This window comes from Lolium rigidum, chromosome 5, assembly GCF_022539505.1.
Source record: "Lolium rigidum isolate FL_2022 chromosome 5, APGP_CSIRO_Lrig_0.1, whole genome shotgun sequence".
Taxonomy (NCBI): Eukaryota; Viridiplantae; Streptophyta; class Magnoliopsida; order Poales; family Poaceae; genus Lolium; species Lolium rigidum.
In genome coordinates, this window is record NC_061512.1 from 38,533,326 (window position 1) to 38,605,414 (window position 72,089).

The following is a 72,089-nucleotide window of genomic DNA, read 5'->3' on the forward strand; positions in this document are numbered from 1 at the left end:
GAATACACCGCTATCACAGATTTAAACGAAGACCAGTGCTAGTGAGAGGAACACGGGAGAAGGGCCAGGGCTCACCTTGGTCCAATGGGTCCGAGGAGGAGACAGCCATCAGGCCTCTTTGCAGCTCGTGGCGGACGAACAGACCTTTGTGGCTCGCATTGGCGCTGAAGAGTCCTAGTGGCCAGCACCCCCTCGCCTACATGCAGCATGGTCAAACTGATCAGGCCTCTTCCTATGCTACGTCAAGTGCTTAATTCTTTTCTGGGACATTTGTTTGTACTCCTGCATGAAATGAAATGGAGATGCAATCAGTAAATACTTCAGCTTATGACCACAGCTAAATAGTCAAAATGATACATTTCTTAGGCAATTTATCGGGGAATTTAAATGAAATCAAGATCCATTGATTGGAAAACATGCGTTGAATTAAATAACTACAAATCTCAAATGGTGGACAAGATAGCAACATTTTTGTGCCAACTATCAAACGTTCACAACTGAATAACTAGAATATTTTTACATCAAAGTAGTTTTACTTAATCTAATAACCGAAGTTGATTAGCTGAAAAGATTTACATACATACAACTTATAAAGGCAAATACAGCACTTAAAAGGAAATGAAGCAAAGGACTGAAAAATGCAGCCAAAGCCTGTCATGAATGGAGAATTATATCAGTTACAATATTAGCACAATCTCAGTTGGTAGACAGTAATAGAGTCGGTGTCTGTAAAAAGTTCTACACGTACTACATTTTAAATGTATACATCTACTAGCTTAAAGCATCAAACAGCAGAATCACTCACAAATCGTAAGGATATCAAATTATTATCTCTGAAATTGTACATCGAGCAGGATCAATTTTAACACTTCCAGCTATAAGCATATTAGCATGATGGCCTGTATCTATAAACGTACAAATACTCATGTAGCATTTTATTTTTCACGCACATGTTTCAATGAATCTCAGGCTAATTTTAATTTCAAAACAACAAACATCTTTCCATCTGTCTGTCTAATTAAGGTGCAGCTGCTAGACAGATTTATTCATCCAAAATTAAACATGGTACAGTTGGACTGAATACACCTAACACTGACGAACAAAGCAGCATATTCATCGGCCATCAATCCATCCGATCTTGCCTAGTTACAGCAAGTATCTTGGGATTCAGATTTCGACGAGCTCGCAAAGACGCCGGCCGTCGAACATAATCAACCGAAGAGGCCGGTCAGCTGCGGCTGCCGGACTTGGCGGCGGACAACGTCCCTCCGTGGCTCGCGCCGCCGCCGGCGCGTCCAGGAGTCCGGAACCATCCTCGCTGGCGTGAAGACGGCCTCACAGAACCGCCTCGGTGATGCGCGCAGCGCCGCCAGGTGCATTCAACAGCGCCACGCGCGCCGGCGAAGAAGCCAGCCTCGACGCCATGGGCGTCGGTCGATTTGATGCGGGGGTGAGAGTGGGGGAGAAACTGGCGGCGGAGCGGAGGTTACGCCGGCGAGGTGAGGAGCTGGGGCGGAAGTGTTGCGTGAGCGGGCTGGTGGACCTTGGCTTGGCCCAGCAAGCTCACAATCTACTACTCTCCACCATGACTTTGCTTTTTACGAAGGCAGTACTGGGACAACCATGGTATTCCTATCTATCCATGCATTGATGCATGCCTCATGAGACTGCTTTTAGAACAGCACGCGATGGGATCTCATCTCCTACGTACCTAAGCATCAAAGTCCAATCTAATCAACTGGAAAAAAAATAAGAGAGAGAAATCCGATTGGGACATGAACAAAAATATCAGGTAAAAGATCTCTATCAAATTCCAATCTAATCAACTACAGTTGTACTGGAGTGGAGTTAGATCGAGAAGAAATGAGTTTGAGATGTGAGCACCCACCATCAGTAAAACTATGGTATCACCTCGCGGCCATTATACCCAGAACAAGACGACGTGCCTCGCCGGCAAGTGCTTGGAAGATACTTCATGGGATTCATACGGTGATGATGACGGTGCATTGTGGTGGAGATTGAGAGGTTTGTGGAGGAAGGATGGGACGTTATGGGAGGATGAACAGCAGAGCAAACGTGAGGAATTTATAGGAAGCCATGGAGGGTAGCCACGAGAAGGAAAGGAGCGGGGAATGCCGAGAACCGATGGATGTGAGCATGATCCGCGTGACTAGTGCGAGGTGAGCCGGCAGCCATTGGATGGGAGAGGGGCAATTGCACGCACGCCCTCGCTGGTTTCTGGAAGGAGGAATCAGAGAGTAATTGACTTGCATTGGTATAATTGATTCACTTTTAATTTCTGCTCTAATCACGGAAAGAATGGATCTCATTTTCCTATCTGCTACTACTACGTAAGATGGATCGCATGCCATAATGCATGCATGTGTCCATCCTCCCTCTTGATTAACTAATTAATTGGAGGTAATTACCCATTGACTAAGTAATTGGACGTAATTAATTTCTTTCGGGTCATGCAGGCATGTACGTGTATATGGACCAATCTATCATACTACTGCTATTAAACATACAAGTGCACCTTTTCTTTTGACACTGAACATAGCGATTCCATCAGTTTGTGATCATGATGAGATCAATGGCTCAACGCAACCACAAGAACTTTGTTATATAATTTGCTTAATTATCGCACGATGGCCAACCCGTATGCCTTATGTAATTGTCGTATTCTATGTATATATATATTGCGACTTTTTAATCTGAAGTCTCTATGTATAATAACCTTCTCCGCCACCCCATTGTATATTCGACCATTTTTTCACAACAACGGAGGGTCTCGCATGTGCTAGCTAGGGGAGGAACTATGCGGGTAAGAGACCTACAACAACGAGTATAACATTTATCTGAAATTTCTAAGTGTGCTTTAAGTTTTTTTAAATATAATCCAGGTTCTTACAAACATCCCTATCAATAGATCGGCATATTATGAATTTTCCATTTTGAAAGACTAGCTCACATCTCCTCTTCGGCGACATCGGGGCATCTAGAACCCTCGAATCTAGACCCCCAAAGTCGACCCCTCTCTTCGCCGCCGCTGCCAAGACCCTTTATCTTTGTTGTGATTGGTGTTGCTCATGCGCGTGACGGTCACCTAGAGTTGTTGCGGCATCAGTCACGCTTGCTCAATATATATCGTCTACGGCAACTGTTGTTGTTGGGCCAGCCTCGCGCGTGGTGATCCATGCCACCACGCATCTTGGGGTCTAGATCTCATTTGCTTGTCGGGAGGAACTGGACAGGTTAACAACAATAGTATAACATTTGATTAAAAAATATTAGCCGTGTTTTCAGTTTCTTTTGACTAAAATCTAGGTTTTCAGGAGGCTTTCTATGAAGAATCTGTGTGTTCATCTATTTTGCAGGTGTACAGTGCCTACCCCTTAGATTTCCATCATAAGTGGTAGTGGTAATTTTATGTGTCTTTCTTTTTTTACTTGTGTTATAATGGGTCATATGCACATGACAAACCGCAAAAAAGACCAAGTACTTACATAAATTGTGTCACTAGCCTCGGAGTGGGGTTTTGCAATGTATGTATACAATCTTGGTGCGAGATAGTCCTATTTGTGAGGCAGATACCACTTTAGAGTTGTGCATTGTCTTTTCATATTTACACCACTCTTCAATACCAAAATCAGGAACCATGCAAAAGGGGAAGTATTTTGACCATTCCTCACACAATTTTAGGCGAAACCCTAGTTTGTGGGCACCACTGCGTCTATTGCCTTGCTTGACTTTCAAACTAGGTCCAACAATTTAATTGCTCAAGCACGTGTCGCTAACTGGTGCATCCTACCATCGCCGAGCATAACCTCTATAGATCATCTCCACGTCCCGCGCAGCTACACTCCACACGTCTACTCTCTCCCAAAACCACCCATTGATGAATCCGCATCGGTTGTAGGAGGAGATAGTTCAGGCTCCCGGCCGGCGGCGACACGAAGGAAGATGATGATGGATCATTATACCTAGGGCAAAGGATTTGTATGTACTTCTTTATGCATTTCATGTCGATTGTTTTCTTCGGTTTGTTTTTGTTGATATCCCATTTTTGTTCTTCGACACTATAGAAGGGTGGTATTCAACTTTACTATACAAACAAACTCCTCCCCACCTCACTCACTTAGAGCTTGTCGGAGATAAATCCTTGGTATAATATGTGTTGTCCACCTCGTGTCCTTACCCGCTGGCGTTAGATCCTTGTTCATACAACAGATCCTCTCCTCTCCCCGCCACGGCGCCCTCCTTCGATCATCGGGCCGTCCTAATCTCCGTCGCTCCGCCCTCCTTTGACTTGACACCCCTTCTGTATGGGATTGTGGCGTTGATTCCCGTACATGTTACTTATAATTCGATGATCACCGAATGCTAGCTCTCAAAATATTTTGACCAAGAATCCTGCACCAGTCCCCGTTTATTAATTGAACCTGTAGAATAGAGTAGAAAGTACGAGAAAGAAGAATACACTGGATTTTTGATCAATCGTCGAGTCAAATCCGCCTTTGGCCAATCATAATTTGAACCACTTGTGCCAAAGTTGTAATTTTAGATGACATCTAGCAAGATATGACCGATGGAGCGGGTAAACTTAATTATCATGCCATGTATGGTATCCTCATCAACGTGCGCTCCATTGCGTGAGGGCAAAGTGCCCGAGTGTTGTCGGAGTCCGGACGAGTTCCCTCTATTCTTCATTCTTGCATGAGTAACAAGGAATTTGTCGTTGACCGTGGTAGATAAGCCGGAGTCAGTGTACATAGTAAATCCTTTTGCGTTATGTTATCACTTTCACCATCTACTTGCAAAATAAATGAATGTTTGGACTCAATCTATGGTCTACCTACATTATCATAGTAACTGTCAGATCTTTCCACCGTGACACGTGACATCTCTGAAGTTGAACTAGTTTTTCATGTTCCTATATATAAACTGCCACTGCAAATTATCATTGAATGTTGGGACCCAATCTCCGGTCTACCTGCCTTCCCCCCACAGGACAACAAATCACATTGTCGTACTGACTGTCCGATCTTTTCACTGTGATACATGAAATCTCTGAAGTTGAACTAGTTTTTCATGTTCATAAACTCATTCATGTTTATTAAATTTGAATTTACTTAAATAGTAGCTCCACTTAATCATTTTTTTCCCTAAAGTGCCTTCGGATTCCTGATTTCTCGATTATGCGAGCTAAAAGGAGCATGAGTTTCGTGAAATACTTGAAACCAACTCAAAAATAACTTCCGATGTCATGTAAAGATTCCAATGTTGATTATAACTAAATCATCGGTTTCGATATTAATTAAAATTTTCATACATAATGCTACTTAATTTTTCATACGCTTATTAATTTATAGAATGGAGTAGAAAGAAGAAAGAGAATACAAGAAAAGGAAAGAATGCGCTAGCTTTTTTATCAATCATGGAGTCAGATTCACATCTGGCCAGTCGGTAGATATATTGGTCTCGTCAACTCACGTATACGAAGCTACGGCCATTTAGATCGATCAGGTGGTCAGACCTGGTAGAGCTGATGTGGGTGAGCTTTGCAAAAGGGAACAAAGCAGACCAACAGAAAGAGACTGAATAGTTTGTGGAAAAGGAACAGAACAAAAACCAGAGACGAGGAAATACACAAGATAGGAGCTGAACTAGATGAACTGCTACACAGAGAAGAAATGATGTGGAGACAGAGGGCTCGTGTGATGTGGCTAAATGAGGGTGACAGAAACACCAAGTTCTTTCACAAAAAGGCTAATTGGAGGCAAGCAAAAAACAAAATTAACAGAATAAGGGACACTAGCGGCAACTGGACTGACGATCCAGAAAACATCAAAGAGATTGCTAATTCCTTTTTCAAAGATCTTTACTCCAGGGATGCACACATATGCCCGGACGAGATTATTGATTTAGTCCACTCGCCAATCACCGAGGAAGTAAATGCTAGCCTTTGTGCGGAGTTCTCCGACGAGGAAATCGGTGATGCCCTGTTCCAGATAGGGCCTTTAAAGGCACCCGGCCCTGATGGCATGCCAGGCAGATTCTTCCAAAGAAACTGGGCCATTATGAAAGCTGAAGTGACCAAGGCAGTAAGAGATTTTTTCAGAAATGGGATTTTGCCGGATGGTGTGACTGACACGGTCATTGTCCTGATTCCAAAAGGACCACACCCGGAGACATTGGCTGATTTCCGGCCCATTAGCCTCTGTAATGTGGTTTACAAAATTATATCCAAATGTATGGTCAACCGTCTCAGGCCTCACTTAGACTCCATGATCTCTGAAACACAGAGTGCGTTTGTCCCTGGTCGTCTCATCATGGACAACGCCATCATTGCGTTTGAGAGTTTCCACAAAATTCAGAAGAGTAAAAATCCTAGGGACACCCACTGTGCATACAAGCTTGATCTCTCCAAAGCATATGACAGGGTTGACTGGGTTTTCTTAGAGAGGATTTTGCTTAAGATGGGCTTCTGTACAAAATGGACGAACTGGATTATGGCCTGCGTCAAGTCTGTCCGCCTCTCCGTGAGAATCAATGGCTTCACCCATGACGCCTTCACACCGTCAAGGGGGATCAGGCAAGGAGACCCACTGAGCCCCTATCTGTTCCTATTTGTGGGGGAAGCACTGACTTGCATCATAAAAAAACAAGTTCTGGAAGGTAGCATCACGCCTATAAAAGTTGCCAGAGGTGCTCCTGGGGTGTGCAACCTGATGTTCGCTGATGACAGCCTCCTCTTCTTCAAAGCTACGAAAGAGGAGGCCAGGGCCATTGACAGCACTCTCAGATTTTTCAAGAGGTGCACGGGTCAATTAGTGAGCCCTAGCAAATGCTCGATCCTTTTTAGCAATGCTTGTCCTTCAGACGTACAACAGGAGATTAAAGCCATATTGGGAGTTGCTTCTTCAACCTTTGAAGAGAAATACCTTGGGCTACCTACACCAGAAGGAAGAATGAAGAGTGGTCAGTTCCAACCAATCCTTAAAAGATTCACTAAAAGGCTGACAAATTGGGCTGAAAGATATATGTCACATGGCGCCAAGGATACTCTAATCAGATCCGTGGCGCAAAGCTTGCCTGGACATATCATGCCTGTGTTCAAGATGTCTATGGGCTTTTGTGATCAGTATGAGAAGCTCATTCGAGATTTCTTTTGGGGCGATGAGGAGAATCACAGGAAAGTTCACTGGTCTTCCTGGGACAACCTCACAAAGTCTAAAGGCAAGGGTGGGCTAGGCTACATAGATATGCATTTGTTGAATCAAGCTCTTCTGGCCAGGCAAGCCTGGAGGATGATCCAAAATCCTTCCAGCCTTTGTGCTAGGGTCCTCAAGGCTAGATACTTCCCCCACGGAAACATGCTCGATACCGTTTTCTCGTCTGACCCATCACCGGTTTGGAAGGGCATAGAATTTGGGCTTGATCTTCTTAAGATGGGCATCATCAAGCGCATTGGCAATGGTAGGAGTACTCAATTCTTGAGAGACCAATGGCTGCCTAGGGACAAAGGTCTCAAAATCACGGCTATAAAGAAGAATTCAAGGAAGAGATGGGTCTCACAGCTTATAAAAGCGGATAAAACATGGGATTTGCAATTGCTGCAAGAGCTGTTCTTTGACCATGATGCTCAGGCTATCGCCAGCATTGAGCTCCCTAACCAGGACCTTGACGACCGTGTGGCCTGGCATCCGGAGAGGAATGGGATTTTCACAGTTAAAAGCGCCTACAAACTGGCGCTATCCCTGAAGCATCAACACAGAGACTGTGAAAGCAACAGTGGCAGCCCTGATGGTGAAAGGGCCCTCTGGAATTGTATTTGGAAGACGGAGGTGGCGCCTAAGGTCCGCATCTTCGCGTGGAGGCTCGCCACTGACTCCTTGCCCACGAGGAAAAATAAACACAGGAGAACTCTAGAACCTGACAGCCGTTGCACGATTTGCGGGCACGGGGAGGAGGACGCCCACCATGCCACTGTGAGGTGTACTAAAGCCAAGGCTCTACGCACGGCAATGCGCGAACATTGGTCACTCCCAGCTGAAGATGCTTTCAACTATACTGGCAAAGATTGGTTACTTGTATGCTTAAATCATGCAAACAATACTACCAGATCAAAAATCATTCTGACTCTGTGGCGGGCGTGGCACCTGAGGAATGACGTCATCCATGAGAAGGGTCTGGAATCCATCGCCAGGTCGGTTGCTTTTCTAAAGGCCTACACAACTGACCCTAATATGTCTCCGCAGCCTGCTCATGATCATAAAGGAAAAGGGCCTTTGTTTGCTGAATTTGATCCCTCCCCCTGTACCCCGTTGCCGAGGGCAAATTCTTGGTCTCCCCCTCCTCCTGGTTGGATCAAGCTGAACTCAGATGCCTCCTTCATTAGCCAGGGGTGCCCAAGTGGAGCTGGTGCTGTTGCCCGGAACCATGACGGCGAGGTGGTGCTGGCGGCTTGCTCCTTGATGCTGAATTGTTCTGACGCCGAAGACGCGGAGGCAAAGGCGGCGCTCAAGGGCATCTCGTTACTGGTGGGATCCGGGCACGAAAAAATCATCTTGGAGATGGATTGCTCTAGGGTTGTTGCGGCCATGAGCTCTCCAGGAGTCGACCGCTCTATGCAATAGGCTACGTATGAGCAAGCCAAGTCCTTAAGCAAGACCTTCTCGGATTTCAGAGTCGTGCCAGTTATGAGAGAGAGCAACATGGTGGCAGATTGCCTAGCTAAACTAGCTAGATCGGCTGGAAGCTGCATTTGGTTTTGTATGCTCCCAGATGTTATCTGTGATCTTGTAACACAGGACAAACTTTGTAACTCTGTGATTTAATATATGGCTCTCTCACTCAAAAAAAAAAAAGATCGATCAGGTGGAGACCCCTTTGCTAGGCTTGCTTTTCTTTATCTACGTGATTCCTAGTTGATTAGTTTGGGTCTTTGTCTACTCTCGATCAACTCAATTGTCTTTGAGCACTAGGTACTTAGTCTTTCACGTACACATGCAACATATGGCCCCTACAATGGTATACAGCTCTCGGATCAATTTCGCTCCAAGAAAAACTAGCCATCTCTTCTTATTTAGCTGAAGTGGATCGATTACTTTCGTGCTGCTAAAGTGTGTCCATTGCTTTCCGGTCACTTCGAACAAAGCAGCTAAGACCTCACAATAATACAAAATATCTAGACGACGTCATAATAGATGTCACACTGACTTGTGCTGGCCGGCGACCACAACGGTAGTCGTAGTGAGTGATGACTCAACGACACCATGTGCCCTTGTCAGGTGTGGCGAGGCCATCGGAGGAATAAGAGTGGAGCTTGCTTGTCAGCGGCGATAAACAAGGTGCCGTTGAAGATCATGCCGTCGGCGCCCCAGAGCGGGAGTCCACATGTCGGCGTCAACTAGACGAGGACATGCATGGTTTATTGACAAACGTTGACAAGAAAATCACCGTCGCTGGTGACGTTAGGTCAGCGAGCACCGCAAATGTCACACACGGCCTTGGTGTCGGACGTCGCTATGGCCTGATAATTCGGTATCTTGACATAGGAGCATGATATGCCTCGGCTTGGTGATGCTCTCCACCAACTATGATTCCTTCTCTCTATATATGGCCATCACCATCGCACCAGACGCGAAGACTATGAAGGAGTGTCGAAGCTCTATAAGACAGAACACCCTTACCGGCCACGGAAGCCTTTGTCTCATGGGTAGCAACAAAGTTCTGTTGTTTCATCATATATAGTTCAACCCCTTAACCCTAGGCACATGGCTCAAGTCACACTTACAACTCATACTTAGACTTTATGCATGCAATACGAAATGATCATTAGACATGGCACAGTAAATGTCTAGCGATTAATTTTCATATGGAAAAGCATGGCGAAAGATTGATAGCACGTAAACGAGACGTGCTTTTTCATATAGTGTATAATACAATTTATAATATTTGTTATTGTTTTAGGTTGCAGATCTAAGCTAGGTCAATCCCTCCTTTCTAGGTAGTCGATCCGATAATGCATGTATGCATGGATCAATTAACTCTAGTACTTGGCGAGCGTTGTTGCAGAAAGAGATGCCCTCCAATTGAAGCTTATTAGAGTGTTGGTTATGGTTCCTTAGTTTCTATTTGGAATGATAAATTGATCCCTGCAATTCAGTAGATGAAGAGAAGAATCTTAATATAGGATCTAAATTGTTTGATCATGAAGCAGGATCCTGGAATATTGTTAGGATCAGAAGAAATTTCCTTGATATGATTAGAGGATAGAGGGAGGTGGGGCTCTTGATATGATATTGGTTTCTGTTGATGTGTTCACATTGCCGCGACCACGGGACGACCGGAAAAGAGCTAATTCGCTAGTTATAATAGTTGACGCATATACAAGTATGTGCGTGCATGATAGGATCCATGTTAGTAGCATGGTTGGACGTAACATGCATAGTATCATGAGCTCTCTGCCACGCCCAAAATTAATTAACATGATTACTTGCTATTAAGAGCATCTCCAACAGGCTGTTTGTAAACTGCGGGCGCTATAATAACCGCTGAAATGCAGTGCGGAAGCGGACGGGCGAAGCTCCAGCAGACGCGCGAAAACACAGCGTGCGGTAAAAAAATTGACCCGCGTGGACTTATGCGCCATCCGACGCGCCAAAACTAGCGCGCCGCTTGCAGCGCGCGCTATTTAACGAGGCACGTGCACCCAACCGCCTCCGCTCCAACTCACCTCGTGCGCCGCTTCGCCTCCGCTGAACCATCCCGCGCGTCGCTCCGCCTTCGATCCACCTCACCTCGCACACCGCTCCGCCGTGATGCCTCCCCGCCGCCGCTCGAGCTGCGGGTACCGTGGTGTGTGTGTGTGTCCGAACGGGACGTTCTACATGGAGATCCAGAGTCGCGAGGAGCGCATCGGGCTCGGCACGTATGAGGCGGCGCGCGCGTACGACGCGGTTGCCTGGCGCCTCGGCCGTCCTCGCCATTCGACGAAGTTCTTCGACGTTTGGATGTGCCGAAGACCTCGCGCCGCTGGCACCGGCCATCACGCAGGAGGCGAGGCAGCGCCAGCGTGAGCTCAAGCAGCGCCTCCTCGTCGCCGAGCGGGACGAGCGGCTGCGCCTCGAATGAGCGCGGCGCTTCCCGGAGGACGTGGCCGAGGAGGTCGTCTTCTCCTCTGAGAAGGAAGAGATGAAGGCGGCGCAGAAGGCCGCAAAGAAGGAAGATCGGGAGGCGAGGAGGGAAAAGAAGGAGGCCAAGAAGAAGGAGAAGGAGGAGAAGGTCGCAAGGAGGAAGGAGGAGAATAAGTAAGGCACCGGTCCGTCGACCATCGCTGTTGATTCTTCCTCCTCCGAGTTTGAGGTCGTTGACTCCGGTGTCGTCCGCAACACTGGACTCCTCCAAGTTCGAGTGGTCCAATTAGTTTTAGTATAGTCTATATTTTAGTTTTAAACTCGGTCATACCAAATGTGGGTTGAACTATGTCATATATTTATATTTTCAGTCTTTTCTTAGGTTTTTTTAAATCCATTTAGATGTGCAATTTTGTGAAAACATGGTTTTTGGTGCTGCAATTTACCACATCTGCAAAAGAACCATTTCAGCGCTGGATTTTGGGCGCAACGATTTACATCACCCGACGAAGCTCTCGCCGGCGCCACGCTCTGCATCCGGCATTAGGTTCCGGTGATTTTCCTGCCCAAATTTGCGTACCGGCGGCTTCTCATGCACTATTTACCGTACGAGCAACATTTTTCCACCCAAATTCCCGCACCTACGTACTCGATGGGTCTTGGCACCCTCCTTCCTTGTCCCACGATTTTATGTGTCCGTACCACTTTGGCGACGCCGTATCCATCGCATACGAGCTCCGAATCGGGCGTGTGACCAGGCGTCGGTACCTTCTCAAGAAGTTGGCTTCTCCCCAAGCGCCATGAACTTGCGATTTTGTGTAACTCCACGATTTAACACTTCGAGAGAGATTTCTTTTGCACTGCGGTGAAGTTGGATCCTAGGATCCACCGGAAAACTCTCCTGGCCCAAAAGAGCCATCCTCGGCCTCCGAAAACTGGCCCGCAAGTTCGGCTACACCCAAATGATGGCCGGATTTTTATATCGATATGCTCGAGCCTATTTACGTCCCCACGAGTACGTTGTAGCCCCACGCTCCACGCGCCCTCTCGTCTCGTCGTTTCGATCATTACCTCTCACTCCATGTGGCATTCTTGTTACGCGCGATTTTATCGCGTGCATGGATTGGCGGCGTGAAAAACCAAGCATTCCCCACGCCACCTCGCTGCGGCGCCTCCTCCGAGGTCGTGTTCGCTGCATGGATAAAGCTGGTAAAAACCATTCGATGCGCTAACCTCGGCCCACGCGCCCTTTGCTGATCCATAAATGTTCGTACTCGTCGTGTTCCCGCGCGCCTTTTTTGAGTCGATGGAGCGCCGAATCGGGCCTGTCATCTCGCGGACCTCGGCGGATCAACCACGCTCTCTAGCGCCCCACTTTGGGAGGCTACGGCGCCGCCATTAGGTTCCGATGATTTTCCCGCCCAAATTTGCGTACCGGCGGCTTCTCCCGCACAGTTTACCATACCGGCAGCGTTGTCCCGCCCAAATTCCCGCACCTACGTACTCGATGGGTCTTGGCGCCCTACTTCCTTGTCCCATGATTTTATGTGTATGCACCACTTTATCGACGCCGTATCCGTCGCATACGAGCTCCGAATCGGCGTGTGACCAGGCATCAGAACCGTCTCGAGAAGTTGGCTTCTCCCCGAGCGCCACAGACTCGAGATTTTGCGTAACTCCATGATTTAACACTTCGAGGGATTTCTTTTGCACTGCGGTGAAGTCGGACCCTAGGATCCACAGGAAAACTCTCCCGGCCCAAAAGAGCCTTCCTTGGCCTCCGAAACTGGCCCCCAAGTTCGGCTACACCCAAAAGGTGGCCGGATTTTTATATCGAGATGCTCGAGCCTACTTTTGTCTCCACGAGTACGTTGCATCTCTTCGCTCCACACGTCCTCTTGTCCCGTCGTTTCGAGCATTACCTCTCACTCTATGTGGCATTCTTGTTACGCGCGACTTTATCACGTGCATTGAATGGCGGCGTGAAACCAAGCGTTCCCCATGCCACCTCGCCATGGCGCTTCCTCGGAGATCGTGTTCGCTGCATGGAGAAAACGGGTACAAACCATTCGATGCGCTAACCTTGGCCCACGCGCCCTTTGCCGATACACGAATGTTCCTACTCTTCGTGTTCCCGCACACCTTTTTCGAGTTGATGGAGTCGGGCCCGTCATCTCACGGATGTCAACTTGTCCGGAGATTAACCGCGCTCTCTAGTACATCGCTTTGGGAGGCTACGACGCCGCCATTAGGTTGCGGTGATTTTTCCTCCCAAATTTGCGTACCGGCGGCTTCTACCGCCCTTCCCGCACCTACGTACTCGATGGGTCTTGGCACCCTACTTCTTTGTCCCATGATTTTATGTGCCCGTGCCACTTTGGCGACGCCGTATCCGTCGCATACGAGCTCCGAATCGGGCGTGTGACCATCTGTTGGAACCGTCTTGAGAAGGTGGATTCTCCCTGAGCGCCTTGGACTTGTGATTTTCCGTAAATCCATGATTTAACACTTCGAAAGATTTGTTTCACACTACGGAGAAGTCAGGCCCCAGGATCCACCGGAAAACTCTCTCGGCCAAAAAGAGCCCTCCTGGTTAGTTTGTGTGCTAGCTCAATCGGTCCTTCCTAGTAGTAGTTTGTGTGCGCATATTTACTAGCTAGAAAATTACGGTGAAGCTATATGATTGAAGTGGCAGTGTTGTAGGCGTCACCATGGCCATAGGAGTTAGCAGACCTTGTCAACATGGTTGATTTTGAGTCATGATTTGCGAAGAGGTCTATGTGTGGGACTCAATGCCTTAGGAGTAGTTTTGGTTCTCTACTTTCATCTTTAATGTATATCGTGTTCACACTCAGTCTTTTTAATTTGTACAAGACGAGTATGTGGAGTCAAACCAGGTATATACACATGCATATATGAACTTGATGCTAGTAGCTAGGAACAACTTAGCTAGCAACATAACTTATACACGTCTATATGCATGCGTATATGAACTTGCCAGTGTGCGTATAAATGGTGAGCTTCTCCCATATTTACCCCTTCTAGGGATCTAAGGCAGGGAGGCCTAATGTCCCTTTATTTATTTATTATTTATGCTCAAGTTTTTTACTGTCTTACTAAATTCTTCCAGTGGTAACTATATTGGTTGAGGAATAAGGGTGAGATGTCATTCTCCCTGGATTAGTCACTTGCTGTTCTCTCATGAAAGTCTAATTTTATGTGTGCAAGTATCCGAGGTGGGGAGATATTAGATGAGATCTCGTGTATCTATGGAGAGTGTTATGGACAAAGTGTCAACAGAAGGAAAAACTCACTATTCTTTAGTCCTAATACCCCGGGCCTAGTTCGGCAGAATGTAAAGCAAAGTGTTGAGATTTCAAGTGAAAGCTTTCAGTGATCGCTACTTGGGTTTTGAAGTTGGTAGAATTAAAAGTGGATCCTTTGATCATATTGCGGAATGTATTCGATGTAAGATCCAAGGATGTGAGAGAGCTCTTTCGGGAGTTATGTTTTTCTAAAAAACTGTTATTCATGCGATTTCCACTTATTACGACATCAGTTGTTTTAAACTGACGAAGAAAGTTTGCAAGATCTTGATGTCCACCATTGGGAAATACGGATGGAGTAGTTCTTTGCACCGTAATTATCTGTATTTGGTTCTCTTGAAACATACTTACAACACCTATGTTAAATGGGGGAATGGGGTTTAGGGAGCTTGACATATTCAATTTGGCAATGCTGGGCAAACATGCATGGCGGTTTATCTCCAATCCGGACACGCTCTGTTTCTGAGTTCTCAAGGGTAGATACTACCCAGATAATGATTTTTTGCCTACAACAGTTCCAAATTGAGCTTCTACTACTTGGCAAGCGATTGCTGCATGAAAAGATGCCCTCCAATTGGAGCTTATTAAGCGCGTTGGTTATGGTTCCTCAATTTCTTTTTGGAATGATAAATTGATCCGTGTAATTCAATTGATTTAACCATTAATGCAGAACCGAGAGGACAATGAAGAGAAGAATCTTAATACAGGACCTGAACTGTTTGATCATGAAACAATATCCTGGAATATTGATATGGTCAGAAGAAATTTCATTGATATGATTGGAGGATAGAGGGAGCTGGGGCCCATAGGTTTCTATTGGTGTGAACAGGCGTCAAGTTTGAAGCCCCGCCGAAAAAATGTCCTATCATGCTGAGCTAAAAGGGGGGGCTGTTGGACTGGATTGGGAAGGAGCGGAAGGGCCAATTGGAGCATTTTTCACTTTAATCTACAACTTATGGCACGCTCGGAATGGTGCTCTTGAGTCTCAGAGAATCCAAGATCCTGCAGCGGGTGTGGGGAGGACAGTTGCTGGTGTGGAGGAATGGCGTAACCTACATACTGGTGCACATGCGATAACGTCCAGGACAATGGAAAGATGGACACCGCCGGCTGCCGGGTGGTGCAAGATCAACACGGACAGAGCTTTTCACCAAGCTGAAGGCAACGGACGGGGCGGGGGGGGGAGGGTTCATGACCACCATGGCGATTTCCTCGCTGGGGCATGCCATTTTTTCACTCATGTTGCGGATGCGGAGGCTGCTGAGCTCTTGGGCTATCGAAGAGGGCTACTACTGGCGCGGGAACTGCATGTATCAAAAGTGGTGTTGGAGCCGGACAGTATGGTGGTGTCATCGAAACTGCGGAAGAAGTGCAAGGATAGATCATTCCATGCCCTCCGGTGGAGGAGGTAAAGGAACTCTTAGGAAGCTTTGATGAGATTACAATGCGGGTTGTGCGTCCAATGGAAAATGAAGTTGCTCATGTGTTAGCTAAGGAGGGCTGTGAAAATAAAGTGTCTAGGTCTTGGCTTGGTGTTCCACCAGCTGCTATTGCAATCTTTTCTAAAAAAAAAGATTTTTATTGGTGTGTTCACATTGCCGTGACCACGGGCGGTCGGAAAAGAGTTAATTTGTTAGTTAGAATAGTTGAGGAATATAGAAACACAAGTATGTGTGTGGCAAAGGCTCACATTTCCCCCCGTAACGCTCTCCTCCTGCTACAGTACCTTTGAGAGGTCTCCACCGCCGAACGGGCCGCCGACGGCCGCTCCGCCAGAATAGCTGGCCGGAGTTGGCTTAGGTTGGGCGCCGGAGTAGTTCTAGGTGTAGATCTGTAGATTTCTAGTTGTTTTGTGGCGTTCTGCCACCGTTTGGGCGTATGTCCCGTAGAGGAGATGGAAGTCTGGATCCTCGCCGCCGGATCCAGGCTGGTCTAGGGCTATTGCTGGCGCTATCTCTGCTCCGGTGGTCAGAGGGAGGTGCGGCGGGTAGCGGCGCCGTCTTCTTCAATAAAGCTGCGGCGACTGGTTCTTCTCCCTCCCTCTGCGGTGAAGACGAAGCTCCCCAGGCCGGCCATGGTGGCGAGGTGGGGATTCTTCTTCGTACTGCAAGGTGCGCTTCTGTATCTCTCCTGGCCGGCCGTGGTGGTGAGGAGGAGTGGATGAGTGGTGTGCTGTTTTTGGATCGAGGCAGAGGATCTGGTCTTCTCCGTCGATGGGGCGTGTGGTTTGTGGTTGTTAACCTGCAACTTCTCCTTCCTGGCCATGGTGGCCAGAAGAGAAGCGGCAGCGAGGCACTCGCAACCACAGCTCGTCGGCTTCTGCCTGCAGGGTGCTATGGAGATGCAGATCAAGCACTCCTTCGAGCGAAATACATGGTGCTCTTCCTCGACACCGTGATCCTTGGCCGGCAAGGCGGCCCTTCAACAACCTCCATCGTGGAGGCCCTTCTGCGCTCGGTTCGTCTGTCGAGGGTACTCCTCGGCAATGCCCTCCGTTTGGGGCTTAGGGTTAGCGGAATCCTGCAAGCTGACACGAGACATCGGTTCACAGACAAGCGGGGAGAGCGATTTACCCAGGTTCGGGGCCCTCGATGAGGTAAAACCCTTACGTCCTGCCTGCCTGTTCTTGATTATGATGATAATGGGTTACAATGGGGTGCCGAATAGTTCGGCTGAGATCTCGTCGAGATGCTAAGTGCTATGGTGACCTAGCTCTGGACTTTCTGGTGGCTAGTATTGCTACGATTGGTTCTGTCCCTCGGCAGCCCCTCTCCTAGCCTTTATAGGAGGCCAGGTCTCAAGAGGTCTAACCAAGTACGACTAGGTTTACAACAGTTTTAGATCTAATCTTTCCTTGTTCGGCCGCTTCCTTGTCTTGCCCGTCAAGGATTCCTCTGGTGCGCAGCCCAGGTGGCCCATCTTGCCTCCAGGTGTCTTCATGGGCCTCCAACTAACCAATACGGGATAGGGCAATGTCGGTTACCCGAAGGGTAATGCCCACGTCATCGTCGGAGCTCAGCACTTCTGCACCGACAAGTGGTGCATCCCCGGAGGAGGAGGAGTGACCGGCGGAGATGCTTCGCCGGAAGTATGCTCTTGAGCAACTTGGCATCGCATCTCGACGGCAACGTTTGGAGATCGCCGGCGAGTGGTGGCGGAGACCCCCAGGGACCTGATTGCTTTCCTAGATTTTGTCCTAGGGTGTTTTTCATAATTTTTGAGGACCTTTCTCCAAATTCCTGATTTCTCCGTGCAATAGACGCCAGAGGTCCTCTTTGTAAAATGTACCTGCCACGTGTGGACTGAATGCATGTTAGTAGCATGGTTGGACGTAACATGTATACACACCATGTATTATGAGCTCGTGTGCCGCCCACAAAAAGGATTAATGTACTTGCTATATTAACTCGGCAGTTAATTGGGTAGTAATAAATGCCTCATTCCATCCCTGATTTTCGTGTTTGTAATTAATTTGTAGGATATATGGCTCTGCCTATAAACTAGGAAGTTGATTGGGCGGATGAAAAAGAAATCACCCCTAAAATCACGCCACTCAAACTTTGTATCAATCGCTTCCTAGATTTTCTGGCACAAATAATTTAATTTTCATCCTTGGTCAGTGGGATTCGCCCTTGGGCCTTCCAAACCCAAACAAATTTGATGAATTTTGAACTTCGAGCTCACCCTACGCCGCAACCACACCACTCGGTCCTCTACCAGCGCCGTCGGCTACATCCCGGCAACTCCCCGCCGACCACCTCCTCCGAGCCCCCTCCTCCCCTCTATCTATTCCACTGATCGGAGCAACCAAATCGCTCCCCAACAGAAACCCTAGACAAGGATCCCATGGAGAAAGGTTCGGTCTTTTTCCTCCATGGCGGGCTGCGGCGGTGCGGCAAAGGATGTTGGTGAGGCCGGCGGAGGGAGGACTGGTCGTCACTTGCGAAGGAGCAGCTGACTGGTTTGTGCCGTTCGTTTTTCAATCCGTAAATCTGCTTTAGGGTGGCCTGGATACCTGCTTTTGGGGTTTGATATCTGCTAGAGATGATCTTAGCATGGTATGGTTGGATGTACCATACATGCACACCATGTACGTGAGCTCAAACATTTTGGCAAGTTAATTTAGCCACACCCCAAATTAATTAGCCGGATTACTTGCTATAAGTCGGCAGTTGATTGGGTAAAAACAGATAGTACTACCCCATTCCATCAATAAATTTTGTGTCCGTAAATAATTTCCAGGATGGCTCTCCCCTATAAACTAGGAAGTTTTTTTTCAACCTGTATAAACTAGGAATTTGATTGGCCCCTAAAATCACGACACATTAATACTGTGTCAATCAATCGCTTCCCAGATTTTGACATTCCAAACCAGTTGGAGATGGGTACCAGCGCCTCCTCCCACCGAACCTATTTCCTCCACATCCGCCGCCACCGCCACCGCCGGCAACTCCTCGCCCCGCCGACCATCTCCCCTGAACCCCCTCTCTCTACCCCACCGATCGGAGCCACCCAAATCGGGAAAGCTTCGGCCTTTTTCCTCCATGGCGGGCAGCGGCGCGGCAGCGGCAGAGTATGTTGGTGAGGCGGAGGGAAGATCGATTGGCCGTCACCGGCGGACGTCCACGACGACGGTGGCGCCCCTGCAGCGGGTGGTGGTGGTGACCAAGCCGGCTCCGCGCGGGGCAGATGCGTCCGGCCAGCGACCCCGGCCTTCACCGACGCCAGCGGCCTCAGGGTCTGCGGCACGCCGGCAACCTCGTCCGGGCGACTTGGACGGCTCCGGCGCCGGCCACCCCTTCTCCTCTTCAGTCCGATCCCTGGCCGGACTCCATTGCTGCCCTTGCCTCCGATGTCAGTGACCACAGCTGGCTGCTCGTGGTGTGGGGCAGAGATGTGGTTGCCGGGATGAGATGTGCCTCCTCGCAACCAGGAAGAGGAGCCCTATCTCGACGGAGACGTCCTCAACTCCGACATTTGCATCTCAAGGTCGAAAATATTCTCTGTCTGCCTAGGATTTGGGTGCTGATTATTGCTGTAGTCAGGTATTATGCAAATGAGTAAATCGTTGATGCATGTGGTACATGCGGGTATGTTGTAGTATAAGATATCGTGGAGAATTTTCTCTGTCTTCCTATGATAAAATTGTTCTTCTTGTCTGCTTAATGCATCTGTGTGGCCACTTATTGGATTTCTTGAAATACAAATATGATGATTGAGTGTCTGCTTAATGCATCTGTGTGTCCACACATTATACTTGTTGAGATACAAATTACTGAATTTGTTTATGCATGGTAGTGCAAAAAGTAGGAGAGGCTAGAATCTCTTATCCATTTGTTGGTTAGCTTGTCGCACGTTTTTGTTTTGCTTGCACCGATATGAACTAAGACTAGCAGAGGATGACTTGTTAGTGGTACTTGGCTGAATCAATCACCAAGTGCATAATGTTAATATCCATGCTTCGTTCTGTAGCGAATTTGATGCATAAGGGTTCATATATAGTATGTCAAGTTGGGCATCTTCTGTGTTTGATTTATGTGCATGGCTTTGTTCATTTTACTCCCATATTTTCTCATGCACAATGTGTTCCTGGTGTAGATGATTCCATTGTTTCATGGTCTTTGATACTCTCTATTGACTGTTTATCTACCATGTGTGCTCCTGCTGCCTCCTCGCTGCTCCGACCAAGACCCGAGAGGCCTGTAAGCACCTCTGACCCCGACAAAGCTGCTGCTGCTACTTGCCTTCACCGAAATCCCTTATGCCAAACAGAGGAGAGGTAGTAAATCCCTCATTCATATCTATGTTTGTTTTGCATGTTGAGGTAGTAAGAGCTTGCACAATTTTTTACTTATCCAAGGCAGATTAATAGTTTGAGCACACCGAATGCTTCATGAATTGATTCTAGATGTAATGAAATTATTGGTTCACGTAGGTTTGAGTGAATGCCTGCTATTTTATTTTTGATGAGGTTTCAGTGTATGCCCGATAATTCTGTTTGCTGCTTATTATGCAGTAGTTGTTCTCCTTTTGTTTGCTGCTTATTATACAGTAGTTGTGCTCATTTTTGTTTTGATTGTTTGCTATGCATAGACACAGTACTAAAAACTTGTTCATTTCAGGTTCGAAACTCATCGGAGGAGGATGAGGAGCTGAAGGGAGCGAAGCGTGGGTACTGGGAGGCGGCGTCAGAAGGGAAGCATGAGGAGGAGGAATCATAGAAGCCAAATAATCATGACGACGACAGGGAGAATATGTCGTATGGTGATCAGCTGGCCGACCAAGCCTCAAATCGGCAAGATGAAAACATGAAGCATTCGCAGAACAACGAGAATGCTCCTGAAAAGGTATTGAAGCTGAGATTAGCAATGTGGTTTCCCACTTTCTTCTGTAGGATATGTGGAATCTGAGATGCTGACCTGACTAAATGCTTGTTGTTAAAAGGCAGGACAAGGTGAATGCAGAGCAAGGGGAAAGCTCAAGAAAACATTAAAAGGCCATTTTGTAGGCTGAGGACCAATGTGAGTTTTATGATCGCATCCCACATTGTACATTCTTCTGAAAGATTGCACTCAGTTGCTGATTCACTCTTTGAATGAACCAAGAGTGCACGACGCCAGCTTCCAGATTTGTTAATCTTTGACAATCCATGGTTACTCATTGATCTTTTTGAATGCACTACTATGATGCAGCAAACTAGAAGATGTCCCGATGGAAAGGGACAAGATAAACTGACTTGCGGAGAGAAACAGGTGAGCATTTCCGTATCCAAATCAATTAGTGAAATAATGTTTAGTAATTGTTACCTTTTCTGGTTGGAGGTTAACCTTTTTGCTGCTGGATGTGTCTTGTATAATACTGGTTGGATTGTTGTATTCAGTAGTGGGAAGGGTTGGAAGTTGTTATAAGTGTTGGCTCCCCTTTTGCACGAGTTTTTGTAGAATGATTTTCTTTCATTGGATACTGCATGCTGCGTGAGAGTTGAACTTTCTATTATTAGATGTACTACATCTGTCTATAAAACGATGTCATAAGTTTGTCTAAATTTTAATGTATCTAGACACAATTTAGTGTAGAGATACATCTAAATTTGGAGAAATCTCGGACATCCTTTTATGGACGGAGGGAGTAGTAGATGCCAGAGTTGTTGTACTACTTCGATGAAGGGATATGTCATTTTTCAGTTATCGAAATGTTTATTTCTGTTGGCTGATTGTTTGGTCCTTTTCAAATCAGTGCTTAGTTTGGCAATAACTCCGGAGTACTACTGGCTTTTTATTGTTTGTTTGTTTGTTTGTTTGTTTGTATCGGGCATACCTGCGACACGGAGTGTGCCATGGCACGTAGGTAACACAGTTTTTGTGCATGATTGTTACTTGACAACTTGTATGCTCCAAATGAAGAACCTGTATATATATTTGCTTTGTTACATGGAAAGTTTATTCCTAAAATGTGTGCATCCATACTGAGTTGCTTCTCCGATGAAGTGGTCTTGTTATTCCTACACTTGTGGGTTTTGGTGATCCCTATACTCTAGTATTTATTTAACTTGTTGCTTGGTCGAGTTGATGAATGTAAAGCTTAAACTTGGCTTGCATTGAATGTGGGCTGAACGTGGAGCTTTTTGGATCTGATCTGGACTAGTAGTTCAGCAAATATTTGTGAGTTAAAGCCTCCATGCACACAATATTTGTATCCGTTTTGTGTGTTACAGTTTGTAGAAGAATGTATTGCTGGCGATCTGTTTCACCAAGTACTGTCCTTGTTGTGAATGGACATAATTGGCTCAGTGCTCCTTATTGCGAATGGCCTAATTGCTGTTTGTTATTTTCTTTGCTCTCCGCACCATTAAGAGATGTATTGCAAAATGAACAGGCTTGGTTCATTACCTCTCTTAGCATCATATATATGAAGCAGTAGCTGGTTTGGCACTTGAGATGGTGAAAAATAATGTTTAGTAATTGTTCGGTTGGAGGTTAATCTATGTTGGCCTGTTGTCATCTTGCAGGTTCCGGTTGGCAACGAGAGGAGGCTGGAGAAGCATCAGGTTGCTGTGGCGGAGGCATCTAGGTGAGGTTGTCCGGACTCAGCGGCGGTGGTGGTCTTGTATGCTTGGGATGTTAAACCTGGAGGTCTATTTGTTTTGTATCTGAAAGTAGGCGTTTGTGCGTGTGCTCTTTGCAGCCGACGATGAGAGGTAGGAGCGTCTTGTATAATACTGGTTGGATTGTAGTAGCATTGAGTTGTGGGAAGGATTGGAAGTTGTAACAGGCCCTTGTGCACGTGTTTTTGTTGATTTTCTTGCTTTGGAAACTGCATGCAGCTGAGTGATAGTTTTGAACTTTCTTTTATTAGATGTAGAGATGTTAGCTGAGTGCACCTTTTCTTTTATGGTATTAATCAGGGACCTGTGTTGATTGATGGAGGGAATAAAATGCATTTTTCTGTGGGAGATGGAGGGAGTTTTGAGACGGTAAAGCGAGCGTGGTACGTGATAAATTTTGGTTTCTTGGATGGAGAAGAAAAGAGCGAGTGTGCAAAGCATAGATGACGGAAAACAAGTCCAAGTCAGCGTGGTACTAATTTTAAGTAGTAGGCTGGCTGAGACATGCACGCGTGATCTTTTTCTCGACGAAGAGAAGCATGCACGCGGGCGGGTTGTCAAAACAGTCTACGCCAGGAAAGATACGTCCATGTGCTTCTGCAGGTCAACCTGGTGGCCACTTAGGTGTCGGCCATTTTGGTCCATTTAGTGGAAGTAGCAACTAGTAATTAGTAAGATTATCAGAAAATTTCGCCATAAACTACCCTGTTTTTTGGACAATCAGATCACAGTTCAAACAATAATCAACAACAGTGCAACAAGGCAACCCAGATCTATCACAGGTCTAACCAAACAGACTTTACAGCAACACCACTAAAACTTCGGGCCACAAGAACGACTTTACAACATCGGCTACCACTCAACATTCCAGATTTTGAGGCATAAATAACAGTCCACGAGCAATATACCTACAGCCAAAACAACCCGAGGATTCAAATTTTGGTTCCGCAAAGAGGAGTTGAGCTTCCACTTCTTGTTCTTCCACCCAGCAGTCATGCAGAGGCAGCAGCCTTGTATGGTCACAGCCTTGTAGAACCTGCAATTGAGAAATATCAAAGTCAGTACAGGAAAGAAATTTATGAGGAGCGCAATTCGAGTTTAAAGCAAGCAACATGGATGATAGTTCAAATCAATCTAGTAAGGAAGATGGATCGTAGCACATCATAAACTGAACAATGTGGCAAGTCATTTACTTACAAGCAACCCATTATGTCAGATAAGTCCAATAACATAACCAGCAATCAAAATGAACAAAGATGTAAGCTAAGATGGTCAGCAATGATTTGCAAGAGTACAATCAGGAATTACCATGCACTCCAGCAGCTTGCCACTAACGTCAGCACAAGCTATGAATTTAGGACGTGCTATAGTGGTACTCACCGAATTACCATGAAATCTAGCACCTTGCCACTGACAACAACACAGCAAGCTCTGAAGAAATGAAAAATGCAACCAGTATGTTGTCAACTTGAAGATAGTGACAAACACCCCCGTTGGTGTCAGAAGCCAAATAACGCGATCAGAGATCACAATCAATCAATGCGCTTGCCCCAGTTGGCGTTGCAAGCAAGAGCGAGATGGAATTGACATGCATTTATCTTAGCACACTGCCACTAGCTTGAGGATACACTATATATAATGGTAGTAACCATGAAATTAAACAAGTAGCAGCAGCGAGAGCAACGAAGCATCAGGGAACAGGGCGTACCCCAACCTGGAGTCTGAAAACATACATACAACACCAGAATCTTCGGTTACGTCTCGTGCTAGAAGAGGGGTTCTGTTCTGGACACCAGGGGTGCAGCCAGCCAGCCAGCCAGCCTTGTGTGCTAGAAGAGGAGTTGAGCTTCCACTTCTTGTTCTTCCACCCACCAGTCATGCAGAGGCACCGCCATGTATGCTCAGTCTTCTAGAACCTGCAATTGAGAAATATCAAAGTCAGTACAGGAAAGAAATCTATGAGCAGTGAAATTCGAGTTTAAAGCAAACAGCATGGATGATAGTTCCAATCAATCTAGTAAGCAAGATGGATCATAGCACATCATGAACTGAATAATGTGGTCAGTCATTTGCAAACATCAAGGCAGTTACAAGCAACCCATTATGTAAGATAAGCCAAATAACATAACCAGCAATCAAAATGAACAAAGATGTAAGCTAAGTTGGTCAGCAATGACTCGCAAGAGTACAAACCGGAACGAGGAAGTACCATGCACTCCAGCACCTTGGCACTAACGTCAGCACAGGCTATGAATACAGGACGTGCTACAATGGTACTCACCGAATTACCATGAACTCTAGCACCTTGCCACTAACATCAACACATCAAGCTCTGAATTTAGATCTCTGAAGAAATGAAAAAACACGACCAGTAAGTTGACAACTTGAAGATAGTGACAAACGCCCCGGTTGTGCCAGAAGCCAAATAACGCGATCAGAGATCAAATCAAACAATAAGCTAGCCCCAGTTGGCGTTGCAAGCAAGAGCGAGATGGAATTGACACGCATTTATTTTAGCACGTTGCCACTAGCTTGAGGATGCACTATATATAATGGTAGTAATCATGAAATTAAACAAGTAGCAGCATCGAGAGCAACGAAGCATCGGGGAACAGGGCGCAGCCCAACCTGGAGTCCGAAAACAAACATACAACACCAGAACTTTCGGTTGCGTCTCGTGCTAGACGATTGGGTTGTTCGTCGTCCTAGTGCCGGTGATCGATTGGGCGGATCGAGTGGTAGGAGAGGAGGTCAGATGGGAGGAGCTTACCATAGCACGGAAGGAGGCGGTCCGGTGAGGTCGACGCGGACTCCTTCCACCCGCCCGCCCGCCGGCCAGTCTGCCTGCGACGAGGAGAGGGACGAGGTTGCTTGGCAGGGGCGGCGGCGCGAAGAAGGAGGCCGCCTGCTCGTGGCTTCGACCTTCGAGGCGGTCAGGCCAGCTCGACGGAGCGCCGCGCACGGACGCGCACACGCGCGCGTGTCGGCGAGGAAGCCCGCCGCGCCTGGATCCCGCCGAGCCGAGCCGCCGCGGGATCTGTCGCCGCCTGTAGGGTTTGGTTTGGTTTGGTTTGGTTTGTCGCCGATGCAGGCTGTGCTTGCTGGACACCGTTGTTCGGTGGGTTGACCTGACCGGCCTGAGAACACACGCATCGCTTCGGTTTGGCGACTATAAAGTTCCTTGGTCCGGTCGTGTACTGAGAACACACACACCTCTTTATCCATCCACATCTATAATGCCTAGGAGCGGCGCGGCAGCAAGTGCGACGCCGCCAAGCAAGGGCAAACTCCTGCCGGAACTGCTAGCCAACATCCACGACCGGCCTCTCCGAGAAGCACGCCGCTGACGGCCTCATGCTCCTCCACCTGGGCCAGGTGCGCAACCTGGTCGTGTCCTCCACGCGCGCACGCACGACCACGCCTTCGCCTCCAGGCCGCACTCCCTGGTCGTCGACGTCATCTTCAGCGGCGCCTCCGATGTGGCCTTCGCCCCCTACGGCGAGCACTGGCGCCAGGCCAGGAAGATCATCACGGGGCACCTGCTCAGCGCCAAGAAGGTGGCCTCCCTCTGCGCAGCCCGCGAGGAGGAGGCGCGCCTCGTGGTCGCCAAGCTCCGGGAGGCGCGCGGCCCCGTCGACCTGTCGGCCATGCTCTTCGCCTTCTCCAACGACATCGTGTGCCGCGCCATGGCGGGAAAGTTCTTCCGCGCGGAGGGCCGGAACGACGTCTTCCGGGAGCTCATTAGCATGAACGTGGCCGCGCTTGGAGGCTTCAACCTGGAAAACTATTTCCCCAGCTTGGGAAATATAAGCATGCTCAGACGACCCGTGCTTGGCAAGCTTGAAAGGTTGAAGAAGAGGTGGCACGACTTGCTCGACCAGATCATAGACGAACATGATGCGAGTAATTCATCATCGCTAGATCAAGATCAAGAAAGGGACTTTGTAGACGCGCTACTTTCTCTTCAGCATGACTATGATCTCACTAGAGAGCATATGAAGGCCATCTTGATGGTAAGACAACTTTCCATAGCTCGCTTATGTTTTTAGAGATCGTTTATACATATTTAGTGTACTAGCAAAATTATTAAAATTACCCCTCAAAATACTAGTAATATCACTACTAGGAAATCCCTTTTCTGTGGCGCACTATTTTGGACTTCGGTGGCGCATATCCCTTGCGCCATAGTTGTCACGTGACATATATTTGAATTATGTGGCGCATATCTAGATGGCCATAGAAATTTCAAAACTTCTGTGACACACTAGGTAGTCAGGCGCCACATAATTCTTCTGTGGTGCGCCACAGATTTTTTTTTATTTTAAAAAATATGGCGGCCAGATCTAGATCTGGATCTGGGGCGGAATTTCGCCAGTTTTTTTTTGAAATTTTCCGGAGGTCGCCGGAGGTGGGTGGGTGGGTGGGCGGAGGAGGAGGCCGAGGAGGCCAGCCGGAGGAGGTGGTGGTGGTGGAGGAGGAGGTGGTGGAGGTGGTGGAGGAGGTGGCGGTGGTGGATGAGGTGGTGGTGGTGGAGAAGGTGGAGGAGGAGGAGAAGGTGGTGGTGGTGGGTGGGTGGAGGAGGAGGAGGTCGTGGTGGTGGTCGTCGGGGGAGGTCGCCGGAGGAGGAGGAGGTCGTCGGGTGTGGGTGGAGGATGAGGAAGGAGAAGAAGGGAGGAGAAGGAAGAAAAAGGCAGAAGAAGGAGAAGTGGGGAGTAGGAGGAGGAGAAGGGAGGAGGGGGCCACCGAAATTCAAAATTCGCTCAAAATTTCTCTGGCGCATGTGCATATGGTGCGCCACATTTTTTTCTTTCGATTTTTTAGTTTTACAGGAATTTGTTTTTGACTTTGCCGTATCTTGATGGTAAGAAAACTTTCCACAATCATTCATTCTCAAGCGCTCGTTTATGTTTTTAGAGATCGTTTATATATATTTAGTATACTAGCAAAATTATTAAAATTACCCCTCAAAATACTAGTAATATACATGAACCTGTTATTTTAATTATATATATAAGTAAAAAAACCACCTTTCCTCCGGGGCCGCTCTCACGCGGGGCGGGTCCGGAGGGCACCCAACCCTAGCAGAACCGCCCCAGATCCCGACCACCCCTAGCCGCTGCCGACGGCAGCGCCGGTGGCGGTGGCGGCGCCTGGCCGTTGAAGGCGGAGGGCATGGCGGGCACCCTCTACACCTCCCCTGCGCGCGGTGAGGCGGCGGTTGTGGGGGTCGCATGATGCGGCATGGCGGCACATCGGCAGGTGCTGGGCGCGGGTTTGGGGGGAGGTTGCGGCGGAGGACCAAGCGGCGTCGGCAACGGCTGCGACCTCGGCGGCGCTGCGCGGGTTGTGAGGGCCTAGTGCGGGCCCGTTCTGGGCCGTCTCTGGGCGGCAGCGTGGCGACGCGCTCTCGCGGTGGCGGGGTGGGTTCTGGTGGGGAGTCAGGCTATGGCGGCGGTGCCCGTGCCGTGTGGTTCTGGCCGGCTTGCGCGGTGTTCTGCCGCCGGTGGCCATGTTTCTGGTCGGGCCGGGGCACCAGCGGAGCTGGGCTGCTGCTCCAGGATCTCGACGGTGTGATATGGATATCCAGGTCTGGTACACTAGGACATCCATTGATACGAGGATTAAGTCTAAGGTTGTACCATTATTGTATCGTAGTATTATTATAAGGGAATAATGTAGCCAGGTCATGTGGTGGGCCAAATTAGGGTTATTAGTGTGTCAGTTGGGATTGGGCTTGTCCAACCCAAGTAGGGCTAGGCCCATAAGTGGGCGCCCCAGCCCAATAGGGGCTGGCCAGCCTCCCTCATATAAGGGGCTGGCCGGTTTAGGGTTAGGGTTAGTCTAGTTTTGATTCAGCTCATGTAGAACCTCGAGTTCAAGTTATCTCCGTCCCTATGGGATCAGCGTGCGTGACGGCGTCTCGGACATTCATTCGGTTATCCAATAAAGGCATGAGAGTTCTTGAGTTGTCAAAAGAGTAATCATATGTGCTTGAGTATCCTTGAATCTGTCAAGGGAGTTCAAGATCTATCGGTCCTATGGATCATCAAGGTGCATCGTGAAAGATCGGGAAAACAATCCTCATCACGGTGGCTCTTGTGCGGCGGTGGCGCTGCTGCCGGCGATTCGCTCTGTCTTGTTGTCCGGCCGCGTGAGGATGTGAAGGTTCGGTTGCTCTGGACGAAAGCCTGACCGCACGACGTCTGTGGATGCTACCATCCTCCTTGGGGGCAGTTGTGGAGCTCTCCCACCTTCGCTGCCCTCGGGTTCGAGTCTTTGGGTGAAAGCCTAGATCCCACAGGATCGAACGACGGCGTAGTTTCATCGTTGTTTCCTCTCTTGAGGGCGTCATCTTGAAGTTGGTGATCCCCTTCGCGCACTCCGGTGGGCTGGACACACAAAGCATCTGGGCTGCCAGATGGAGGCTTGTGAGGCAACTACGATGGTGGTGACCAAGGTTTTATTGCGGCAAGGCCATGTTAGTCGGCTCCGTTCCGGCATGTCCGAATGTCTTCGTGGTGGTCTCCTCTTGCTGCGAAGTCGAAGCTGCCTTTGGACGGTGTACGATGACCTTCGAGTGGCGGTCCGGTGAAGGTCCTATTCGGCGCATGTTTTGCGCATCTCCTCTCCGGGGCTCGTCTTCAGGATCGAAGCTGCCTGTCCCTTCTAGAAGAGCCAACTGTTTTGCACAGACCAACTTGAGCTTCGTGTTTGTAGCTTTTGTAGGTAGCCACGTGGCGAAGTGTGGGTGGTTGTGTGTGTGCTTTGGCACTGTTGTTGTTGGTTTTCGCCAGGTTTTCTCCTGAAAACTGGTCACATTCTATTTAATTAATGGATGAGGCAAAACTTTTACATCCGTTTAAAAAAAAGTAAGAATAACATGTGTTGGGTTGAGCTCCTGCCAACTTTCATTAAAAAAATAACCATCATGAGTTGATAATTTGTTGATATGTTATGTGTGCGTCTTAACGCATTTATATATTTCCATGAACTAAAAGTAGATTTAACTTCTTCATATAGTGCTTAATTTTATATGAAGTGATAATATTCAATGTGCTTACAAGGCATTAAATATTAATATTGACACATATGCTTCCAAATGTTTAACTAAATCTTCCAATGCATACACAGGAGATGTTTGGAGCAGCCACAGACACATCATACGTAGTCATCGAGTACGCTTTGTGCGAGCTCTTACGAAATCCACACCTCATGACCAAGCTCCAAGCCGAGGTAAGGGGGAAGACACCCAGCACCCAAGAAACTGTGAAGGAGGCAGACTTGAGCAGCATGACCTATCTAAAGGCTGTCATAAAAGAAACACTCCGATTACACCCACCAGCGCCGCTCCTCATCCCACACATGTCAATAGACAAATGTGATGTCAATGGCTACACAATTCCAGCCGAAACACGCACCCTTGTCAATGTCTGGGCTCTTGGTAGAGACACGAGGTCATGGGTGTACGCTGATGAGTTCATGCCGGAGAGGTTCATGGACGCCGAGGCTGTCGATTTCAAGGGGAGGGATTTCCAGTTTCTGCCATTTGGGGCTGGGCGAAGGATATGTCCAGGGATAAATTTTGGGATAGCCACTGTGGAAATCATGCTCGCAAACCTTCTCCACTGCTTTGACTGGGAGCTCCCGGATGGGATGCACAAAGAGGACATTGATATGACAGATGTTTACGGACTAACAGTGCGTCGAAAGGAGAAGCTATTTCTTACCCCAAAATATGTTGCCAGTTGTGTCTAGTACATGGGCAAAGCATGTACTGGTCATATACTCTTTTGTTATAATTTGCATGTAGTATGCAACTTTATGTTCTAAGAACTCATCAATATGGACATCTCACAGCAGAATAAGCAATTATGTGTTAATGGTCGTTGTCGTGGATAATAAATCAAAAATAATGTGCAAGCACAAAGATGTATTCTGAAGAAACATTGTTTTCATCATGATGAGCAGGAAGCACATTAGGGAGCTCTTGATGGTCTTCTCTCGAGTACTGATGATATGTGTTCTTGGTGTGAATAAGGAGCGTCTTCTCTGTTCAAAAAGAGATATAGATATGGTTTGTCCAGAGAGGCTGAAATGCCACATTGTGCAGGTTTTCTTCTTGCACTTGATCTTCCATTCTGTTGTCATTTGTGATACCTCATACATGTCCATAGACCGAAACCCTGCCCGACCTGACATACGAAACGTTCCTTTGCCCTTGATGAGAAACCCAAAAGATTTTTTATTGAAATTCCTGCCTGAATTGCTAGATGCCATGGTAGTTAGAAACGACCATGCTTAAGTGGAATTGTTCATCTTGTGGAATCGACATCACATTAGCCGAATGCTGGTCAAAGTACCAGAGATGGAAATGAAGACTAATTCCAGTAAGTTCTTGCTGAGTTCGTCAGTAACAATCCCGATAATCACTTTTTCGATAAATGATGCTTTATTACTCGAAGTATCAAGCATTACATTCAGTCTTTGCATAGCTAAGATACACAGCTGTTTATGAATCTAGTATCCAATTAAAAAGAGTACAGAAAGAACAAAAGGAAAAAACCCAAGTAGTCGACAACTCCATTGGCTTCTATCCTGGTTATGCAGCCACCCATGTTGAGTAATAAAGTCATTGGCGTTATTCTCCAACCGTGTACGTGCATAAATAGGTTTTGGTCCTTCAAGCGTTGAAGCGGTGATCATGAACGGAGCATAGCTGTACACTTGTAAATAACCTGCATAATAGAATAATTTTTGTCATTAAAAACCTTGTCGTTTCTACACAGCCAATGAGACCATACAACTGCAATCGCTTCCACTCGGATAATCGTTTTATACCTTGAATCCACCTTATTTAGCCAATTGCTAAAAATATTGGCAATACTACGGGGTGGGTATAGGTAGATCCTATCTAAATGATTGACCATATAGATCTAGCAACTCAACAATTGAAGAAAATGTGTTTTATTGTCTCTTCTTGAACACACATTTCTTTCAACCCTGTTCAGTTGCGTTTTGCAAGGTTATCTTTAGTAAGAATCACACCTCGATGAAGATAACATGCGAAGATCTTTATTTTTAGTGGTATCTTCATCTTCCAGATAGACTTATTATTTAAGATCGGTTGAGTAGGAATATCACTTACCGATAATCACTTACCTGGTAGGCGTGATCGTCCCACATGTACCAAAATGTAATATTATAATATCTACTTTCCTAGGCGCAAGCGGATATACAAATGTTAGGAGAAATTAGCTTATAAATGGGAGAATTATTTTCCTGGAGAAAATGGAAGTACTTCAGGGAGAATATTTCATTGTCTAGCCTACAACAACCTTCTGATTCTGTATAGCTTTGGCAGAAGCAATGACATTTTGTTTACATGGTTCATTAGAACCATACAGTCTAAGACAAATGTGGTTAATGATTGGCTGATGTCCATCTTCTGTGGGCGTACAGGTTCTGCACAATTGAACCTCCCAGCAATGTCAGCATTGAGGTTGGGGAGATGTCTTTCCACCTTGATAAAGTAATTTGCTTTCCAATGTAATACCCCGGATCAGAAAGCAAGATGTTGTAGCTTAGCTCACATTTGCATTCAGGCCGCTAGGTATAAGAGCATCTTCAACAGCCGCACAAAATTTTGGCGCTGTAAAAGCATTTTGCAGCATGCTTCATCCATGTTTTGCGTGTGAGGCCATATTCATCTCCAACAGAAGCTCTAAATTTTGGAGCTGTAAATATCCTTAGTTGTTTCTACGCGCGACTTATACCGCGCGCTCTTTTCGGCCCGGTAGATATAGTGTACAACATAGCGCTTTTGCTTGAAGCTCTATTTTACAACGCACCTGTTGGAGCATCAATTTGCGACCACACGCTAAACCAGTCACTTTTTTTTTGATATTGCGCTGGATAGAGTGCCCGTTGGAGATGCTCTAAGGACAGGAAGAAACAACACTTGTACCTCCTTACCTTTGCGTATGTCTAAAAGCATCTCTAGCAGAGCCCGTAAAAGGGGCCGAAACTGAAAAACTCCGGTGAGAATATGGGTTCGGTTCGGAGATGGGCTAGAACGGAGCCCGAACTCGCGTTCTGGTCCCCGAGAAACTGTGTGGCCGCCACGTATTAAAAGGGGCCGTGGAGGGGAGTTCGGTTTCTAAACCCTACTCCCCTCCGCCGCTTTCACTCCCGCCGCCGCCGCCTGCCTCCTCTCCGGCGAGCCATTCCGTCTCCTCGACGCCGCTCCGCCTCTTCCGCCACCACCCCTCCATCCGCAATGGGGCGGTTAAGACGCGTAGGTAGGGAAGGGGGCTGAATCGGCGACGGAAAGGAACCACGGCGTCCGCCCGGTGTACGGGCGGAGGCGGACCGCGCGAGGCGGTCACGCTCCGACGGCACATAGAAGCGGGCAGGCCGGAAGTGGCCGCAAGCTATCGCGCGCCGGCAAGCGCACGAGGAGGCGGCCGAAGAAGGAGAAGCCGAGGCGCCCCCCGCCGGCTCGTGCAGCCCGCCGCTGTCCCCGCGTGGCAACGATGACGACAACGCCGATTGGCCGCCTGTAGCCTGCAGGAGCACCTCGGAGGCGGCGGCCTTCGAGGTGGCGGCGCTCATCGTCGCGTAGGATTCGACGGTGAGGAAAAACCCTCCGCCGCCGACAAGAAGCGCCCCGGTGACAATCCGGGGCCTAATCCTAGTCGTTTTAGGTCTCTAATTAGCGAATGTAGGTCGAACCAACATGTATTTTGGCTAGATTAATGTAAATCAATGAATTAAGCTTGATCGGAGCAAACTGGATTCAATTGCGAGTTTGATTTTCCCGTGACGTTTGATTTTCGCTTTTTCAGTTCGCGAGTTTGATTTCTGATCTGCGCCGTGACAAAATTCATCTAAACTCAACAGTTCGGGAGACCGAACTCGTAATTTTCGATTCCGAGATATACCGGCTCTACTAGAGATGCTCTCTCATAGTGTAGCTCTTATAGTTACACATCTATAAAGTGTTTATTGAAAGAAAGCCTTTAGAAATTACTGTCTCTCAATATTATCCTTCCGTGTTTGTGAGGCTATTTACCACTTGTCCTTTTGTTCTTAATGTCCCTTATTTCCTTGTAGTTCCTCTACTTTCAAAGAGTGTCATCCTCATAAGATTCATTGAGGTGAATCCAGCCCATGATGTAGATCTCTCGAGCTATGCGATATCCAGGGTGCAAAATCTTCTGAGTTAATCGCATGGTTCTGCTAGGGTGTGAAGATGGAGGTCTCTCGAGCAAATGTTGTCCACCTTCGATGTACTGTTGAATATCTCCAGATGAACACATAGTCGTGTATAACCTCATAAATCAGACGTTATTGAACCAAGCAGTCCTCCGCAGCTCGAAAGATTCGGTGGAAGCACTTTAAGACATGTGATGTCCTTCTCCCTCATGCCGAAGACCTTCACATTCCAAAGAAATGTGTCGAATTGTTCGCTGCCAAGGCTAGCCTGATCCAGACCTCTTTGGATAGCTAATCTCAGAACACGATGTGATGTCCTTCTCCCTCATGCCGAAGACGTGTGTCGAATCGTTCGCTGCCAAGGTTAGCTCTGATCCAGACCTCTTTGGATAACCAATCTCAGGATACGATGTGATGCGAAGCCTCAGGGCATCGTACTGTGGAATGGTATAAGCACGGGCGCAAAGCTCGGGAAATTCAATTCAGATTGATGGTATAATGATGCTTCATTCTTGAGCTTCGTTATATACAAGGGGCTTATTTCCACCAGAGTCAGAATGAGCTACGTCTCTCCGAGCTCACGGGTCAAACCCCCCACACTTCTTAATTTCATGGACAAAGAACTTCGCTAACTTTCACAAGCATTTGCAAGTTCATCATAACAAAGCAAGTCATCTTACAATTCCTCACCAACTAGGTCATCTTCACATTCATCATAGTGAGTGGAATGTTTTACCTTAAGAGCCCTTGGACATGAAGTACAAGGAGGAATGGTTGTACTTTTGGGCACATCGAAGATAGAGCTTGCCGGCTTGGATGAGGCAATAGTAATTCCGATGAGGCCACATTCTTCTTCATCATCTCCCTAGGTGTCGAAATTGAACTTGGATCTAGAGGTTCATTCACCAAAATTGGTGTGGGGATTGTACTTGGTGTAGTGCTTGATGTTGTTGCCCTTCTTCAGGTCCTTGCTCTTGCCCCTTATCCCTTCTCCTTTCCGTCCTTATCCTCAGAAGAACTAAACCTATGGTGTTGACTTCCTTGATGGGGAAACACACTGGCTCGGTTTTCTAGGGCAACGATACATGCGTAAGTACTGGAAAACCATAAAGTGTCAAGATAGTGTTTTCTTGCTAGTCTCGTGTTCACACTAGTTTGGTGGTTTGGGGTAAAATATATCGGGTGGTTTCGACTTTCGAGGATGTTGATTTCGTGGAGCAAGAGATAAAACATGTTGGATTTTTGAGAAATTCTTTAGAGTTCTTGCGATATATAAGAAAACTTCTTACTAGTCAAGTGCCCCATTTTATAGTACAACATACCTACGACTCAAAGAAATATAAAATTGGAGTCTTCATATGTGTCATCCCATATTCTCCAATGTTACGGGTCATCGTTATCTTAATCCAACTAACAACGGAACTAAAACTTGCAACACTTAGATGGGTTACTAGTTCCTTAATTACCTTGTTATACATCATACAAATTCTAGATGGTTCCTAAATGCACTATCAAAATAATTGTTGAACCCATGACCTTAAAGATTTGATATCATGTAAAATTGCATGTTCTGGCGAGTTCAATCAAAAAACCGATCTATCTGATGGAATAGATTAGATAACTATATTCAAAATATCAAAAAATGAGAGAAATAAGGGCCCAAAAAATGGTTAGGTGGACATATTTGCGTACCTCGATATTATAAGGTTAAGAAGCTGACTGCGGGAACCATATGCCTTTTTGTATTCTATGCACCTGGGAAACACCAATCTCAAAGATAAATTGGTGGCCTAGCATGAAGAGGGAAATTGCAAAGTGTATCACTATATGTAATGTGTGTCAAAGAGTTAATAGTGAACAACAATGTCCCACGCAAGACTTCTCCAACCATTACCGATACACCTGATTGGGAATGGTATAAGATAGGAATGAGCATCATTATTGTATTACCCAAAGCTAGTTAGGCTATGGTTCCAATGGCATCCAATGCCTGCCCCTGCGGCCTTCCCCTTTCCCCCTTCTTCTCGGTAGGATTTTATGCGAGGAAGCGCTCGACAAATGTAGTTTTTTTGGTCATTGTCGTCAAGGTGTGGCGGTGCCTGCGAGATAGACTTGGTGGCATCCTTCCTAGAGTTGAGATGATTGGTAGAGCTGTTCGAGCTCCAGGACGCATGGTGTGTGGTCTAAGTTGGGTCGGGTCTCTACGCGAATGGCATGCCTGGCATTGCATTGGAGGATCCTCTTTTACATGAAGAAGTTAGAACTAACCGTCTCGAGAATGTGGGAATGAGCCAGATGTATCATTTCTCTATTTAGGAGAATAATTCATGAGTAGACTTGGTGATCCGCCAAATAAACCACTAGAATAAAAAAGTCTATGGAAGAAAATAAAGTGGAACATACTTTAGTTAGCTTATATATCAAACTAATTTTCTTTGTTGCTATGCTAGTTGGTTTGAATGATCCCACTTGTCCAAGTCTGAGAAGGATTGAACAGACGACCGCCAACTCAAATCTTTAGGGCTCGCTTAGTTCAAAGAGATTTCGTAAGAATTTAGGAGGATTTTCTTAGAATGTTCACAAGAGCTTATTTGCATTGCAGGATTTGAAACCGTAAGAAATTTGAATTTCCACGGTCTACTTTGCATTTTGAAAATCTTGTAAACCAATCCAAACGTCAAGATCTTTAAAACTATTTTTTTTTAAAAAAATCGCTTCGGTGCCTTCAGATGGGAGATCTTGGTCGACAAGGTGGCTTAGGGCATCTCCAACCGGGCGACCCAAACGGACGCGCTGGGCCGTCCGTTTTGGGCCGTTTGGGTCGCCGCCAGGACACGCGGACAGCGCCCCGCGTCCGCGTGTCCGTTTGGGTCGCACGCTGCGCCCAACGCGGCGACCCAAAGAGACGCCACGTGGTTCGTCTTCCTTGCGCGGCGCTGCGCCATGGTAGGCCTCGACGGGACAGCCATGGACTCGCGGTGGGTCGCCGACGACGAGGCGCTCCGCGTCGCTGCCGAGGCGGCGGCACAGAAGGCCGGTGACGCGGAGATGGTGGAGGCGGCCGCGGAGGGCTGGCACGAGACCGCGGACGGCTGGTACGAGGCCGCGGAGGAGGGGGCGGCCGCCGCGGAGGAGCCCGTCAACAAGGAGGACCTCGCGCTGGCGAACATCAACGCCGCCATCGAGGAGCGACTCGCCGACCTCACGCGCGTGACGAAGGAGCACGAGGGCATCTGGCGGGCCGGCCGCCGCCGCTTAGGCGACCTCCTCGGCCAGGAAACGAGCTGCTCGCTATGCGAGCAGCCCGTCACCTCATCCGGATGCCGTCCCCGAGCGGCGCGCCCGGGAGGATGCTGAGTCGGCGGAGCGTGGCCGGCAAGAGCGCATGCGCCGGCGGCAGGAGAACCACGAGGCCCAGGCCCCCGCCCGCGTCCGCATTGAGGCGCGCACCGCTGTGGACCGCGTCGCTCTGCAGGAGGTGGAGCTATGCGGGAAGCGGATGATTCCGCCGCAGGAGGCGGAGCGCGAGCGCGCCCGAGGTGCGCGGACGGAAAGGAGGAGGATGATGGCCTCCGTCCAAGCTGCCGAGGCTCGCGCCGCCGCCCGCGCCGCCGCCGACGCCCGCGCCGCCGCCGACGCGCCACCCAGCCCGTAGTAAGCTGGAGTGGAATCCTCACGCGCACGTGCCGCCCGCGTCGAGTGAAATCCACGGCCCCGACGGCGAGCCGGCGAGAGTCGCGCGGCGAGGCCGCCGGCCCCGTACGTATTTAGGATAGAAGTAGTAGGTAAAAAAATGTAATGAGTTCTTTTTAATGAAAAATATTATTTATACCTATGACACGCGGGCCGGGGGCGGACAAGGGGCGGACGCGAGCGACCAGCCTTTCGCGTCCGCGCCACGCAAACCCGCCAAGATTTGGGCCGGGTTTGCGGCCGATCCGACGCCGCGGGCATCCGTTTTAGGGATGGATCCGCGCGCTGGGCTGGGTTTTTGTCCGGCTGGACCCATCCGGACGCGCGGGCGCTGGATGGGTCGCCCGGTTGGAGATGCCCTTAAAGCGGTAAGTTGGATGCATGATGGACGGTCGCGTAGATGTCCAGCGTTTGAACCGGTTAAGAGACACTTGGTCAGTTAGGTGTTGGATTCAGACATGTTCAGAAAAGGGTTTCAGATTGAAAGCCTGACACCATCTCCGGCGGCAGCCTCCCCCGCCCATCTCCTTTACCCGCCGGCCGCCGCCACCCTCGCCAGATTTTAACTGACGCCTGAAATCTTTCCTTTTTTTTTTCTGAATCCCACAAGGCGCGCGCAAACCCCACCTCTCTCATGGACGACGACGGCGGCGCGTCCCCGGATCACTACGGCGGCGGAGGAGGAAGCACAACCTTCGTCTGCGAGATGTGCGGAGACACGGGAGTATTCAGCCCCGATGACGACGAAGATGACGGCTACTTCACATGCCGCGAGTGCAATTTTGTCAACACCTCCACCCAGGCGCTCGTCTCCGACCCCGGCGATATCCAACGCAACCGGCCCTCCATCCGAGTTCCCAACAAATCCACCAAAACTCCCAAATCCCTGAACGCTGACAACACCCAGCGCGCCCCTGCTGCGCGTGCCTTCGATGAACCCGACGAGCCGCGCGACTTTGTGCCCGGCGCCGCCGACGCTTGGGGCGGCAAGCTGGAGGAGCTGGGGACTCGGATCCGGCAGCGCTACGTGGAGGGGCTGCAGGTGATCCTGCAGCAGCAGCTGCAGGCGCTGGTCGAGAGGCACCGGGCGGGCGCGCTCATCTGCGGCGTGGCTGGAACCATCTGGGTGCGCTGGGTGGCTGCCTCCAAGGTGTTCGGCGAAATGTGGGCGCGAAAGCTGATCGTCGAGGACGAGGCTGCGCGGGGACTGAAGCGGCGTTCTTCCAGTGGAGGTGCTGCTCTCGGTCAGCTTCTACTGCCATTGAAAGGCCAACAGAAACCTCCGGAGGTGATGTGCGAATGGGCGGACGAAGCCCTGATACGAAAAGACAGGCGAAGGGTCGAGTTCATCTTCCTGCGCTCGTTGAGGATGATGCTGCCGGTGTACTCGACATTGTCCGTATGCTTCCTGGCCTGTCATGTTGCCCGGGAAGCAATCCTGCCGACCGACATTTACAGGTGGGCAATGGAGGGTAAGCTTCCTTATGTGGCAGCGTTTACCCAAGTGGACAAACTTCTTGGGACCCCTGTAAAGCACTGCCCTTTGAGTGCGAGACAGCTATTCAGGCCGGTCCGAGTGATTGGAGCATGGCAACTGGAAGCTACAGCTGGGTCCATAGCGCGAAGGATAGGCTTACGGCTTCCTTCGGTTAATTTCTATGCTATTGCTCAGCGCTACTTGAGCGAGTTGTCTCTGCCGATTGGAAGAATCCTCCCTCAGGCTTGCCGTATCTATGAGTGGGCGATGCCTGCAGATCTGTGGCTGTCTAGTAATCCAGCTAGGCTCCCTACACGGGTGTGTGTAATGGCTATACTAATATTGGCTCTGAGAGTTCAGTATAACATCAATGGTCAAGGGATATGGGAGGTGAGTATTCCAGATAGGGTAACTGTCTTAAGTCATGTATTATCTGTCATAAAATGATGGGCTGAAGTCAGTTTTTTTTATTTCTTCAGGAGATTTCAGCAAGCAATGATACAAACTTACCACCACCTATGAAGTCTGATGGCAGCACGAGTGAGGAGTTCGGCACAAGAGAATTGCTATGCACTCTTGCAGATGCCTATGATAAAATTGACGTCGCACATGGTAACTTCCAGTGACCATTGCAATCCATCCGCATCATTGTTTTTCTTGTAATATACACATGTCAGGTCTTATCGTTATGCTGTCCATTTAGTGGTTCATATACTTACCTCTTATGTTACTAAATACGTGCTATTCTAGTTTAGCATAATAGCTACTATGCCATAAGAGAGAATACCATGTACTATCTACTATGGTAGCCATGTCGTCTGTTGTTTCTTAATATATGTTGTACCCTCCTATGTTTAGAGCCACTAGTCTGTCTTGTAATGGTAATTTTCATTTACCGAGGTATGATATATACGGACCATTGTTATAAATGTTTATTATAAAATTTTAGGACATTTGGTCAGTAATAAGGTTGTACACAGTAACGAAGGATTGACCACTGAAAAAAAGTATCTTTCACTATCACTGCTGGTGAGTCACAGCTCAATATTGGGATGTGCAACCGATGCACTCCCTCCGTACCGTAATATAAGATGTTATTACAACCAATTACAAACTATGTTGGTTGTAATAACATCTTATATTATGGGGCAGAGGGAGTATATGACGTAGGTACAGTTCTAGATATCCTTTTCATATAGCCATATTGTTGATTCTTTAATCTTTAATTTCATTGTGTTTCTACTGTAGCATAGGGATCCCTCTTGAGTTCAGAACATATGTAATCAGGAGATATGAGACATCATGTATGTTTCAGCTTTATAAAACTTGAGAATAACATAATTTAACCTCTGTGAGAGCAGATTATTCGAAGGACCTTCACTCTTATCTCAAATACTGCAAAGATGTTGTATTTCCTGGGATTGCATGTTCAGATAAAGAGAAGCACGTGATAGAGGACTTCCAGGAAATGTACAAAGGACAAGAGGTAATGCACCCAACTTGTTGTTGTCAAGTCTTATCCCTTTTTTTTTTTTGGATCAAGTGGTAAAATCGTGGTGTGCCTCTCAAAGATTGTGGATTAGTGCTTATTTATTTGACTCCTCAAATTCTTGCCACTTATTTTTCTTGCTCCATTTTAATGTTCACATTTTATGGCCGGGTGTAAGGTCTTATGAATTGTACCAGCGTGATGCTAACTTGTGAGTTTAATAAAGCGCCCTTCATCGATTTTTTTATGTTTACCTCTCATTGGCTGAATCAGTTTGCTTTGAGGTTATTAGTTAGTTGTATACTTGCATTAGCATTACGATAAACTCAATATTTAGTGTGAGCAAGTTTAAAATTTGTTCAAAGGATTTATTTATTTATTTTGTCAAACTCCCAAATTATTTAATTTAAATGTGAAGAACAAAAAAGTTGTTATTCATAAAAAGAACTCTATTTATTGTCATCGCATATTTATTTTGGACTTCAAATCTCCTTTGATGTAGCCTTACTGAACCTTGAGTACATACCATTAACAACCTTGTATATATGGATGCTCTTTTAGGAACAAAATCAGCATTAAAAAAGAGATTGTAGCTGAGTTTAGAAACCAAACACAACCAGATTTTTTTAAATTGAAATATGAAGAACAATAAAGTTGCTATTCACAAGAAAAGTCTATTTGATTTGCAGCATGCGTAAAGTTCAAATTTGCACGGATGTAGCAGCTTGAGGATTATCTACACGTCTTCTCGGGGTGATTGTTGTTGATTTCACGGCTAAACCTGTTGCACTGTAGGACAAAAACCCCAAGGTGCGCATGGAGGAAACACGCTCCACAAACGGAGTGAAGAAACGAGGCCGGGATGGAACTTCTGTCAGTGCAAGGTGCTTGCCTACATCATCATCAGGGATACGAAGTATCAATTCAGAAATGGAAGACCATGGATTTTGTTATATGCCGCCAAGGAAGCGTCCAAGATCAGACGGTTATCTTCACTACAGAAGGAAGACAACAGCTGGCAGCCTTGCTTGCATCGGACATGCTGATTATTACATGTTGATACGCTCATTTGCCAAGCTTGCGGAAGTTGATGTCAGGATTATGCATGATAGCGTGCTGAAACTAGAGAGGAGGCTTGCCTGGATAGAAGAACGGATAGGCGTAAGCTTGGATGCCTTACACAATCCAGCTAGCTAAGGTAATGCTACTATGACATGACTTAGTTTTACTTTTCAAACGAAGAACGGATAGGCGGAAGCTCGCAGAAGTCGATGTTAGGATGCTCGGTTCTAACTAATCGCCAGTGATGAGATTATTACCATATAGTTTCAGTACTGTCTAGTGCGCTACACGGCTTAACTCTGTGAAATAATGATGCTGTCTAGTTTCCCACAACTGTCGGTGCTGCTGAATTGCTTAGTTTTTACAGACCAGGTCAAAGCTTTTTGAAACCACGCAATTATTTTAGATGCCACGTGGCTTTGGAAGCTTATTTTGGTATTCATGTCACGTTGTCTCCGAAAACCGTTTTCCCAATATATTCGGATGTCCCTGAAGTGGCTCACCGGAAACCGTGTTGAGCAGTTGGTCATGGACCGTTCTTAGGGCATGTACAATCGTTTAGACAGCAGCTGTCTGCAATACTTGTACATGTCAGCTCTAGACAACACAATAGACGACTCATACAACAGGGTATCTTTTCAGTTGTCTGAAACTCGTAACTGCCTGAAATTAGAATTTACAGTATTTATTAACGCTAGTTACATCTTTCTGGTCTGTACTTGTAGTCTTGTATCTCTACATCGTCCACATAATTACTGATTATTAGAGACTGCCTTTGCCGATTCTTCAACCATTTTTTTCGAGTTTGAGTACAAGAACACTACTACTCGCTGCAAGCAACGAGCGTACCAACAACTCCACACCGGCTAGTCGGCCACCACCGACAAAATAACAACACAACATGAAAGAGCCTATCTTAAGCTAGACAACAAAGCCACGTCTCAACCAACGCCGTAGGCAAGAAAGCAAGGGAGTCCACCCACCTCTACAGCCTACAGGGCTCCGCTCCTCTATCGATGGATCACATGGGGAGACGGCCGTTGATGGATTCATGGCATGAGTATAAATTGCCGCCATGGACGACGTCGGAAAGAAAACGATCACAAGAAAGATTTATTTTTTGGGGGCCACACGTAGTAGCCTGTAAGTGGGCACGTTAGCGGCGTCCCACCAAGTGTCCACATGTGCCATACAAGTTGGACGGGATGCTTCTATGTGTACCTATAATACACTCGTGCTAAGTGGCGTCTGTTTATACCCGCCAGCATCATCAGGCAAAGAACTACCAGCGGCGAGCGGACTAGTACGGATCTGTCCCATTCATTGGCATTGACTAGAACAGGAAAGAGCACAAATCTAGTTTCCGATTATACAGACTAATTGCTTGAATGATACACTCCGACCTTGATTTAGCTCCCAGGCCATAAAAAGGCTTAGCTAGCAACAAGATTTTGGCTAAAGCTGGGTTGACTCCATTTCCGCTTCACCTCATGCTTTCCTATCCTCCTCCGGCAAGCCATCGCCGGCCTAACCGCCATCCTCCTAAAAAGAGACGAGATGAGATTGGTTTGCCGTGCTTCAATGCATCGGCCTTTGTCATATATATATACAGCTCATGTACGTACAGGATAGATATACATCACGATGGTTCAGATCTAAACAGATACAACAACCTGAACTAGATTCGTATGAATCTCTTCTCTACAACTTAGCGTGCAAGTCACGGCTATGAAGCGCTCCTATCACGACCTGAACTGTCGTTTAACAGCCCCCCTCGATCCAAACTGGTGTGCACCAGATTGAGATCGAACTTCAAACGATCCAGAGCTTCTCGACCAAGAGCTTTCGTGAAAATATCAGCAAGCTGGTCTCGTGAAGGAATGAACTGAACTCGAAGTGTTCCTGCTGCCACCTTTTCCCTCACAAAATGGAAATCTATTTCGATATGCTTTGTTCGTGCATGAAACACCGGATTAGCACATAGGAACGTGGCGCCCAGATTATCACACCAGAGTATCGGTGGCGCATGCTGAAAAATACCTAACTCCTTCAGAACTGATTGCAACCAAACAGCTTCAGCAGTAGCGTTGGCAATCGCTTTGTATTCCGCCTCCGTACTAGAGCGACTCACTGTTGGCTGCTTGCGTGAGCTCCACGAGACGAGGTTGGGACCAAAAAACACAGCGTAGCCCCCCGTGGACCGACGATCGTCGAGAGAGCCAGCCCAATCAGCGTCGGAGAATATACTGAGCTCGGAAGAGGATGACCGATGCAAGGAGAGACCCAGGTCAAGGGTGCCCTGAACATAACGAAGTATCCGTTTGACAGCAGCCCAGTGAACATCAGTAGGTGTCTGAAGAAACTGGCAGGTTTTGTTGACAGCAAAGGCAATATCCGGACGAGTTAGACAGAGATACTGCAAGGCACCAAGAGTACTCCTATAAAGAAAAACATCATCACCAGCCAGGGGAACACCAGGCGTCTTACTGAGCCGCTCTGCGGAAGACATTGGAGTAGTAACAGACTTGCAGCCATGCATGTTAATACGCCGAAGGAGATCGCTGGCATATTTGCGCTGTGTGAGAGCAATTCCATCCTTGATGGGTTGAACTTCCACGCCAAGAAAATACGTGAGAGGACCAAGGTCCTTGACAGCAAATGCATCACGGAGCTGTACGAGAAGCTGATCAACTGCACTTGAGCGAGAGCCAACAATGATGATGTCGTCCACATAAATGAGCATGTATATGGTGATTATGGCAGACTGGAAAATGAAGAGCGAGGTGTCTGCTCGAGACGGAACAAAACCGAGTTCATGCAGCTTCGTGCTCAACTTGGAGTACCAGGCGCGTGGCGCTTGTTTCAGCCCATACAGCGACTTCTGCAGACGACAGACATATGTTGGATGAGTTTTGTCAACATAGCCGGGAGGTTGATCCATGTAAACTTCTTCCTGAATATCGCCGTGCAAGAAAGCATTTTGAATGTCGATCTGCCGCAGATGCCACCCCTTGGAGACTGCGATGGCGAGGATGAGACGAACAGTAGTGGGTTTAATCACCGGACTGAAAGTGTCAGTGTAATCGACACCATACTGTTGAGTGAAGCCGCGGGCTACCAAACGAGCCTTGTGGCGATCAATGGTGCCGTCAGCCTTGTACTTAAGCTTGAAGACCCACTTGCAGCTGACCACATGGTGACCAGACGGAGCTGGAACGAGACGCCAGGTGCTATTCTTCATCAACGCAGAGTACTCTGCATCCATGGCCTCCTTCCAAGCAGGGGAGGTAAGAGCCTGAACATGAGACACGGGTTCGACAGTAGCAGCAAAAGCCCTCTTCTTCGGGTCGTAGAGAATGATGCCATCATACAGCTTGCGAGGTTGGACCTTGTGATGGCGTAGGCGTGTCGCCATCGGATGTACGACAGGAGCAGCAACCGAACCAGAAGCAGCAGCAGAGTCGATATCAGGTGACGCTGTCGAGGGCGAGGGCGCAAGTGGCGAGTCGAGCCCATGAGGCGCAGCAGAGTCCGCGGAAGGAGACACGTCGGTTGGACCAGTGTCGACCTCGGGAAAGCGAGGCCCATCGGAGGTCTGCGCATTGGAGTCCATGCTAGGCGTGCATGGCTCATGTACAACGGTCTCCGTTGTGTGATCGACGTATCGTCCAGGAATCTGCACGGGAGCTTCGATGGAAACGCCAGTACCTGAACCAGGGAAAACTGAACCAAGAGAATTAGTAGCACGGTTAGTCAAATCATTTTCAACATGAGATAATCCTGTATCCTGCTCGGGAAGAAGAATAGAAGATTCGGTGGGTGGGCAAGGATTTTTAGAGGATGGGTCGGAGAACGGAAAAAATTGCTCATCAAATACTACATCTCGTGAGATGTAGATGCGACTGGTGGCTCGATCAAAACACTTGTACCCGCGATGTAAAGGAACTGTAGCCGAGGAAAACACAGAGTTTAGACCGAAAGGAGAGTTTATGGTGGTTATATGGTCGGAGATTTGGCCAACATGCGCAACCAAAAATGCGAAGAAAATTGTAATCTGGTGGGGTGTGAAACAACTTAGTAACAGGTGTTTGATTTTTTATTACTCGACTGGGCATGCGATTGATCAAGAAACATGCAGTGAGAATTGCCTCATCCCAAAAACGTAGGGGAACATGTGATTGTGCAAGAAGAGCAAGAGCCGTTTCTACGAGATGACGATGCTTTCGTTCAATGGCACCGTTTTGCTGGTGTGTATGAGGGCAAGAAACACGATGAGTGATACCAACATTAGAAAAATAGCGGTGTAATTTGTGGTATTCACCACCCCAATCTGTTTGAATCGCCAAAATTTTAGAGCCAAGAGATCTTTCAACACGACTTTGGAATTGATAAAAGACTTGTTCTACATCAGACTTGTGTTTCAACAAGTAAACCCAAGTGAACTTACTATAATCATCTAGGAAACTAACATAGTAACTATAGCCTCCTACTGATTTTATTGCAGGACCCCAAACATCGGAGTGAACAAGCTCGAGAGGTTTGGTTGACACACGACTAGAAAGACCATACGGAAGTTGGTGCACTTTGGCCTGTTGACATGCATCACAGACATGCACGATTTTATTCGACGATGACTCTAACTTATTTGAAGAAAGGATGGCTTGAACGATGGGTGTCGCGGGGTGCCCTAGCCTCCTGTGCCAAATCTCCCGTGATGGCTTGGCGAAGTGAACTTGGCGAATACGAGAGATGGGTGGAACAGGATAGAGCCCGCCATGACATCTACCTTCTACCAGCACCGCCCTCGTGGCTCGATCCTTAATAGAGAAAAAATGTGGGTGAATTTCTAGAAAAGCATCATTATCGCCAACAAGTTTATGAGCAGCTACAAGATTTTTACTGATGTTTGGAACGTGTAAGACATCCTTAAGATGCAATGATCGGGACGAGCTGGATAAAACAGAATTACCAACATGTGAAATAGAGAGACTATTACCGTTAGCTACTTGGACATGGTCGTTACCCTTGTAGGTCTCCCGGACGTTCATCTTCTCGACGTCATTGGTGAGATGGTCAGTTGCTCCGGTATCAATGTACCAATTCGGATCAACGCCATAGGAATCCGAGCTCGTGCTTGTGTGTCCAGCCATCTTCGTCTCCGGCTGGTATGCGTGGTCAAAGCGGGAGTAGCAGCGAAGAGCATCGTGGCCGTATTTGCCACATATCTGGCACGTGGATTTGGGACGGCCGCCATTGCCATTCCCGCGGCCACCGTAGTCTCCACGGCCGCCGCCATTGCCGTGGCCTCCGCTGTTTCCTCCGGCACGGCCGCCGTGGCTGGGAGCACGGCCGCCACCGCCACGGCCAAAACCGCCGTTGCGCCCACCACCGCCGCCGCGGCCACAGCCACCACCGCGGCCACCGCCGCGCATGACGTTGTTGGCGGAGTGCTGGAAGATCTGATCACGCGTCGGGTGGCGCGCTTCGTAGCTCATGAGATGAGCATAGAGCTCACCGATGGAGACGTCCTCGGTGCGGGAGGTGAGCGACGTGATGAGGTTGTCGTAGTTGTCGCCGAGGCCGGCGAGCATGTAGGAGACGATCTCAGCGGAGCTGAGTGGCTGGCCGATCGACGACATGGTGTCGGCCAGATTCTTCATGCGGTGGTAGTACTCGGCCATCGACATGTCGCCCTTCTGTGTCGTGGCGAGCTGCACGCGCAGCTGAACGATGCGTGCCCTGGAGCGAGAGGCGAACATCTGCTCCAGCGCCTTCCATGCCTCCTCCGCAGTTGCCATGAAGAGGACATGCCCGAGAAGTCCGGGCGTGAGCGACGCTAGGATGGCGCTCAGGACCTGCTGGTCAAGACGAAACCAGGTTGAATAAACGGGGTTAGGTACCTTGGCGGCATCATCTCCTGCACCAGCGATCATCTTCGCTGGTTCCTTGATCGTCCCATCGACGAAGCCCATCAGGTCATGGGCGTGGAGAGCAGGGACGAACTGGGCACGCCACAGAAGGTAGTTTTCCTGATCGAGTTTGATGGTAATGGAGCTAGCAAAGGGCGGCAGAGATGAGGAGCTAGCAGATGCGGTGGAGCTCAATGAGGCAGCGCTGGAGGTGGTGAGGGTTCCAGATGTGTTGGGAGCCATGGCTTAGGTCGATTGGGAGCGTAGGCTCTGATACCATAAAAAGAGACGAGATGAGATTGGTTTGCCGTGCTTCAATGCATCGGCCTTTGTCATATATATATACAGCTCAAGTACGTACAGGATATATATACATCACGATGGTTCAAATATAAACAGATACAACAACCTGAACTAGATTCGTATGAATCTCTTCTCTACAACTTAGCGTGCAAGTCACGGCTATGAAGCGCTCCTATCACGACCTGAACTGTCGTTTAACACCTCCCCGCCTGCGGCCGGTACGCTGCCATGATGCCTCGCCCTGCCCCAAGCTCCACCTCCGCCGATCCACAGCCACCTCCAGCCATCCCTCTAAGTCCGGCGAGATGCTTTTCTTCTCCGGCGTTGGCACACCCCTATTCCTCGTCACCGCCGCCCTTGTCGATGACTCGGTGCTCCGTCTTCTCCCTCCCAGGGCGCATCTTAGCGTGTTCAACAAGGGTTGATGCCTCGACCCACCGCTGAGCAACTTCTTTGTCCCCCAAGAGCTAGCAAAAGGGAAAATGAATACATGTAAAAAGTCAGACCAAAACAACACAGTAACAAATAAGAACATGCATAGAACAGCTAGGGCATTTCTTGTTTGTCACATTCAGAGGTATCGCCTTCACTTCAATACAACAGCTATACAAACATATTATCCTAAAACTGGGGCAACAATAATCCATGTCATCCTGCTTCCTTCAAGCAATTTTTCCGATGGCAAAATGCAAACAAGTACCCATCTGAAAATATAACCTCTAGGTGCTAGATCTTATGTGGTTAAAATAATAGTATAACAATATACAGTATAACTGTATAGCAATATAAGCTCTAGGTGCTAGAGTTTATGTGGTTAAAGATTGCTTGTAAAAGTGTAGCTGGCCCTTTGTACTTTATGACTGACTGATGATACTTAACTATGTAAAAAAAATGTACATACACACAACAGCCTTCTCCTTTGACCTCATCAACTAATTGCTAGCCAAGTAGAGAATTTCAGAATTATCACTAAGCAAGTAGAGCATCAACACCACTAGGTTAGTTCAATGTCTCTCCTTTTTCTTGTCAAGCACCAATACTAGCACACGCAAGGCTCTAGATCAAACTATCTTCAGTTATAGATGATAGTCATGTAACAGACAAAATACTGATATGCTGCCAAATTGCTATTCAAGCTCACAGTATTAGTCACTACATACAGCTGTCTGGACTGAATGAAGCCAGACACATCTTCGGTCAAGCAAATGTGTTCAGAAAAGAAGAAAAATGTGGACAGTAACAATTGATCAGCTAAGGAAACGCAGAGATTGAACTGAAGAAACGAATGGCAGCTGAAGACAATGTTCATGTGCACTGAAACTGATCATAGTTGCAGTAAACCTTGTGAAAAACGTACTGCTTATGGATCTTCGGCAGTAACCTGAGGATTTGAGAATTATCATTAAGCTGGTGATTTTAGCAAGAGAGAGGGACAAGATTCTATACTTCTTACGGATCTTCGGCAGTAACCTAAGGATCTGGATGTCACCCTACTTCTCCCACGAACATCGCCGGATTTCTGCAGCTCCCCACGGATCTTTCTGGACACGGAGCATTCGTTTAGCTAGTTAAATGACGACCCGTGAAGCGTTTACTCATGCCCGTGGGTGTTTGTTTAGCTAATTCAATGGGTTTGGGCTGGCGGTGCCGTTAGCAGCCCGTGTCCACATACAGGCATGCGTAACAATGTTCTCTTCGTGTTTGAATTGATGGAAATCCTTCGTCGTGGCGTCGTTCTACTCTGCAGGAACTCGTTGCAGACTATATAGGAGTTTTCATGGGAAAACTATAGGTCGACCAGGACTCTTTTTTGAGCGAAACCAGGAGATACAACCTGGTACGACAGTGCCGACAGACAAAGCAAACTAAACCATGAAACTTCAAGAACGGCATGTACCTGGTTCAGTTCAGAATCACAAAATCTGTGTTATATAGATGCACAGTATAAGTATATCAATATATAGATGAACAAGACGACAGCTCAAGCATTTAGACAAAGAGAAATGACAGTCCAAACTTCGCTCGTCCGAATATTCCGGAATAATTCTCTTGTCAGCGACTTTGTTATCCTCCTAAACCATTTGAAAACCAGAGTCGAGTATCTAATCTTTGGATATGATTTAACGAGTCTGGGGCAACAAGGCAATTACTTGCAGTCTTGCCGCATTGCTAGAGAAGGATAAGTGAAACCCTATAGATTCTTGTGCTAGATATTCAATCCCGAGTCACTCTTTTGAGGAAAGAACCACTTACTAGAACACCTAGTGATTGGAGTTCTAATGAATTGTAACTTGCGTCTTGTGCGGCTGAGTTTATATTGATATGATGTTAGCTCCTCCCCCGTTGCTTGTGTTGTCATCGGTTATGTACCGTTTATGGCCTTTGCGGCTCTATCCCATGCAGCTTGAGAAAGTTGTATTTGTTAGAAATAGGATTAGCTTAAGAGAAAGGTTAACAAGGATATTTGTCCTCATGTTTACCCTTTCGTCTTCAGCAGCAGCGTCGAGAAAGGAACCTATTTGGCGATAGCATAAGAATCTCGAAAAGAAATAACGGGAAAACAGAAGGAGTCTTGGTTTGTGATACGTCTCCGACGTATCGATAATTTCTTATGTTCCATGCCACATTATTGATGATATCTACATGTTATATACACACTTTATGTCATATTCGTGCATTTTCTGGAACTAACCTATTAACAAGATGCCGAAGTGCCAGTTCCTGTTTTCTGCTGTTTTTGGTTTCAGAAATCCTAGTAACGAAATATTCTCGGAATCAGACGAAATCAACGCCCAGGTTCCTATTTTGCCCGGAAGCCTCCAGAACACACGAGAACCGCCAGAGAGGGGGCACAGGGCCACCAAACCCTAGGCCGGCGCGGCCAAGGGGGGCCCGCGCCCCCCTATAGTGTGGCCACCCTGTCAGCCCTCCTGCGCCGCCTCTTCGCCTATTTAAAGCCTCCGTCGCGAAAACCCTGATAAGTTCGACAAAACCCACGTAAACCTTCCGAGCCGCCGCCATCGCGAAGCCAAGATCCGGGGGACAGGGAGTCTCTGTTCCGGCACGCCGCCGGGACGGGAAGTGCCCCCGGAAGGCTTCTCCATCGACACCGCTGCCATCTCCACCGCCATCTTCATCACCGCTGCTGCTCCCATGAGGAGGAGTAGTTCTCCATCAAGGCTCGGGGCTGTACCGGTAGCTATGTGGTTCATCTCTCTCCTATGTACTTCAATACAATAATCTCATGAGCTGCTTTACATGATTGAGATTCATATGATGATGCTTGTAATCTAGATGTCATTATGCTAGTCAAGTGAGTTTTACTTATGTGATCTCCGGAGACTCCTTGTCCCACGTGTGTAAAGGTGACGAGTGTGTGCACCGTGTGGGTCTCTTAGGCTATATTTCACAGAATACTTATTCACCGTTATGAATGGCATAGTGAAGTGCTTATTTATATCTCCTTATGATTGCAATGTATTTTGTATCACAATTTATCTATGTGCTACTCTAGCAATGTTATTAAAGTAGTTTTATTCCTCCTGCACGATGTAATGGTGACGAGTGTGTGCATCCGTGTTAGTACTTGGTTTATGCTATGATCATGATCTCTTGTAGATTGCGAAGTTAACTATTGCTATGACAGTATTGATGTGATCTATTCCTCCTACATATGCATGAAGGTGACAGTGTGCATGCTATGTTAGTACTTGGTTTAGTCTTTTGATCTATCTTACACTCTAAGGTTACTTAAATATGAACATTGAATTGTGGAGCTTGTTAACTCCGGCATTGAGGGTTCGTGTAATCCTACGCAATGTGTTCATCATCTAACAAGAGTGTAGAGTATGCATTTATCTATTCTGTTATGTGATCAATGTTGAGAGTGTCCACTAGTGAAAGTCTAATCCCTAGGCCTTGTTCCTAAATACTGCTATCGCTGCTTGTTAACTGTTTTACTGCGTTACTACTGTTGCAATACTACCACCATCAACTACACGCCAGCAAGCTATTTTCTGGCACCGTTGCTACTGCTCATATATATTCATACCACCTGTATTTCACTATCTCTTCGCCGAACTAGTGCACCTATTAGGTGTGTTGGGGACACAAGAGACTTCTTGCTTTGTGGTTGCAGGGTTGCATGAGAGGGATATCTTTGACCTCTTCCTCCCTGAGTTCGATAAACCTTGGGTGATCCACTTAAGGGAAAACTTGCTGCTGTTCTACAAACCTCTGCTCTTGGAGGCCCAATACTGTCTACAGGAAAAGGAGGGGGGCGTAGACATCAGGTAGCTATGCTGAACATAGTACTCGTACTTCAAATACTGGACGGATGACCATAGATAATATATTGAGCCGTCATTGACATTCCTTCTAGTCATGTCGAGTTTTCTCAGGAATTGCGTCTTGTATGTTGTACACATATTCTATATTGTAAAGTTAGTAGATATTTCTATTTTTCCTCCTCAAGCCCCCGAGTGTTTCGGTGGTAAATCTCTTTATTGTGTATGCGAGGTATTAAACCAAAGCAACCAAATTTTTATACTATATTTGCGGGTACTAGCCCCCGAGTGTTTTGTCTTTGATTGCTATTTTGTAACTTCGTTTTATCTGGCGAGGTATTCAGTACCAAGGCGAGATAATTTTATCAGTTAAATTCATCTATATTGTAACTTTGAGGCGTAAGCCCCTGAGCATGTCGAAGAAAAGATATATATATTTCCACTATCTTTATTATATTGCAGCACCGCGAGCCCGCCTCATTAAAAACCTTTCCCAGCCCCACTCGGTGCCCCGAAAAAGGAAAAGAGTGCGTCTGAAAACTCGTGGGCGTTTCAGTATTTTTACAAGGAGGACTATATTTCGACACTAAGCGTAAAAACGCCTTAGCTGTGCCACGTTCCAGGGGTTCTTCTCGGGATTCCTTGTCTTCTTGTCCTTGATCCTGTACGCTCCTCCTTCGATGACTTCTGTGACGATGTAAGGGCCAAGCCATGGCGACTCGAGTTTTTCAGTACGCTCTTGATTGAATCGCAAAACTAGGTCTCCAACCTGAAAGGATCTTTGTCGCAAACATCGACAGTGGTAGTTTTTCAGGTCCTGCTGATATTTAGTTACCCTTGACAATACTTCGTCTCGAGCTTCGTTGAGTGCGTCGACGTCGTCTTCCAATGCTCTCCTGGAAACTTCTTCATTGTACTCCGTGACTCTGGGAGAGTCGTGCTCTATTTCTATCGGCAGTACTGCCTCTGCTCCATGGACCAGGAAGAACGGAGTCTCCTGTGTCGCTGTATTTGGTGTTGTTCGGATGCTCCATAACACACTCGGCAACTCCTCTGGCCAAGTATGTCGAGCTTTTTCCAATGGCCCTAACAAGCGTTTCTTGATACCATTGCAGATGATACCATTGGCTTTCTCGACTTGGCCATTGGTTTGAGGATGCGCAACTGACGCGAAGTGCAATTTGATGGCTACCTCTACACAGTACGCCTTGAATTCCTTGGATGTGAAGTTACTGCCGTTGTCCGTGACGATGCTATGAGGTACTCCAAACCGAAAAACAATGCTCTTCATGAATTTTATTGCTGACGCTGCATCCGGTGAATTTATCGGCTTCGCTTCTATCCACTTGGTAAATTTGTCGACCGCAACGAGCATATACTCGTATCCTCCTGGCGAAGCTTTGTGTAACTTTCCCACCATATCGAGACCCCACTGAGCAAAGGGCCAAGATAGGGGTATGGGCATCAATTCCGCTGCCGGAGAGTGAGGTTTTGCGGCAAATCTCTGGCATGCGTCGCAAGTGCGCACTATCTCTTTCGCGTCCTCAATTGCTGTCAACCAGTAAAATCCAGCTCGAAAAACCTTGGTTGCAATAGCTCGACTGCTTGCGTGATGACCACATACTCCTTCGTGCACGTCCTTCAGAATTATCCTTCATTCTTCGGGTGTGACGCACCTTTGTAACACACCCGAAATACTTCGTTTGTACAACTCCCCTTTAACCACCGTGAAAGCTTTGGATCGTCTGATAACTCGCCTTACTTCAACTGGATCGTCGGGTGTTGTTTTCCTTAGGATATATGATATGTACGCCTGCATCCATGGGATTTGCACCATCAGTACTAGATCCTGTTCCTCTTCTTCTTCTTCCAATGTTTCTTTCGCAGCCCCCGAGGGTTTCTCGTTCTTCTCCTTCTTTGTTGATTTCTTCGGCTTTGTGGATCTCTCTGTTATCTCCTCTCAGAACACGCCTGGAGGGATTGCAAGGCACTGCGATCCGATGTTTGCAAGAACGTCGGCTTCATCATTGCTCAACCTATTGATGTGGTTTACCTCGCATCCATCAAACAGCTTCTCCAGCTCGTTATACATTTCTTTGTACGCCACTATGCTATCATTGACTGCATCACATTGGTTCATGACTTGCTGAGCCACCAATTGTGAGTCGCCAAATATTTTTAATCGAGTTGCGCCACAGGCTTTCGCCATCTTCATCCCATGTATAAGAGCTTCATATTCTGCCTCATTGTTAGATGCGTTTGGGAACGTCATCCGTAAGACATATTTCAATTTGTCGCCTTCAGGTGATATGAGTATCATGCCTGCTCCAGCTCCTTCTAACCTTTTGGACCCGTCAAAGTTCATAGTCCAGGTTCTCGATAAATCCGGAGGTCCTGTGTTTTGCAACTCCATCCACTCTGCGATGAAGTCTGGTAGAATTTGCGACTTTATTGCATTTCTTTTTTCATACGTGATGTCCCGAGGAGAAAGTTCTATTCCCCAAAGGGAGACACGACCTGTAGCTTCTGGATTGTTGAGTATATTGGATAAAGGCGCCTCATTGACCACTATTATCGGATGCGCCGAAAAATAGTGCTGCAATTTTCTTGCGGTTGTGAATACTCCATATGCTAGTTTTTGGTGCTGCGGGTACCTCTGTTTTGAAGGTGATAATACTTCACTAATGAAATATACTGGCCTCTGCACTCCATGGAGTTTTCCTTCTTCTTCTCTTTCAACAACTAGCGCCGTGCTGACCACCTGGGGTGTGGCCGCAATGTATAGCAGGAGGGGTTCTTTCTCTTTTGGCGCCACCAAGATTGGGGGTGTCGAGATTGCGCGTTTAAGATCCTCGAAAGCTCTATCTGCCTCTTCGTTCCACTGGAACTTATCTCCTTGCTTGATTATGGCGTAGAACGGTAACGCTTTTTCTCCCAGCCTGGCGACGAATCTGCTTAAAGCTGCGACTCGCCCAGTTAGCTGTTGTATTTCTTTCAACTTTGTTGGGTTCCTCAATGTTACGATAGCTTGGATTTTTTCGGGATTAGCTTCGGTCCCTCTTGCTGAGACTAGGAACCCGAGAAGTTCTCCTGCAGGGGCTGATGGCGTGTAACTCACACGTTCGTTGGGAACCCCAAGAGGAAGGTATGATGCGCACAGCAGCAAGTTTTCCCTCAGAAAGAAACCAAGGTTTATCGAACCAGGAGGAGCCAAGAAGCACGTTGAAGGTTGATGGCGGCGGGATGTAGTGCGGCGCAACACCAGGGATTCCGGCGCCAACGTGGAACCCGCACAACACAACCAAAGTACTTTGCCCCAACGAAACAAGTGAGGTTGTCAATCTCACCGGCTTGCTGTAACAAAGGATTAGATGTATAGTGTGGATGATGATTGTTTGCAGAAAAACAAGAGAACAGATATTGCGAGAGATTGTATTTCAGTAAAGAGAATTGGACCGGGGTCCACAGTTCACTAGAGGTGTCTCTCCCATAAGATAAAAGCATGTTGGGTGAACAAATTACAGTTGGGCAATTGACAAATAGAGAGGGCATGACCATGCACATACATATTATGATGAGTATTGTGAGATTTAATTGGGCATTACGACAAAGTACATAGACCGCTATCCAGCATGCATCTATGCCTAAAAAGTCCACCTTCGAAGTTATCATCCGAACCCCCTCCAGTATTAAGTTGCTAACAACGAGACAATTGCATTAAGTATTGCGCGTAATGTAATCAATAACTACATCCTTAGACATAGCATCAATGTTTTATCCCTAGTGGCAACAGACATCCATAATCTTAGAACTTTCGTCACTCGTCCCAGATTCACGGAGACATGAACCCACTATCGAGCATAAATACTCCCTCTTGGAGTTACTAGCATCAACTTGGCCAGAGCCTCTACTAATAACGGAGAGCATGCAAGATCATAAACAACACATAGACATAACTTTGATAATCAACATAACAAGTATTCTCTATTCATCGGATCCCAACAAACGCAACATATAGAATTACAGATAGATGATCTTGATCATGTTAGGCAGCTCACAAGATCCAACAATGAAGCACAATGAGGAGAAGACAACCATCTAGCTACTGCTATGGACCCATAGTCCAGGGGTGAACTACTCACTCATCACTCCGGAGGCGACCATGGCAGTGTAGAGTCCTCCGGGAGATGAATCCCCTCTCCGGCAGGGTGCCGGAGGAGATCTCCAGAATCCCCCGAGATGGGATTGGCGGCGGCGTCTCAGTAAGGTTTTCGGTATCGTGGCTCTCGGTACTGGGGGTTTCACGACGGAGGCTTTAAGTAGGCGGAAGGGCAAGTCAGGAGGGGGCACGAGGGGCCCACACCATAGGGCCGCGCGGCCAAGGGGGGGGGGGCCGCACCGCCCTAGGGTTTGGCCACATCGTGGCCCCACTTCGTCTCCTCTTCGGTCTTCTGGAAGCTTCGTGGCAAAATAGGACCCTGGGCGTTGATTTCGTCCAATTCCGAGAATATTTCTTTACTAGGATTTCTGAAACCAAAAACAGCAGAAAACAAGAATCGGCACTTCGGCATCTTGTTAATAGGTTAGTTCCAGAAAATGCACGAATATGACATAAAGTGTGCATAAAACATGTAGATAACATCAATAATGTGGCATGGAACATAAGAAATTATCGATACGTTGGAGACGTATCAGGGACGCCGAAAGAACACTTCGTCGGATTCAACTTGAGACAAAATTTGTCGAGGTTGTCGAAAGTTTCCTTCAAGTCCTCGATTAATGTTGCCCCCTTTTTTGATGTTATGACGACATCATCAATGTACACTTGTACGTTTTTCCCAATCTGTGTTGCTAAGCATTTCTGCATCATCCGTTGATATGTTGCTCCCGCGTTTTTCAGACCAAAAGGCATTGTTTTATAGCAAAACACGCCGTAAGGTGTGACGAACGCTGTTTTGACCTCGTCCTCTTCTTTCAATCTGATCTGGTTATAACCAGAATAAGCATCCAGGAAGGAAAGACGTTCACATCCTGCCGTGGAGTCGATAATTTGATCGATCCTCGGGTGGTGAAAGTGATCCTTTGGACAATGTTTGTTGAGACACGTAAAGTCGACACACATGCGAAGGACTTTAGTGTTTTTCTTCGGGACCAACACTGGGTTTGCGACCCACGTGGCCTCTGTATGCAGCTCCTTGATGAAACCAGCTTCTCTCGGCCGATCAATCTCCGACGAGCATAGCTTTGCGGTTTGGTTCCGAAAAATGCCGCAAAGGTTGTTTGATTGGTCTCGCTATTGGATCCAAGTTTAGGTGGTGCTCGAAGAACTTCCCTGGGTACTCCGTGCATGTCGCCTGGACACCATGCGAAGATTTTCCAGTGCTCACGGAGGAACTCGATGAGCGCGCTTTCCTATGCGAGGTCCATGTTTGTTGCGATGGACGTCGTTTTCTTCGGATCTGTCGGGTGGATCTGCACTTCCTTAGAATCTTTTGCGGTATTGAAAGTTGATTCCTTGTTGGGCCTCCCTACATCTGGCAGCACATCATAATCAGTCATGAGCCTTGACGCTGCGTACTCTGCCTGCATCCCGAAAGTTTCTGATAGTCGATGAAAATCTTTGTCACATTTATCGGCCAGCGCAAAGCTTCCTTTGACTGTGATTGGTCCCTTAGGTCCAGGTAACCTCCAAAGCAGGTACGTGTAATGTGGTACCGCCATAAATCTGGCATATGCTGGTCGTCCCAACAAAGCGTGATACTGCGACGGGAAATCTACAACTTTGAATTCCAACCTTTCTATCCTGTAATTTTCTCGGGTCCCAAACTGAACGTCGAGATTGATTCTCCCCAGTGGGTAACTTGGCTTCTCTGGTGTGATGCCGTGGAAACGTGTGTCGGTTGGTTTCAAATTTGCTAGGGAGATGTTCATCTTCCTTAGCGTATCTGCGTACATAAGGTTTAAATCGCTGCCGCCATCTATAAACACTCGAGATACGTCGAATCCTGCAATTACTGCTGGTAAGATAAGTGCTGATTGCCCTGGTCGAGGAACTTGCTGTGGGTGATCCGCTATTGTGAAGCCGATGTCTTGCCCTGACCAATTTAAGTACTCAACCGTTGGTGGAGGCATCTTCTCTGCCATAAACACTTGCCGCGAGATTACCTTTTGAGCCCTGTTAGATGGCCTAGCTTTCTGAATCATCGAGACCGCGCCATTGTTGTTAGGATCAACATATGGAGGTGGTTGCGGTGCTGCCGCTATTCTGAGCTGATGTCGATTTTCGTCCGTGATCACGGGAGGAGGTGGTAAGTGGATCTCACTCCTGGGCCCCTGTGGGTTTCTGTTTGCTGCTTGAGCATTGGCCATTCCTGCGACTCGCAACATTGCCTGAAAATTGCGACAGTCCTTCTACAGATGTCCTGACTGCCTTTTCCCGTTGCTATCGAGATAAAAATGCATCTGGCACGGCCCGTTCATCATATCTTCGGGAGTTACGAAAGGTCTCTGAAACATTGACCCGCTATTTTGCCTGTTATCTCTATTGTCGCCTTGCTGTGCATTACTTATTTGGTAATCATCTCTATTGTTTCCTCCATTGTTTCCCCGAAAACCAGCCGATATTTGGCCAGGTGCATCGTAACTCGAGAATTGTCGAGGAAATCGGCGTCTATTTTGAAAATTTCGATCGCGGTCCTCCTCTGGGGACCTATGTCGTTTGTTATGTACCGCATCTTCACCATCTGCCCATCTGTTAGCTATTTCCATTAATGCTGATATTGTCCTTGGGTTTGTCCTTCCTAAGTCCTCCACGAAATCTCCTCGTCGAACTCCTGCTACAAACGCATCTATCGCTCTCTCGTCAGATATATTTTCTGCCGAGTTTTTGATGATGTTCCACCTTTGGATGTACTTCCTCATTGACTCATCATGCTTTTGTCGACATGACCTCAACTCCTCTAGTGTCGCAGGTTTCTTGCAGGTTGATCGGAAGTTTTTGATAAACACATCCTCAAAACTCTCCCAGCTGTCGATGGACCCTGGGGGAAGCTTCTTTATCCACGATCTGGCGGCTCCGCTCAGATGTATTTGAATGCTCTGCATGGCTGTTGCTCTGGTTCCGCCTATCAATTTCTATCGTCTCGAGGTAATCGACTAGCCAATCCTCGGGATCTTGCAGGCCATCGAATTTCTTGAAACTATCGGGTAGCTTGAATCCTGATGGAACTCGAGTTTTTCGGACCCGTCGTGTGAAACACGGGAGTCCACACATATCTTCTTCAGCAAGTTCTGGTGAATGCCGACGTTCTCTTCTTTCTTGTCGCGCTCTATCCACTCTGTCCTGAGTCGTTGTGTCTCTGGCTCCACTTGCTCTCGGTGGATCTTGCACTGCTGCGGTAGGTCTCGGACTATTTTGCCTTGCAGTTCCTTCCGGGAGGTGTAGCTGCGAACGCTGCTCCCATGGCTCCACATCCTGCCATGGCCATGTTATACAACGCTTCTCTTGGATCTCCTGGAGGTGGCCTGGACACTAGGATGAAAGCTTGTGTCGCCATGTACCCTGCTTCCGGTGTTTTTGGGATAATATTCCCCCTCGTGTCGATTGACATAAAGGACATGTCGAGGTTTTGGATTAGAGTTTCTCTTTCAGCCTCCGGTATATTTTGCAACCGAGATCTTGCTCTCCTTCGAGCTTCTCTATGACTATCTCCCGAAGTTCCTGATTGTTGACTTAACTCCGCTCTTCGCCTGCTTGACGCGGAAGCTACCTCCTTTCTTCTGTTCAGAGCAGCTATCTCTTTTTCCAATTCTCTTCCAGCTCGAGCAAGCCTATATTGGTAGGCCTGCAATTCTTCGACCGTAGCAGTTGTCTCCATTGGTTCAGAACCATCCATAGCTCTTGCTGCTCTATCCCATGCTGCTTGTGGAAGTTGAATCCTAACGCGTGGTGTAGGCCCGACATATTTAGTGCCCAAACCTCGCCTTAGGTCAGAGGGATCGACATATGGATTTCCCAATTCGTCGAAAGCCTCTGATGTCTCCTCCTGATTGCGACTTGTTTCTCCGATGGCGTAGATCTGATGATATTTTGAGTTCTGAACTTCGCTTGGTTTGGTGACACCATCATAGAGATTGGTGAAGACCTTTCCAATAGAGATGGACTTGTCGATGAAGTCGAAGCTGTCGGTGTCGCTCGAATCATCGCTTATATAGGAGTCCACGGATGACTCGAAGGACATGTCGCTGAAGATCTTGGCGAGCTTTTCACTTGCCCTGGTGCTGATAAAGCTTGGCGACGAAATTCCTCCTTCACTTGACTCTGTTGATGATGCTGAGTTCGAAATATCGGGATCGACCGCCGATGATCCCGACGAGATCGGAATCTCGAGACGATATGATCCTTCCTTCTCGACTCGGAAGTGGAACTCTCCCAACGTCATCTCAATGGGCTCCTCCAGATACGCATATGCATCCAAACGGGAGGGCGGGTGAGGTATAAAATCAACGAGACCAGTTTCGATCTGTTTACCTCTGTCCATGATGTTGCTTGCTACCGATGAAGTCGACGATCTTGAACGTGCCATCGAGATCAGCTCCTTGTCGCCTCTAAATCCCACAGACGGCGCCAATTGACAAGGTATTAACTTGTCAATGCCTACAAGTAGTAGACTAGGGTTTCGTTGGATGTAGAGGGCAAGTAGATCTAGAAGGTTTCAGCCGAAAAGTACTCGACGATGTAAAAACTAGGGTTTTTAAGACAATGATTCCATCCTTTCTTTGTCCCTCGACTCCCCCTTATATAGGAGGCGGAGCCGAGGGATTCGTGATACACAAGTTTACAGAGTCCGGGAGGGTTTCTAACCCGTCCCGCAAGATTACAAACGATGACTCCTATTACAACTCTAGCCTTCCTTAATAGTATCTTGGGCTTCCAAATCTTCTTATTCTTCGGGTCGTGGGCCTTCTGTAAACCCCGGGTACCATCTTCGGCAGGTCCATTGGGTATGCCTATGTCGGGGGGGGGGGAGGCAGCGCCGGTGATAAAAAGGGGATCCCGGGGAGCCTCTCGGGGGAGCAAATGGAGATGCTCTAACCATCTGCACAACCATTCCACACCCACGGCAACCAAACAATGTATCTTCAAGAGTGAACATAAAATCAATGCGCTTTAGAGATACGACAAACCAACCAAACACTCTAAATATTCTTGCAATGGCCAAAGGCTTTTTTGTTATTGTGATACATATAATGTCATAATACAGATTGGAAACTTACCACCCCAAGTAAGAAATCACAAACTACAATAATGCCGACGGCGTAGAATGAGTTAAATCTAATAAAACTTACTTTCATGAACCAGCCTGGTTCATTGGTTGACTACAAAGCAGCCCCGAAACTTCTAATGTACTGGATTGCATAGACAATGTGGCATCACTAGTTCCGCTCACCCCAGAACTGTAGCAAGCATATTCCCCAGTTAAATATCTGCCGAATTTCACTTTAAGATTGATAAGCTGATCAGCCACTTCTGTCATATCAGGCCGGTCGTCTTGATGTTCTTTCAAGCACCGAATTGCAAGCTTGCCAATTGCTTCTAAAATCAAGATATCCTTTTCAGCTACAATTCCCAAGTCAAACATCGACTTCCCGCTCTTTTCTGTCTCATAGATATGGCGGAACTCGATAATGAGGCTACCAGTTTTTCCGTATCCGATTGGCTTTCTTGATATAAGTTCCAGGAGAACAGCACCAAAGCTATATACATCACTCTTTGGTGTTAATAAACCAGTGTTCCTGAACACCGGGTCGATGTAACTTATGGCCCCAATAATGTTCTGTGTAAAATATTCCGTCACTATAAGCACCTTTGATAACCCAAAATCTGATATTTTTGGTACAAAGTTGTCAGCCAAAAGTATGTTGTCTGGTTTGACATCACCATGCCGTATGTGTTTTGAGTGCATGTAGCTTAATCCTTTGGCCGACCCTATTGCAATGTCTAACCGCAGGTCTACTGGGAGACTTTGGTCTTTGACATGTAGGATCTCTCTGAGACTCCCTTTGCCAGCAAACTCGTACACCAACATTGGAACATCCAACTGGAGGCAGCAACCTCTGAGCTTGAGAACGTTGGCATGGGTCATTTTCAATTGCACCTTCATTTCCTGGGCAAATTCCTTCCTTCTAGCGTCATCTACCTTGATATAGGACTTAACTGCTACCACTGTTTTGTCGGTAAGAGTTCCTTTGTAGACATTACCAAAGTTGCCTTTACCCAGAGGCTCCGAATTATTCTTTGTGATTTTGGTTAATTCCTTCTCTGTGAAAATGGTCACTTCTGTGATTTCTTTAAGTATGTTACCCCCATTCTTTTCAAACTGTACAGCCAGTTTTCTCTTGTCGTGCTCTATGCGTGCTATAGCTAGTAGCACAGCAACAACTAAGAGAAACACACCTAAACCGATGCCTGCAATAGGTCATGTGAATGTTTGTAAGATATATTTTTAATATAAGCAGCAGAGTGCATTTATGCAGTTGATTATTGATGATTAATCACCAACAATTAAGATAATCAAGATTAAAAATCGCCCCTGTTCGATGCAGGTACAGCTGATAAATAAGTTCAGTGAGAATCAACATGCATACCTAGGGCAAGCCTTGCTGCAAATGGGGATTTTGGATGGCAAATATTTTCTTTTGGATCACCATTAGCTTCGTAGCCTGCACGGCATTTGCACTCATAGGACCCATCTGTGTCATGGCATTTGCCGTAGCAAGGAAATTCTTGTCGAGTACGAGCACATTCATTGATATCTGCATCAAGAGTAAATACGGATCAACTATATATAAAACTATTTTGGGGACACTATACAGATCGATGGCTTGGAATATTCTTTTTGAAAGAGTATTACTTGTGCATCCGTTGTCGAGATACGGGTTGCCCTCGTAGCCTTCGGTGCAATTGCAGAAGTATCCAGGGCCATTGGTGGAGTCGACACACTTGCTGTTTGCGCTGACGCAGGTGTATCCCTGCATGATGGGCGCCTCGGCGCAGGACAGGGAGTTACCATCGCGGATGGCCCAGTCTAGCCTCAACGGCATACTGGTAATGCTGCCGTCCATATGGAGGTCCTGTGCACGGAATGTGTAGTTGCCCTTCTCCACGATGAAGCCGTAGTCGCAGGGGCAGAACTCCTGGTTGGAGTGCGGCCACATGTCGTCGTTTGTGAACCGCATCAGGTTGTCCGTGAGGCCCGGCGGGATGTTGATGTGGCAGCAACCAATTCCGGCGCAGGCTCCGTCCTGCGCGCTGTTGGCGTTGTCGGTATAGGCGACGCACCCAGTGTAGTTGGTGAAGATCATGGTGTTGCAGCCGAGGACGAAGAGCTCGTTCGCAGTGTCGGAGATGCGGTACACGCCAGTTGGGTTAAGGTCCACCGAGCCGCTGTAAGTATCGATAGCTGCGCCCGTGGAGTTGTAGCACTGGTACGCTACCCGCAGCATTACCCGGGCCTCCGGCCGCGGCGTCACCGACAAGCTCGTTACCTGTGTATTATCACTGGTGTTGCCTAGAGTCGGCTTGCCGTTGTTGCACTGGATCTCGAAGCCAGCACGGAAGCAGCCTTGGCCGATGCCGAACGGGTAGGGGATGTCGACGGTGCCACAGCTCGGCTGGCAGCCTGGCTTCAGAGTCAGGCTCTCAGCGGTGGCCGCAAGAAGCAGCAAAGGCAGTAAGAATGCGGTATGCATCACTGCTTTCTTTCTAAACATGTTGCTGCAAAAAGAGAAATATATATATAGACAAGCAAATGTGAGGTTCACTTCATGGTACGTACGACAGGAGTGTTTCATTTCAGTAGATAACACGAAAAAATAACAACTAGCTAAGCCAACCAGTAAGATCTCTTCAGTAACCAGTAAAAAATGCGGCCGTTATCTTCGCCGTCGACCCCTGTTGTCTTGCCGCTTGCGTGTGCTGCCGTGCGGTGCATCGACGATCTGGAGGCGAGAGCTGCTACTGCTAGGGCCCAAGATAGGCCGATCACGGCCTTGCTAGCGGCCAAACCCTATTTATCACCCAACAACACGCGTTAGTACGCCCCGCATGCGCGGCTGACGATTTTGGGATGCGGCACATTAGTGCCGCCTAGGTCGGTTTCTACTTCGCGTCTACCACCTAGTCATGTCACCTGCGTCGTCTACACCAACTCATGTTGGTTCGGTTTACCCACGCACGCCCCATTCCACCGCAACGACGTTTGCAGATGGGGTCACTCCTATTCGACGGAGTGACAACTTTGGGGCTTCTGCGGATGGAGCCACCGCGATCGGTGAAGACTCTATGCAGAAGGTTGTGCGTCGCAATGCGGTGACAAATCTGGACTCGCATTGTACGGATATTGCTTTCAAGTCTTTTCTTTCGTTTTCATATCTGTCTATTTCTTCTAAGCTTAATAACGTAGGTATCAATATGGATAGTAATAAAAATCAGGTTGCTGTTTCAAGTCTTTTCTTTCCTTTCCTTATGTGTCTATTTCTTCTAAGCTTAATAACGTAGTCTTGAGGCATATGAAATTTTACCGTTTTACGGTTATTTCTAAAACTTTGACTATGTTAGATACCACATATCTAGATAATGAGGAAGAGAATGTCACGTCAGATAGTTAGCTTGTTTCTCATTTGGTTGGCGAGGTGTCAGAGGTTGGTTTAAATCAGGACAGAGCTTTGCTTACTGTATTAGCTAAAAGCATCCAGTCGGAAATCCAAATCTTCCTCTAACAAGAAACTTCCGAGACGGTCAAAACTACCCAAATAGCATAGGTCCTCGTGACTAGGCTAAATATTTTCACTTTGTTAATTGTATTAGGGATCATAATTTAATTTCTTTTTGGCTATTTCTCAAACTGGTAAACGAGATTTCTCACAAAGTATTTTGAACCATCTTTTGGGTGGCATAGACTTTATGTGGTTTTCTTGTCCGCCTCGTGGATGATCCGGTGGCATCTTACTCGGTGTCAAGACATATTCTATGGACGTGTTGGCTCATTCAGATGGGGAATTCCATTTAAAACTCCATATTCGTAACAAAGCTGACAATTTCACATGGAGTCTTCAATTTCACGTGGAGTCTTGTCACCGTCTATGGTCCTGCCTAGGAAGATTCAAAAGCTACCTTTCTTCATGAAATGGGTAACCTAGCAAAAGACAACCCACATCCTATCCTAATAGGAGGATTTTAAAATGCTTCAATTTCCATTCAAGAAGAGTTGAGGCAGGTTTGATAATTATTGGTCCTTTTTGTTCAACGCAGTCATTGACAACTTAGACTTACGAGTGGTCTCAATGGTCGGAGGATAGTTTACTTGGGAAAATAGCCTTCTAGAACCTGCATACAAGAAACTACATCGAATACTACTGGATACCGAATGGGAATCCAAATTCCCTATGGTGTCTATGAGCTCTAGAACGTAACGTAGATTTGTTGGACCATGCTCCCATCCCGCTGACTACCGGATTGTCTAGAACACCATCTACTCGTCGTTTTTCAAGTTTGAACTTGGTTGGCTACACCGGGGAAGGGTTACGGGACATTGTCAAAATGGTGTGGGAAGGACATGTTGCTTGGATACTTCAATATAAAGGTGGAATAATAAAAATAAGTGCCACATGCAAACACCTTATTGGCTAGGCTCGTCATACAACAAGGTTACTTAAAAAATAGAAACAACGACTTTCCTCTATTATAGAAGATCCCGAGGCTTTAGCAGAGGGTTGTTTTCTATCGACGCAAGAAATTGAGCTAAAAAGCCATGAAATGCGCTGATAGCGAAACTTCTGAGAGGAGGAGCTTAAATGATATAAACGGTTTAAGGCCCAACATATCCTTGAAGGGCATTCGAATAAAAGATACTTTCATAGTATGGCCAATGGCAGACATATGAAGAAACTTATTTGATCTCTAGTTCATGATGAGGGCACGATTGGTGACCATGAGCAACTCAAGTCGTATATTATTAATTATTACAAAGGTTTGTTTGGTAAACCTCAGGAAGGAAACTTCTCCTTCCATTAGTCTAGAACAGATGATATCACCTAGAAGAGAAAAATTGCTTGATTACGACCTTATACCGAGAAGGAAGTAAGAAAAGTGATTTTCCAAATAGAATACAATAAAGCCCCTGGTCCTAATGGCTTCCCGACTGAGTTCTATTAGAATATCCGGGATGTCATCAAATTCGATCTTCTGGATTTGTTCAGCTTCCTTCATAGCGGACAACTGGAATTGTTTCGCTTGAAGTTTGGTGAAATTATTTTACTTCCTAAGGTTAAGGAAGAATAAAGAATCAAACAATATTGGTCCAACCGTTTCCTTAATGTTAGCTTTGAAATCTTCACCAAAGTAGCGACGATAAGACTAAACTCTGTGGTTGACCATGTATCTTCAGACGAGGAGGAGGAGGAGCCCAAAAAGGTTTGGAGGTGAACTAGGAGGACGAGGACACGGAGGGGTAGGGCGAAGATGCGGTACCAAAGGAGAAGGAGGAGGGGGGAGGAGGAGTAAGAGTAGAAGTAGTAGGAGGAGGAGAGCGGCTGTGTCTTGCTAGAAGAGGAAGAAACGGTGACGTGGTGGGCGTTCAAGAATTGCTGCATATGGCCGCATCCCAGGAGCTGAAGTGCCGCCGCGTCTAAGACTTCAATGACGGCGAACTGCACCGTGTCTTCTTTGCGAACACCTGATTCAAGGCCGCGATGATGCTTTTGGCAGCGGTAGGCACACGTACATTACATCAATATGAGCCATGCGAAGAAGTGCGGGCGCCACCGGTGACCGTTCTCGCCACCACATCGTTCCTGCCGGCGCATTGTCCCCGCTGTCGTGTTTAGTTATGTTTACTATTCCAGTTTTTAGTCTATGTTTCTCGTGATGAAGTATCTATGTTAAATATTTCCGCAAAGAACATATTTAAATTATACAGTATGTATGTCCAGGTATCCGATATGCAACGTGCTTTTTTTATACGCTATGCTAGTTTTCAGTGCACTGCATAGTCTTAGGGCGTGATTGGTTGTCAATAACGGCCTGGCTCGCACGAGATGGGCCAAAACCGGACGTTTGGAAGCACGGAATAAAAACATTCCCTGCATAGCACGATTCTCAAAGCAGCCTCAGATAAAAAAAAAAGTTGGTCCAAAAAGAACGCTCGAATTGAGAGTTTTTCCGTGGCCAGGCTCACGCGAGCCCAAAATTGGACCCATCCTGGATTGAGTCATACTAGCACCTCTACCTAACCTTATCACTAATCCGCATCATTTTAATCCTTCCCGATCTACAAAATGGTGGGTCAGTTTGAAATACGATGAATATGAAAAAGATGCATATTGATGTTACGAGTCAATTTTCATGAACGGTTTTTGGTTTCGTGGAATATATAAATGACAATTTTGTGTCCCGTTTGAAGCGTTTTTTGACCAAATTTAGTCAAATTTGTCACAACTGTTCGCCCGTTTCAAAATTTCTTCGACAAGTAGCTTCATCTCACTATCGCGCACGAGTTTTGTGTTCATAGTTCTCCATTTTGACATTCGTATACGAGTACATCTACGTCTTCTAAATATATTGTACGTTGTTGTAGATCTACTCGTTTACGAATATCGAAACCAAAAATTTTGAACACGAAAGTAGTGTGAAATGGTGAAGTGAAGCTACTTCCAGAAGGAATTTTGAAATGGTCGACCATGTGCGAAATTTGACAAAGCTCATCCACAAATGGCTCAAAAAGGAACACGAGACCGAATTTGAAACACTCGACGAAACGATGAACCAATGACGGGAATGGAATCACAACGTCAAGGCGCACGTTTTCCATGTAGACCTAGTCACGAATCGATGAATGGTTAGGCAGATTAGAGGTGATTATGATTGAACTAGTTTAGTTAACCACAATCCCAATTTGCATACAACCAAACAAACTACTTCTGGTTTCTCCAACCAAATCCAAGCGAAATTGTTGGCATCTAAACAAGGTACGAAAGTTAACCTAAGTCACGTTTTCACTTATATGGTAGCAGATGGGCTATTTGCATGTGACGGACCGAAACCAGAAATTCCCATAGGAACAACCAATCAGACCCTTAGTGACAAGTGGAAAAGCGCTTGTAACTGAACATGTGCCATCACTGATGGAGTGTATCTATGATGAGCCCAACAAAACCACCCGTCACAGATGATGCTATGTGAAGGGGGTATTCCATACTTCCGTTCCACTCCGACCATTACGACGACAAGGGGTTACCCCCGCCGGCAGGCTGATCCTCGCTCTCAACGACAGATATCATGTTCAATTTCATTGTAGGGAAGGAAACATATGCATATATAATTAATATATTCAATGGCAATTCTTACCCTCCAAACAAATCTTCCAGATGGAGAAAAATGTGAGTAGCAAGCACAAGGTGTTCGCTCAGATGGTCAATCAGGGGTAAAATTGCGGCAACTAGTTCACTGAGAGAGAGAGAGAGAAAAGGCACACGGTAAATAAATTAGCAGGGACGAGTATAGAGGAACAGAAATTAAAGATATATCTGAAGCGATCGATGAAGTACATCCTACCAGTCAGTAGTAGCATATCAGAGCAATGGGCATATGCAGTCGCAGCGCATGGGAGATGTGGAATATAATGGCTTTCTTTGCATTCGTAGTGAAGGTCTGAAGGACATAGCTCAGCCTTGGAAAGTACATGTAGCTAAGCTTTTGCCCGACGCGGACTTTTGAAACCCGGCTATGCGTGAGGTCGAAATCGTAGACAACAATGACTGCTATGGGATTAGCTAGCATGTAATATAGCTTGCAGTTGATACGCAGCCTTTACTTTACCTTATACATAGCAGGCTCGTACAAGGTGCACATGCATCGTGGCCTGCTTTCCTCTCCTTCACTAATACTCGAATATTTCCAAACAACCATATACTTAGCAAACACGGTTGCACATGTAAACTGCAAGTTATCTTAACAACATCGCTACTGCAGTTTACATGATAACGAAAATGCAGTTTACACTAAGTATTTTCAGATGAAACCATTCAACAAATGTAAAGAAAATGCCTATTAACCAAATTTGGAATCTGAATTATTAAAATGGTAACAGCTGCAAATAGAAGGAGTCCAAAAATATTTATAACCAACATACATATTAAGGTAAGGAGAAGTAATTTCATTTCTAGGAACAACCAAAAATGGACTTTAAGTATGCAGAAATATGGACGTTGCAGCTATGACAATTAACAAATAGTAGACATAGTCAAAATGATTAATTTGGAACATAAATTCTTGAACACAATTTTTTTCAATGGTATAGATAAAAACATCCAAATAAAATATTTTGTACTAGTGGTGCAAATAGTCAAAAGTGTTAATTTGGGCTAATCCAGAATAAATATTTGTACTTATGGCATAGATGGTGAAAATGTGATTTTATACTAATTCAAATCAAATAATTTTTACTAACAATGTCCTGTTATAACAATGATTAACCATTGGTGGAGATAGTCAAAATGATCAATTTTGAAACAAAGTTTTAAACACCATGTTGGAGTTAGTTATTAATGACGGGACAGCCAGCCGGCAAGATTTTAATCAATGCAGCAGTAAATGCTTGTGTCCTTCCTGGCCAAACGGTCGTCCCTTCGTTACCCACTGGTGAAGATAGTCCGAATGATTTTTGGTTTGGAGTTAATAGTATGGATTAGCCGGAGTTATGAACAATTTTTTGGTTTGGGTAGTACTACGAATACTTTCTGCTAAACCACTAGCCAATATCAGAATACATGTGCGAGGTGGTAATACGTATTGAATCTATAATCAGCTCAGGGCGGCGATGTCATCCTCGCGCGGAGACAGTTGCGTTCAGTGTTTTCAAGCTTTTGCCCTCTTATTCGGGGCTATTCCCAGTGGAAACATTACTTGAGAGCTGCTCAAGATTTTTCAACAATGGGATAATACGCCGTCTTTTTTAGCTGTGTGCATCGGTACTATCATTAGGGTGTGCGTTATTGCAGAGACCAGATATAATTAGTATCTTTTGATATTAATATATTCCTTTTATCAAAAAAATGCATTCGAAATTTGTATCGGTCAACTAGTTGCAGTGATGGCCATATACAATTCCAAAGACCAGAGCGTTGACGGACACATACTTCTAGATCCATTTAACTAGTTGCACTCATGGGCTCATGGCCATATACATATCCAAAGAAGAGCATTGACTGGCACGTACTTTTGTATTCATTCAACTACTCACTAGCTGTTCTACTATAAGTTGTTCTCCAAATTTAGAATTCTCACTAGTTGAATGCACGTGCGTTATGATGGTTAATCATGCTTCTTTTTTGATTTAACATGTAACCAAGGGTAAGATCAATCTTTGGAGGCACTTGCCGTTGATGTTTGTTGCTGGCTATGTGAAGTAACAATAGGTGTAGTTGTATATATAAGTAACAACAAGGTAAATAGAGGAGGCGTTTTGGCTCATAGAAGCATTTGCATCCATTATGCAAAGTAGTTAAAAACCAATTTTAAAAATATTAAAAAATTCTGACATAAAATTTATGGTGTACATCGTAATATTTTATGTCCGCACACAAGTTTTCGTGAAAAAAGTAACATTTTATGTGACATGTACAAAAAAGACAAAAAAATGTCATGGACGTAGTCGTGTTGTAGCATCAAAATTTATCTTTTTTTACAGGATACATAGAAAAAAATGTCATGTACGTAATCATGTTGAAGCATTTAGTATACTGTTATACTGTAATTGATATACAACTATTTGATTTGTCAAAAACTGTAAATAACCCTGCAAAAAAAATATAGAAAGGTCAGTACAATTAAATGTATTATAGGAAAATAAGCTAGTGACTTTATACCGTTGAGGTGCCTTGTGGCTGCACTAGCACATTATTATCCATGTTCTTTTTCTTCTTTCGAGTTGCTTTCTCCAAATGATCCTAAAAATGATATGTAAAGGCCAATACAATTAAAGATTTCATAGTAAACAAGCTACTGATTTTATACCGTTGTGCCGCCCTCTCGCTGCACTTCTATAGTATTATTCATGTTTTTTTTTCTTCTTTTCGGTTGCTTTCTCGAAGCCACCCACTGGTCTACTTGATTCTTTAGTGGTCTTCTCCTTCACCTTGATACCTTCTGGTTTCGCAAGCCCCTCGCCGTGTTTTGAAATTCTACTAGAGTCGATGTGTAGTCCTGCCACAATAATGTTAAACTAAGTTTTACTTTGGAACTAGTCTACGTAGTACTGGAGTTGTTCAATTTTGGATCAGCTCTAATTTTCAAGCATTTTTCCACCATTTGTGCTAATTGCTCTGCAGAGTTAGCAACCTCGTCGTATGATTCATCGGATTCAGCGGCACGAGCAGCTATTTTTATATACATTTTGCACAAATCCTTGTAGCGATTAGCCATTATTACTTTTGGATCATCATGATGGTTGCGTTTTCTTGTTGTATTCAGAACTTTTGCATCAAGTGTCCACCTTTTCAAGATATATTCTTGAGGGATGTGCTTGATATTATTAATATCAAGAACCTTTAAGCAATGAGAGCAAAGTATTACAGCAAATTCAGATCTCTTGCAACTACAGTTGACCTTTTCTTTTTTTGGAATAAATCTAATGATATGGTCACGTTTTGTGCTATGAAATTTTACTGTGTAAACCTTCTCCTCTGCCTCAATTTCACCGCAAAGAAATGTTTCATAGTTTAGGGTCCGAAGCACTTGCTTTTGAAACAACTTGAATATTGTTTGACTATATGTGGATAAGGCGTGTCTTAACATATAGCTAGCTTTTACCTTTAGTTTAGGACTACTCTGTGTTGCTTTAAAGTCACACCTCTTCAAATCTTCTATCTGAAACTAGCCGCTCAAAATGATGGAAAATAGTAAGCATGTCATATTTAACACTGATGTACCATTTTAGTTCATTGTTCATGCTTTCACTTCTTTGGGTAGTGATCATTTGGGCACAAAACGTATTTCCGTCATACACTAGTGTCCAATGCTCCATTTTC

General features: G+C 46.6%; 2 protein-coding genes and 1 pseudogene across 2 annotated transcripts; 2 read left to right on the forward strand and 1 right to left on the reverse strand.

The window, feature by feature from the left end:
- The first annotated feature begins 25,326 nt into the window (after positions 1-25,326).
- On the forward strand, positions 25,327-30,326 carry LOC124655874 (annotated as a pseudogene).
- Positions 30,327-38,112: 7,786 nt separating this feature from the next.
- Positions 38,113-41,741, forward strand: LOC124657800 (TATA box-binding protein-associated factor RNA polymerase I subunit B-like). Its single transcript, XM_047196306.1, has 5 exons — positions 38,113-38,704; positions 38,747-39,369; positions 39,435-39,567; positions 40,317-40,441; positions 41,240-41,741. Exons 1-5 carry the CDS (start codon positions 38,113-38,115, stop codon positions 41,639-41,641), a joined length of 1,875 nt encoding a protein of 624 aa, XP_047052262.1. The 3' UTR covers positions 41,642-41,741.
- Positions 41,742-61,320: 19,579 nt separating this feature from the next.
- LOC124655875 (wall-associated receptor kinase 2-like) lies at positions 61,321-63,755 on the reverse strand. Its single transcript, XM_047194705.1, has 2 exons — positions 62,918-63,755; positions 61,321-62,472 (listed from the first exon to the last, which is right to left on the reverse strand). Exons 1-2 carry the CDS (start codon positions 63,753-63,755, stop codon positions 61,355-61,357), a joined length of 1,956 nt encoding a protein of 651 aa, XP_047050661.1. The 3' UTR covers positions 61,321-61,354.
- Between the last annotated feature and the right edge of the window lie 8,334 nt (positions 63,756-72,089).

Excerpts from the sequence above, each read along its gene's own strand:
- LOC124657800 (XM_047196306.1), top strand. The coding sequence starts at position 38,113 with ATGGACGACGACGGCGGCGCGTCCCCGGATCACTACGGCGGCGGAGGA. Across the intron at positions 39,568-40,316 it reads TAAAATTGACGTCGCACATG|ATTATTCGAAGGACCTTCAC; the intron begins GTAACTTCCAGT and ends CTGTGAGAGCAG. Across the intron at positions 40,442-41,239 it reads AAATGTACAAAGGACAAGAG|GACAAAAACCCCAAGGTGCG; the intron begins GTAATGCACCCA and ends GTTGCACTGTAG.
- LOC124655875 (XM_047194705.1), bottom strand. The coding sequence starts at position 63,755 with ATGCATACCGCATTCTTACTGCCTTTGCTGCTTCTTGCGGCCACCGCT. Across the intron at positions 62,473-62,917 it reads TCTCGACAACGGATGCACAA|GCATCGGTTTAGGTGTGTTT; the intron begins GTAATACTCTTT and ends GACCTATTGCAG.